Source organism: Helianthus annuus, chromosome 17 (genome assembly GCF_002127325.2).
Source record: "Helianthus annuus cultivar XRQ/B chromosome 17, HanXRQr2.0-SUNRISE, whole genome shotgun sequence".
NCBI classification, from domain to species: domain Eukaryota; kingdom Viridiplantae; phylum Streptophyta; class Magnoliopsida; order Asterales; family Asteraceae; genus Helianthus; species Helianthus annuus.
This window is the reverse complement of record NC_035449.2, coordinates 156,016,805-156,088,893: the sequence shown is the minus strand read 5'-3', so window position 1 is coordinate 156,088,893 and position 72,089 is coordinate 156,016,805. Positions and strand designations below refer to the sequence as shown.

The 72,089-nt window shown below is 39.7% G+C and overlaps 2 protein-coding genes and 2 pseudogenes across 2 annotated transcripts; all 4 read right to left on the bottom strand.

Annotated features, from left to right (window-relative positions):
• Positions 1 to 8,441: 8,441 nt before the first annotated feature.
• On the bottom strand, positions 8,442 to 9,743 carry LOC110924955. Its single transcript, XM_022168928.1, has one exon. It carries the CDS (start codon positions 9,741 to 9,743, stop codon positions 8,442 to 8,444), a length of 1,302 nt encoding a protein of 433 aa, XP_022024620.1.
• Positions 9,744 to 22,548: 12,805 nt separating this feature from the next.
• LOC118488910 lies at positions 22,549 to 28,515 on the bottom strand (annotated as a pseudogene).
• A 4,743-nt stretch (positions 28,516 to 33,258) lies between these two features.
• Positions 33,259 to 55,049, bottom strand: LOC110921372 (annotated as a pseudogene).
• Positions 55,050 to 58,901: 3,852 nt separating this feature from the next.
• Positions 58,902 to 64,564, bottom strand: LOC110924954 (protein FAR1-RELATED SEQUENCE 5-like). The gene is made up of 4 exons (XM_022168927.1): positions 64,218 to 64,564; positions 63,855 to 64,113; positions 63,341 to 63,763; positions 58,902 to 59,315 (listed from the first exon to the last, which is right to left on the bottom strand). The coding sequence occupies exons 1-4, from the start codon at positions 64,562 to 64,564 to the stop codon at positions 58,902 to 58,904; spliced, it is 1,443 nt and encodes a 480-aa protein (XP_022024619.1).
• Positions 64,565 to 72,089: the final 7,525 nt, after the last annotated feature.

The window sequence follows — 72,089 nt, the reverse complement described above, 5'->3', positions numbered from 1 at the left end:
TCACTAATTACTCTATACACTCTCAACTAATTAACTTTCCCACAAAGCACATATCATCTTGTGATTTACAATCAAAGCATATAATTCATGTATTTATTATGCAACGCGTAAGTTTCGTATAAACCGTCCGTTTATAATTATTATTCGAGTTAGTCACCAACGTTTGAGAATTCACTCGTGTGTGTTCTAGTAAATCCCTGAATTACCAAAGTAGACTCATTTAACTAACCCTAGTTAAATGCAGTGCTATGAATGTATGTCTTAGTTAACTGTAGTTAGTTTAAAGTATTAACCTGAAATTTTGGGTTGTCACAGATTCAAGGCGGAAGAATCGAGTGTGTTAGGATTCCGACCCAGGTACTGCACAACAATATGAATTAACATGGATAGCTCCTTGTCTGACAATCGTGTCCTTGTTACCCCATGGTAATATCTAGTTAACGAAGCATCAAGATGTTGTTGATCCTAAACACCATTTTTCCTATCATTGATTACTATCTTTTATTTTCCTCTTGAGCCATTTATTTACTTTTCTTTTTATTTTTATTTATTCTTTTTAAAACTCCACTTTTGAACTTGACTAGACGTTAACAACGACTCGATACTAAAACTCGTGTATCCTTCGACGACCTCGGTATCTTACCATCACTGTATTACGCCAGCGATGGGTGCACTTTCCCAATATGACTTGTAGTGTGATAGTATTATATCGTGTTTTTATAAATAATAAAACTTTAACTAGTGTATAAAATAACCTAAAAATAACCATCGTTTTATAGCCAACTGATGAAACAGTGGTTAACCAAGAGAGGTTAATTCACTGGTCTCGTCAAGTAGGGTTAATCCCTTCTTTCCGAGGATCGGTGGCTGGACCGTCAGCTGGGCTGTCTCCTACACAAGGAAACACACACCGTGACTCGTAACAAGGAGGAAGGGGTGGGGGGTGCTCCTTGTTACCACTCTCCGGCGTGAGAATCAGTAATTTGCTTTTGAAGCAAAGTGTGTGATAGTAGTAGTTGTGAGAGAGTTGAGAAGCGATACCTCAAACCTGGTTTGGGGTGGGTATTTATAGCCGAGGAGTGAAGGAGGGTAGTTAAGTGGTCAGACTAACGACGCGCTGCCCTTATGCAAGTGTGTCAGGCTTGTCGGCTGTGGAGGTGAAGCCACTCCTACTGCGGTGTCAATCTGTTGCTTACGTATGGGCTGACAGGCGACTGTCATTGGTGCCACTTGCACTGTGGTGTCAGTCCCACTTGCCTCGTGGGCAGGATGCGGTGTCGCACCGCATCACTGCCTGCGGTAACTGCTGTTGTTTCCGCGTTCTCACTCTGGCGAAGACTGTGGGCTGCGGTGCCATGCCGCATCACTATGTGTACACCCATTTTCATACACAAGGTAAGTCTCTTCATCACTTGACCGATTGGATTTGACCGCTGTGTTCGCGCGTGCCCGCACGGACACAGATAAGTTCTTGTTGGTGGGGGTTTTTGATAAGGGTAATGGTCACTCGCGGTCATGCTGACGTGAGATATGGGACCATACCCCTTCAAGTCCCCCCAGTCTAGTGTTGTTTCCTCATGCAAGTTGCATGTGGGAGGAATACTGGACTATGAGGCCGATTGGGTACTTTCGTGTTTGGAGAAGATTCTAGGCCATGCTGGTGGCTCCTGCTTCAAGTAAATCAAGCTGGGGATTCGGTAGAGTCGTGTGACGTCTCTTCCGTACCGGTGAGCAAGTTCCGTCTGATGCGGAATTCTCAGCCGAGGATTTTGATCCGGTAGTTTGGTCTACCTTTTTCTGATCTCAGCAGGGTTGGTTGCCACCTGTTGGTGTGTCGAACCAACCTTTGAGACCGTGACTGAAGATGTCAGTGGCTGCAACTCTAGTTGTAACCTCTGCGGTAGCGGATGCAATGCTGTAAGTGCTTTGCTTTCGCTTTATGTTTATCAACTGGACATGCAACGATGATCCCTATTTTGTGGGGTGTTCATGTTCTTCCAGTTTAGCTCTCAAGTAACCGCACGTCCTTTGCAGTTACCTCATTCCATTACATTGTTGGCCATGTTTGGTCGAACAATTTGGGGTACTTGCGTCATTGTTGGCCATGTTTGGTCGAACAATGTGAATCTGAACTATGGGCAAATAAACATGGTCATAGGCATGGTAGTGCCCACCATTGTTTATTCTATGCGGTCCATAGGTGGGCAAACAAAGTCATAAGCAGACTTGTTACCACTGTTGCTTGGCTTGTTGCTCAAGGATATCAACTTAGATACTTGGGAATCTGGGTGAAACTCGCCCGCATTCGTTCTGTAGCCACTTTCCTTCACGCTTAGTTGGAAAGCAGTTTTCCTGGAAGTAGCTTTGCTCAACCGTGTGATGGTTTAGTCGTGCCTCTTCCGTAGCTATCGTTCGCGTAGTTGCGTTTCGCCGCAGCTACTCATGAGTGTCTGCGGTTTGTAGCAGAAGACTCGCTTTAAAAGAGGGATTCTCTTTGAGGTGGCTCCTGAAAGATCAGGAGTGGGTTGCTGATGTGCGGTTGCTCATCATACTTATCCTTTTTCCCTATGGAGAAGCTGTTTGCGTCCCCTCTGTGGTTGTGAACCGGACACGAGGGATTTGAAGCTTGAAGAACTTCAAGGTAATGCGGTTTTGCTGTTCCGGAAAAGCGGTTTTGCTGTTCTGGAGAAGCGGTTTTTGCAATCCAAAGAACAACGCTGGTTCTGAGTATCTGACACACCTGTGCGGGCTCGTGTGTGTCATCTCCGCATATTCCACGTGTGCTAGTGGATATGTGAGGATATAGGTTATTCCCCTTTACATAGTGTAAACATATATTTTCTATTTTTTGAGGGGATGTAAAAAACGACTTGTGGTCTAGGTTATGGTTTGAGAAACCATAAAAAACCGCATGCCGCGTACATGAGAGTTATCTTCGTTTGTAGCATTTGTAAACGTTGTAGACCGCACGTGTGAGTTGGTGAAAGTTGGTGGGATTTGCCTGACATGTGCTGAAACGAAAGGACGTTTGCACTGCCCGAGGCACTCACTGCACTGTAGCAGGAGTGTAAAAGTCTCTTTTGTCAGGCGCGTGGGCGGCTACTCGCGCATGGTAACCGTCAGCGGAAACGTCGCTGTACACGTGGCTTTGCATGATTCGCTTATTCCATGCATGACGTTTCAGTTACTGTTTCGTATTAATTGCGATGAGTATAAAAGGGGAAACTATTGCGGGGTTTCCCCTCACTTCTTCGAAATTTCAAAATTTTCCGGTGAGAGAGAGAGAGTAAGAATCCTTCATCTTCTCCGACCAAATATTTGATTTTCCGGTGAGGTTTCTGAGTTTTTGAACTCGTTCTACACTTGCTTTTCTTCTTCGTGATGGCTGAACCATTGAACCCACATTCTGTTTCTGGAGAGAATCCTGATCCTTTGTCGCCGGTGGCGGCGGAAGAGGCGGAAGTTGGTGCCGCCGGCGGAGGCTTGCCGGTGCTGAAATGGTCGAAAGCTTCGTTCGACCATCTGATGACTGAAGTTCAGATGCCTCAAGAATATAGGGCTATTTACCCACAAGAGAGTGACACCGGCGGTGATGCTCCGGCGGGGTATGTCACCATGTGGGCAGATTTTTTCGGTGACTGTAACCTCCGGTTACCGTTGACTGTCGTTGTTGCTGAGATTTTGGAGTGGTACAAAATCCATATTTCTCAACTGAGCCCGTTTTGGATGATTCGGGTTTGAAACTTTGAGTACACCTTTCGTGCTCTTGGTATGGAACCCACCGTCGGAGACTTCCGGCGGTTTTATCAGTTGACAGTGCACACGGGTTTCTTCTCTTTCTGTCAATGACACGGTAGCCCTAAGCTGATGGTCCCTCCTAAGGGTATTACGAAGTGGAAAACAAAATTCTTCTACATTAAGGCTACTGCAGTCACTGCCAAGTTGACCTTTCAGAATGTGACCGATACGATCATAACGGAGACCATTAGTGTTCCCAAGGAGGGTACGGTGGACTGGTTCCCGAGGTTGCCGATCATCGGGTGGAAGAAACTAAGCACACGTAGTTGTGGGTGTTGCGGATGATGCTGGGAAGAATGAGCAGGAAGGCGAGGCCCGTTGTGCGGGAAAAAATTGGTGGTAAGTATCTTTCTTCCTGTGCGGTTTCTTACTTCCTTATCTTTATCACTGAGTTTTGTAAATGTACAATCAGAGGATGCTGCCCTTTGGAGAATATTTGACCCAGACTTCAAAGGCAAGGTTGAGGTGCTTGCTTGTGCGAATGGTGAAGAAGGGTTCAACTTCACCGTTTGTGACAACTTTCGGTTGCCTGAACGGGAGGCAATGGAAGCAGAGTTTCCGCAAGGCAAAGGTATAGTAGATATACTCTCCTTGTTTTGTAAATAAGTTAGCCTTGTTGATTGTTTGTTGATGAATGAAACGCATGTGATCTTGGGGCCTTAGGAGACCCTAGTGCGACAGGTGTTCCCAAGAACCATGTGGAGAAAGCGGAGAGGATCCGCAATCCGAAGAAAAAGCATGAGCCGGCTTTTGTTCCTCCTTTGGTGCCGCATGCGGCAGGTATCTCTCGTGCTTGTTTACGTAGATACACCGATTACGTGGTAGTGTCTAACACCCTTGAGGGTTTAGGTGTTCCAGGTGGTGGCGCGGCTGCGGGTGGATCCTCTACAGGTTCCAAACCTGCTGATGATAAGAAGAAACAGAAGGTAGATGCCGCTGGTGCTGGTGAGCGGAAATGTCCGAAGTTGAGAACGACTCGGACAGCTGCTGTCTCGCAGCCAAAGCCTGCGGTTGTGACTGGTAAGTTGAGCATATGTTCATAAGTGTTTGTTATTTTTAGCTTGTAACTTATAGTTTCTTTTTGCTTTGTTGTAGAACCGCTTGAGTGGACGTTTTCCTTTTTTGAGGCTCGTTCTTCTCCTTCGCGAGACGCGGCTGTGGACTCGGGAGTCAATAAGGTGTTTAGAAGAAGCCCTTCTATCGAAGTGGTTACTGCGCCCTCTGCGCAAGCGGAGGACACTGGGAAGAAGGTCGCGGGTTAGACCATCTTTGATATGGTGGATTCTTCAGACAACTTAATTTATCTACGCGATATTGATGTTGAGGGGGGTGAGAAACCAAAGTCTCCTAAAGCTGAGAAGCCACAATCCCCCGTTGCTGAAAAAACATCTGGTTTAACTGCCGCGGGTACGGGCTTTGGAGAACCGTCCATTCAACCTGGGGAGACCGAACTGGAGTTCTATTACCGTTCCTATACGGAAAACCGGGATGTGAACTACCATCGTCCTCCTTGGACCGTTATGCAAGGGGATGATATTTCGAATGATCCCTCTGCTTGTAGGGATATCTTGAGTGGTTTAGGCAACCCGTTTGAGGTTCTTCAGGCCCGTGATTTGCCCCGTGAGAACCGGATAAATCAGCTCTCCTCCATGCTTGTTGGGAGTTCCATAATGGCGAGCGCTATTATGGAAGATTACAAGGTTCTGGGCTGCAAGGAGGAGGAAACCGCTCGCCTGCGGGCTGAGGCTGAGGCGATGGCAAAGGCTGCTCGGGAGGGTGCGGAGCAACTGGAAAGGGAGAAAGTTGCTTTTGAGAAGCAAAAGCAGACTGAAGCTTGGGCTGCGACAGCTGGCCTTAAACAGGTTCGTACTCTTGCTAAGTTGCTTTCTAACGAGCGCAAGGGTTGGAAGGAAGTTTGCGCTCGAGAAAATGAAAAACTTTTTCGTCTTCGTCAGGAGGTGACCAATCTCAAGGTGGCGAATGCTGCTTTGATGAAGGAGAAGGCCGCAGCTGAAGCGGTTGCCAAATAGGCAAAAGAAGCGGAGGCACGTGGTGCCAAGGCTCTTGAAGAGGCGGATGCTGACCGCAACAATTTAAACAAAGCTGTTGAGGGCATCAAGTTATGAGTTGCGTTTACACTTAAGATTGTTTCTTTGTTTCACAAGTATGATTGATTATCCTTCTATACTTGTTTTCTTTGTTGTTGATAGGTTGAAGTGCAGAACCGGGTGACCATTATTGAGGAGGTCATTGCCCGCGCGGCTGAAGCTGAAGCGCGGGCAAGGGAGGCTGCTGAGGCTAGAGATAGCCTGATTTCCTCTTTGGATCAGCTTAAGGCAGATCGTGATTGGATGCGTGATCACGGTATCGGGCATGTAAGTATCTGGTGCCTTTGCTAACTTTAGGTTTGCTTTCGTTAACCTTATTATTTGTGTTGTGCAGATTGTTGGAAACATTCTTGACGCGCCTGAAAACCCAAGTGCCGTTAATGAGCTTAAGGAGCGTGCGCGGGAGGCGGGGTTCAAGGCTGGTTACAACGAATGCCTTAACCATGTGAACCCTTTTTACCAGAGCAAGTTTACTGATGAGAGATCTGGGTTCCATGGTGTAGATACTGAGGCGCGGTACGTTGCAGCTGTTAATGCGTACAACAGCCTGTCCATTTCTGCCATTGAAGATATTGACAAATGCTTGGAGGCGGAAGATTATGTGGACCGCTTGCGGTTATTTTATGATGATCCTGAAGAGGAGGAGGAGATCGCTGGTGGCGCAAAGGGTGATGCAGGTACCAGTGGTACAAAAGAAGGTTAGGTTGGCCTGCATGCCCTTTTTGACTTCTTTTTTTTTGTATATGTTTCTAGAGGAGAACTGATGTAAACTTCTTCTGCACCGCAACGGTGTAGAAAAATTTTGGAATATATAAAGTTTAACCCTTTTGTTCGATTTGTACAAGTCTTTTTACTACTTGCATTTTTGAACATGTGTGAGTTAATGTTTTTGTAAATAACATTAAGTCTGAATTTGCCATTTGCATATCTAGGTGATATGCAAGTATGTGGGGCTCAAAGTTCATAAGTAAAGAATATTTACTGTCTTTGTGTAAGCGCAGTTGAAATAGTGTTTATTTAAGGCCAATGTTTCAGGCACATGTAAATAATACTAAGTCATTGTTTGCCATTTGCACGTCTAGGTGACGTGCAAGTATATGGATAACTCTGTTGGCTGTAAAGCGCGGTTGAGTATACTCTACACCTTTGTCGTGCGAGTATTAGTCAATTCCTGTTTTTATCCCGTTAGGGTTTAGGAATTGTCAAGTTTGTAAAAACTTTATGTGCGTATCCAGCCGAATAGACGCTGATGTTTTGCTTTTGTTGGCCTATTACAATATTTGTGTGTGGTCACCACTTTGTGTGGGTATCGCGAATGAAGATTTTGCCAATATGTTTTTGCAGATACCGCGAAGTGGAACACACATTTGTAATAGAAGGAATAAACAATATTGCATTGAATCATTTATTTATTGACAAATGGCCTGCGAGCCAGTAGGTTACATGGAAAATGTAAACGTAGCCTACATGTAACAGCGGTGAAGTTGCTGTGCGTTCCATGTTCTTGCGATTGGTTCACCTTCTAAGTTTTGTAGCTTGTACGCGCCCTTTTCCTAAGACCTCTTGGATGAGGTAGGGTCCTTCCCACTTGGGGGCCAGTTTCCCTGGGCGCTCTACGTTAGAGGCCTCATTGTCCCGAAGGACATAGTCTCCCGGGTTGAATGTGCATATGCGGACGCGCGCGTTGTAATACTTTTCTAGTTTGGTTTTGTACTTGGCCTCGTTGATTGCGGCGTTTTCGCGCCTTTCTTCTAAGAGGTCCAAGTCAAGCCTTTGCTCGTCGTTGTTGACAACTTTGTTGATAGCTAACATTCGGGGTGAAGGGAGACCGATTTCAGCAGGGATCACCGCCTCAGGGCCATAGACTAGGCTGAAGGGTGTCTCCCCGTGACTTGTCTTTGGGTTAGTCCTATGGTCCCATAGGATACTTGGGAGTTCATCGACCCAGCCGCGTCTGGCTGTTCCCAACCGTGCCTTTATCCCTTCGACTAAACTTTTATTGATGCTCTCGACTTGGCTATTCCCTTGCGGATGCGCCACTAAGGAGAAGACGTGTTCAATGTTTAGTTCTTTTAGCCAGTTTTGGAAATCTTTGGCCGCGAAGTTGGTGCCGTTATCGGTTACTATGCACATTGGTAGACCGAAACGGTAGATGATGTGTTCCCAGATAAATTTCCTTGTTATCATAGCGGTGGTAGAGGCTAGCGGTTTTGCTTCTACCCATTTGGTGAAGTAGTCAACAACCACTATGATAAATTTTACCGCACCTGGTGCATCTGGAAAAGGTCCCACCACGTCATTTGCCCATTTTTGAAAAGGCCATGCGGTGGAGACGGGGACGAGGTTGTTCTTTGGGCGCAAAGTCTTTGGTGCGTGTCTCTGACAATTAAAACATTTGCGCAAGACTTTGACCGCGTCCAGGTGCATGCCAGGCCAGTAATACCTGGCGTTCATGATCTTGGCCACTAGCATGCGCGGGCCTGCGTGTATGCCACATATTCCGTCGTGTATCTCTCTGATAAGATATGTGGCATCCTAAGGGTTGACGCATCGTAGAAGTAGCCCCAGGTATGATTTGCGGTATAAAATACCGTCCCCCATCTGATAGTGGAACGCCTTGTATTGTAGTTTGCGTTCCTCTGCTTTGCTCTCGGGGGTAACACCTGATTGTAAATATGCGATGATTGTTGTCATCCAAGACGTTGTCCCGTATTGGATGACGTTGACTTGGCGCAGGGGTACTGAGGGATTTTGCAGGATCTCAATATGTATCTCTTTTGCCAGATGTTGGAAGCTGGTGGATGCGAGTTTTGAAAGTGCATCCGCGGGTTTGTTTTCACTCCTGTTGATATGTCGGATATTGAAGGACGTGAACTTGGATTTCAGTTGCATTGCTTGTTCGAGATAGAGGATCATGATATCTCCTTTCGCGGCATAGTCGCCGCGGATCTGCCCCGCAATTAGTAATGAGTCGACGTGTGCTTCCAAATGTTGGACGCCGAGCTTGACTGCCAAGCGTAGCCCTGCTAGCAAAGCCTCGTATTCTGCCTCGTTATTTGTACTCTTAAAATCGAGGCGGATGGCGTAGGTGAGCTCTTGACCATCAGGGCTTACGAGTCGCAGACCTGCACCCGCACCGTCTTCGTTGGACGCACCATTAGTATATAGTGCCCAAATGTCTGATGAGGATGGTGGAGGTATAGGGGTTTGTTCATCTTCGCATTCTTGAATGCGATTCGCCGGTACTTCCGCGGCGAAGTCAGCTAAGACTTGGCCTTTGATTGTTGGGCGTGGTTTGTAAACCAAAGTATTTGCGCCCAGTTTAATGGCCCATTTTGCTAGTCTTCCAGAGATTTCAGGCTTAGAGAGGATTTGCCCGATCCGGTAGTTGGTTAACACGGTGATGATGTGATTTGCAAAGTAACGGCGTAGCCGTCTGGATGCGTGTACCAGCGCGAGTACCAACTTCTCCATGATGGAGTATCTTGTCTTTGGATCATTTAGCATTTTGCTGACGTAATAGATTGGTGTTTGGACTCCTTCTCGTTCCACGATGAGCATCGCACCTACCGCGTTGTCCGCGGTTGATAGGTATAGGATGAGCGGTTCTTTCTTGCGTGGTGCAGTGAGCGTTGGGAGTTGGATCAAACACTCTTTCATCTCCCGGAAGGCGTTTTCTGCCTCTGCGGTCCACTGGAACTGTTCCTTTTTTAAGCAGTTCCGCAGAGTGCTGATAAAGGGGTAAGATTTAGCCACGTGGTTAGCTAGGAATCTATTCAAAGCGGCTAGCCGGCCGGCTAGTCGTTGCATTTCCTTTAGTGTAGAAGGTGATGGCATGCGCTCGATCGCCTGAACTTTTTCCGAGTTCACCTTGAATCCATCTTTTGTGACGATGAATCCAAGGAATTTGCCTTCTTCCATTCCAAATGAACATTTCCCTGGATTGAGCTTCATGTTGATGCTTCGCAGAGTTTGGAATGTTCTTTCGATATCTGTGAGCATGGTATCCTCTTCCATGCTCATGACGACTAGGTCGTCCATGTAGATTTCGACACTCTTGCCGATTTGACTACCAAAAGTGTCGTTCATCAGTTTTTGATAGCTTGCGCCCGCGTTACGCAACCCAAATGGCATTTTTGTGTAACAATAATTCCCCATAGGGGTGCGTAATGCCATTTTGTCTTCGTCCTCGATTGCCATCTGCACTTGGTGGTAGCCTTTATAACAATCAAGGAAACACTTCCATCGGAATGGGGCGAGGTTATCGACCTTTTCGTCGATCTCTGGAAGTGCGTAGCAGTCTTTGGGGCAGGCTTTATTGAGGTCTTTGTAGTCGACGCACATGCGCGAGCCCCCAGTAGCTTTTTCTACCATGACAGGGTTAGATAAACAAGTCTGGTATTTCACTTCCCACAGGATCCCTGCGGAGAGCAGTTCTTTGACCTGCTCGTCCATCGCCTCGTTCTTTGCGGATCCAAGGTGGCGTTGGCCTTGGATCACCGGCTCGATACCTGGTAGGGTATTCAAGAAATGTTGCGCGACTTCGCGTGACACCCCTGTCATGTCTGCGGGTGTCCACGTGAAAATATCTTGATTCCTGAAGAGGAGTTGCTTCAGGCGCGCCTTTGTGTTGTTAGAAAAGGCGTGGCCCAATGTCACCATCTGTTCTGGGTGTCTTGCTTAAAGAACCCATTTCTCTGGTTGGGTGTTGGGGGTAAACCTTGCTGTCTTGGTCGGACGTAGTTCGTCCGTAGATATAACTTCTCTGCGGGCATAAATTATGGCGACCCCCATCTCGGTTGGAAAACCGATGGCAGAGTGGGGGACAGACGTAATCATGTTAAAGTCGCCTTGGGACTCTCGCCCGAGAAGTACGTCATACCAGGAGGTGTGGGGTAAAACCATGAAGTTTACCTCCTTGTGTTGGTGCGTACATCTGTCGACTTCGTCTTGTATCGAGTCTTATACTAGAATGTATAGATCAGGGCACGTAGAACAAGAAAATGTCAAGTTTTGTGTTACATTTAGGCTGATTTTGCTCCAAATGGTAATTCCGCTCCAAATGTCATTTGGACTGATTTCGGGCGGAATCACATCATGCTAATTCCACTCCTGATGTGTTTGTGTCATTATGAGCGAAATCAAGTGACTATATATAGGTTACTTGGAGCGAAATCAGTAACAGAGCCTTGTATTCCATGCCGAACTGCTGTCGGTGTGAGGTTTGACTGTAAACAACGTCAGATCAATACAATCAGTGTTTAAAGTGAAGATTTAGCTGTTTCTACCTTTGTTTCTTGTTTTCCGCACCTGAAACGAAGTAAAACTCCTTTGAATGACTCATTTGGGTCAATCGCACGATCCTACAATTGGTATCAGAGCCAGTTGGAGGAGTTCTGCAGTTTACAGCCGAATTTTATTGAAATTTCTAGCTTCTACACCTTCTTTCATCATTTCAGGAAGTTTTATCGGTCAAAACCAGCTCAAATTTTCACAGACTGTTTAAAATTGGACATAGACAAACCCTTGAAAGTTTCATAGCTAAAATAGGACTAAAAATGGACCCCGAGTTGATTCCGCTCGAACTGACCATTCCTGATTTCGCTCAAGATAAGGGTTTGATTCCGCTCCAGAAGAAATTTTTGTGATTTCGCTCCAAAACTTCTTTCTGATTCCGCTCCAAGGCTACCTAATTTCAGATTTCGCTCAAAATGCTTGCTGATTTCGCTCCAGGGATACATTAAGTCTGATTTCGCTCCAAACTGCATTTGTTGATTCCACTCCAAACAACAAAGTCTGATTTCGCTCCTGTGAACATTGTGATTTCGCTCCAAGTGCACAACTTAGTGATTTCGCTCCTAAAGGGTTGTTTGCTATTTCGCTCCAAAGGTGTATTTAGGTTAATTCCGGTCGAAAGCTACTATTTTTGAAAAACGTGATAAGTAATCATGAGTGAAGAGTTCTATAACGCGTTCGCTTCATCCCCGACTACTCCGGCTTCCATTGCTCAGAATATGAATTTGAAAAACGAGACCGGAACGTTACAAAAGCCCCCGAAACTAATGAGCATAGAAGAGTATTACGGGTGGAAAGACAGATTTGAAAATTGGGTTCAGGCAAACCATTTGAGGTCATGGGAGTGCATTCTGAAGAAATATGTGCTACCACATACAGATTTGCAGGTTATCAAAGAGCTATCGGAGTTCAATGACAAAGAGCGTGATATGTACAAAGCTGAAAAGATGATGATCAGTCTACTTCAGCAAGCCATCAAAGAAGATATCTTCATATTGCTTCAGCACGACAAAACTTCAAAATCGATTTGGGATGCACTTAAAGTCAAGTTTGAGGGTAGTGAGAATATGATTAAAAGCAAGAAGGCACTGCTCAAGAAAGAGTTTGATCTATTCAGCAGTCTACCGGGTGAAGACACAAAGAAGTTAATTGAACATTACTGTCACTTAGTTAGATCCATTTCGATGCTGAGCATTACAAAAGATCGGGAAGACTGGGTAGACAAATTAGCAGACGCCTTACCACAAAAAGAATGGGGAACATACTTGATGATCTTGAAAAACACTGGGGTTCATGATGGGTTGACTATTTCTCAGTTCATCGAGAAGATTGAGAGTCAGGATTTGGAACAGCAGAAGATCGCAAGGATGAACAGTCCAAATGGTCAACATGATGTAAAGATGTACTACAAAGGCAGTGTTCCAGAAGCTGAGAGAAGTCCGAAAATACAAACTGCGTTTAGTGCTGGGGATTCAACGGAAAAAGTTGATCAGACTTCAAACAAAAGCAGCAGTGGATTTTCCTCATACCCAAGTGTTAATCCGAAAGATTCAACATCTAGTGTTCAGAATCAGAGTTCAAAAACTGGAAATGGTTGTGTGATCCAATGCAACATCGCTCTAAATCTTCCTGATGGTCAAAGTTTTTTCGGAAGAAATCGCGAAAGATCACATGGCGCTACTTGGTTCTGTGCTTCTCTCATATGAAGGTCTTGTTGCAAGTCGAATCGGGAATCATATGCTCACAAAGGAGGATTACGATCAGATAGACGCCAAAGAGATGGAACTAATGGATATCAAATGGTGTCTTGCTAGTGTCCTCAGAAGAGCTGAAAAGTTCAAGCTGATTACCGGGAGAAATGACTTTCTTGATGCACATGTTTCTACTTTAGGTTTTGACAAATCTAAAGTTACTTGTTTTTTGATGCAGGGAGAAAGGCCATTTCAAGAGAGAATGCAAGAACAGCGAAGCTAGTGGAGCTCAGAATCCGTTTGGAAGAGACGATTACTACCGGAAAGCCATATATCAGCAAGTTGGTCAACAACAACAGCAAGAACCACAGGTGGCTCATGGTAGAAGAATCGAGGATTCAAAAAGAGCGTGTTTGGTGGATTTTAACTGGAACAATTACATATCTCCTGAAAGCAAGGCATGCTTAGTCGATCAAGATGATGAAAGACTACCTGAAGGCTTTAGCTGGGATATGTTTGTTGATGAAAAGGGAGAATTCAAAGCGTTCATTGCTAAGATTGTTAAAGAACCAGATATGTTTGCAACATGGATGAAGTCTATTGGTGAGACTGTGAAGAATGTGGAGAAAGAGTTTGTTGCATCTGATGAAAGCTCAGAAAGTGCTGATGAAAACTCACAGAATGCAGATGAAAGTTTACATAGTGATGATAGTTCTGAAAAAGAAATTGTTTTTGATAAAACTCCATATGATACTGGTTCATCAGATGATAGTTCTGAAAAATCTATAGAGTTTGATCAGTCACCGACTGATGACAACAGTGATGATGAGGAAGAGAAACATAATTGCAAAATCTTATCTTTCTCCTGAAAGTTTTCATTTCTATTTTGCAGATCGCGTGGAAAAACTAAAGGAGAAACGAGCTGCAAAAGAACAACAAGAAATGAAAGTTGAAAGTGTTGTTCAGAATGAGAATGCTGAAAGTGTTGCTGAGGAGATGATTGAGATTGAGCAAGTGAAAGAAGAAGAAAAATTGTCCGAAGCTGAAAAAGTTGTCGAAATTGAGAAGATAATTGAAGTTGAAAAGATCATAGAATTTGAAAAGATTGTTGAAGTCGTCAAGCCATGTTCAAAATGTCGTGAACCATGCAAAGAATGTGCAGCCAAAGATGAAAAGCTGGCTGAGTATAAAAAGAACAAAGAGCAATTACTGTTCAATCTAAATTATGTAAAGGAATCTTACGATGTTTTGAACAGAACAGTGACTGGTCTTCAAAAGACAAACTCAGAAAGAGAAAACGCTTTGACAATGATGAATGCTGTAATGATGTCGAAGCAGAAAGCTATCAACTTCTACATCGAGGAGAGTGCAAAATGGAAGCAAGAGTTGGAAACAAAGAAGATTGAGAATGAGAGAATTAGACGTTTATTGCAAAGTTATTCTAGTTCGGATTATCTCATTGATAGAATTTACCCAACTGTTGCAGGTATGGAAGCTTTCCAAGATGAGAAGCAGAAGAAAAAGGATACTGGTAAGAAACCGACTGTTAGCTATAACAAGTGTCCGCCTCCAATCTGGGAAGGGTATTCTCCTAGAAAACCAAATGAGGAGCAGCTTGAAAAAGTAGTCAATATAAAGTTAAAAACCGATACAACTGATGAATTACCAGAAAACATTGACGTCACGTTTACCTCGTCTGACACTGATCATGAGTCTGAGTTAATCAAAAAGGTGGTCGATCAGGTGTTGGATACTGATGAGGAGTCTGAGTCAAAATCTGAATCTGGAGGGTCAAGTTCGTCAGTCAATGGTCCAAAGTCGTCAGTCAAAAAGGCTTACAGTAAAGAGTTTTTGTTATCAAAATTGAACTTGAATGATGAAACATTCGAAGTAGCATATACTTTGAATGATTCTGACAAGTTATACTCTGACAGGGAGTTTCCAATAAGAAGTGTTCGTTTTGACATGATTAAAAAGGTTTTCAAAATGACAGAAATTAATATTTCTGAAATAAAAGGTTTAAATCTTTCTGGAAAACCTAAAAAATACACTTCAAGAGTTCAACAACGTTTAAACAAGAAAACAGGTTACAGTTCTGGTTCTGGTTTTCAAAAGAAACCAAACCATAACGGTAAGCTCAAAAAGAAAGGTCTTGGTTATATTCCACCAGAAAATTATAAAAATGAGAAAAATTCTAAAACAAAAACATAATTTGTTTCAGGTGGAAGTGCTGAAGAAGAACAGAAGAAACCGTTCTGGAGACAATCGAACCAGGAGTTTCTTGCTGAGAAGAAAAGGAATGGAACTGGAGTGTTTCATCCAAGAGAGACTCGCACCTGTTTCAAATGCAATGAAGCTGGTCACATTGCATGGAATTGCCCGAAAAATACCAAGACAAAACAGGGAGTTTCTGAGAAATTGAAAGAAAAAGTTGTTGATGTTGAACCACCAACCGAAAAATTTAAAATTTTTGAAAACTCAACTTATGAGGTTGGTGAGTGTTCTAAAAAGAATGTTTATAAAAAGAAAGCAAAGGACAACCAAGTATGGGTTGTTAAGAAGTTTGATGAGAAAGTTGGCGATGAATCTGGTTCCACAAAGCCAGAAGAGCCACAGGTTGAAACAAAAGATTCAGTGAATGATGATGAATTTCCATCACTGAAATTTGAAGAAATTAAAAAGAAAGTTGGTAAGGTTGAAATCTCGGATCAGTTTTACTCCGAGAAAAATGAGTTTGATGTCGAGAAAACATTCAATGGGAATGTTAAGAAAATTTTTGGGAAAATGCTTGATGGTAAAGCAAAAGGGGTTAAAGACTTTTACGCAACTAAAAAGGCAACTTACAACCCTACTGGGCAAGAATTGAAAACCGTCAAGTCTGAAAAGACTTGTGTGGAAATTCTTTTCCCGTAAAACATCGGACTACGCCGGAGATCCCAAGTTTGTAATCGTGGATCAGGAATCGGCATTATTCTAGTTCTTGAATAGATTGTTTGAAAGATTTTGAATGAGTTTAAATTTTACAGGTTGAAGGACTACGCCGGAGCTTCCAGGTTGGTAAGTGAGAAGCAGGAATCGGCATCTTTGTTTGGTAAAATGACGTGTGTAGATGTTTGTTTCCTACACATGGTTCAGGTATTTGTGTTTTTACAATTGGTACAAAGGGCGCATACTTGCAAATGGTAAATCAGGGACATTAATTTGTACTTGATCTACTAAAAAGTGTTTGATGAACAATATGATGAACCATACCCCTAACTTACAAGTGAACCTAAAAAGTGTTTGATGAACAATATAATGAACCATACCCCTAACTTACAAGTGAACCTACAAGTGGTTATTACAAACTTATTTTCCGGAAAAATCATTTTGATTAAAACAAAACTTAAATGTTTTGAAATCATAATGAGAAAATAGTTTGTTGAAAGGGGGAGTTCTGATTGTTTATGCCTAAGTGGATGGCGAATTGATGTGATTCGATATCGGTTGTTGCTTTATTTGTACAGTTTGTTTTGAGTTTTTTTTTCTGTAATTTGGTCAAGAGCTTAGATAGTTGTCAAATTTCCTTTTAAATGTGTTTGCATTTTAGGGGGAGTAGAAAATTATTCAGAAAATCCAAAAACATTAGAAAATTTCAAAAAACGAAAAACATTATAAAATCAAAAATGAGTTTTGTTGTGAAAAGAGGAAATGATAGTTACATCAGTGGACTGTCACAACATGCTAAAGAAATGGAAAGTATAAATGTGATAAACAATCTCTCTGCGGATATGTCAGTAGGTTTTTACACATTTAGTAGATTGTGACGAGATATAAACACAAAAATTCAAACTTGCTTATTCTGTGGGTAACAATATCTTGGATATATAGGTAACCCCTGAAATCTTGTTTGAAAGGTCCCTTATTCTGAGATACTAGGTCTTTATGCTCAGTGATATTATCCCGGGACTTCTGTTGTATGGAAATACTGACCTAGTCCCCGTATAATACTTTCCGAAAATGCTTGAAAAAGCGCAGCCCTCAGCAAATTGATTAAACAATAAAATTGATAGTCATTGCTGTTGAAACAAAAGATCCTCTAAAGGGGACACACCAAAAAGTCGAAGCCGTCATCTCTCTGCGTATACGGAAGTATCGACCTGAGCTCTCACGACCCTCGCACCTAACCCCTTACAGATATCATCTGTGGTATACTCACCTGTAAGACTGAATATTGGGATCTGGATACGGGAGTATATTCAAGTAGTGGGATACACAGATAAGTTCAAGTGCTTAAGACATTAATATCGTATCTCGAAGCAATTGAACTTTGTGTGAAAATTTAAGTGGACCAATATACTGATAATCTAGGTGAATTGTTTAGAACTTAAAATGAATCAAGCTTAACGGTGTTGATGATATGTCTCAAAACTAATATGATCCTCTTACACAAACTCACAAAAATATTGTTTGTAAATATTTAATTTCTACATTTCTTTATTTCTACAATTGGTGTCTTTATTTTCTTTACATTTCAAAATCCAAAAAGATTTTCGGTGTATTTTAGCATAAACTTTTGAAAATTCAAAAAGATTTTTGACAACTGATGTTTGAAAGCTGATTTTCAAAATTTCGAGTGCTAAACATGATGAGCAAAATTTGAGGGGGAGTGTGTACTTTGAAATTAAATGTTTTCAAAATCTAATTTTTCAATTGGTTCATCAAAAATCTTTGTATGATCTGAGGGAGAGTCAGTGTTGGTGCATGTCTCTATAGTTGAAACATGAGAAATTTACTGTGAGGAAGAGACTATGCAGGTTAAGTATGAGCTGGGTTATCAATCCTGAGCAGAACTAGAGTCAAGTTTCGATCTTGGAACAATCTTCGGAAGAGCCAGGTCATTTCATTCTAAGAAGCTTTTGAGAGCCAGATTCAGATACCTTAGGACGCTGTGGAAAGAGCATGAGCCAGGTTTCGATTCTGTGGACAAAGTTTGAGCCAGGCTAGCGATCATGTACCAGTGAAAGCCAGACAACGATCCCGAAACTGATGATGCTGATGAACTAAAAGTATGCCAGCATATCGCAAGGGGGAGTCTGAAGACAATCTGAAGATGAGAAGAGAGAGTGAAGCCCAGAGACTGATCAAGGCTGAAGTTTGGGAAGACTCGACACTTACGACTCGTCAACATCTGAGGGGGAGTCTGTTGGTGCATACATCTGTCGACTTCGTCTTGTATCGAGTCTTAGACTAGAATGTATAGATCAGGGCACGTAGAGCAAGAAAATGTCAAGTTTTGTGTTACATTTAGGCTGATTTAGCTCCAAAAGATAATTCCGCTCCAAATGTCATTTGGACTGATTTCGGGCGGAATCACATCATGCTAATTCTGCTCCTGATGTGTTTGTGTCATTATGAGCGAAATCAGGTGACTATATATAGGTCACCTGGAGCGAAATCAGTAACAGAGCCTTGTATTCCATGCCGAAGTGCTGCCGGTGTGAGGTTTGATTGTAAACAACGTCAGATCAATACAATCAGTGTTTAAAGTGAAGATTTAGCTGTTTCTACCTTTGTTTCTTGTTTTCCGCACCTGAAACGAAGTAAAACTCCTCTGAACGACTCATTTGGGTCAATCGCACAATCCTACACCTTGATCCGCGTGTGCTTACCGTTGGTAAGGCGCACGGGGAAAGTAATTTGGCCCAGGGGGAACACCATTTCTTCAGCGAATCCAGCCAAAGGGTAATCTACCCGCTGCAATCGATCTTTATCCTCCTGATCGAATTGGTTGGAGCACTGCTCATAGATGATGTCAGAAGTACTGCCCGGGTCGATGAACAATCGCTTCGTGTAGTAGTGAGCTAGGTAGCCGGTGATTATGACGGCGCGTCTATCGCGCGGTCCGCCACGAAATTTGGGGAAAACGACCTATTCATCTTTCCAGTAGTTTTCCCCTCTTCTTGCCACCTTGCGCGGCCTTCCACGACCTCCATTAATCATGTGGGTTGAGGCCACATACATGGTCTTTTTGCCCGAGGAAGTGCCCTCGTCATTGGGGGTGATGCGCTTGGTTTGCTTCTGCGCTGTTGTCAACAGATGTTGCAGCTTCCCCTCTTTCAGGGCTCGTTCAATCTCTAATCGGAGACTGATGCAATTGTTGGTCGAGTGTCCTGAGTCCTTATGATACTCACAGTAAAGAGTGAGATCTTGGTTCTTTTTGGACTTCATTGGTTGGGCCGGTCGCAAGAACTGCGCGTCCGTCCGGAGGACTTCATTTGGCGACTTGTTGATCTCAGTCCAATTGCGGTCCCGAGATTCCTTCTTTGATGCCCGTTGTTCGCGTTGGGCATTGATCGTTGCCCTTGCGTCGGGCTGGTAAGCGCGCGGGACATAAGTATTGGAATCGTTGCCATGATTCCATTTGTCCCGGTTGCGCTTGTTGTTGCGCTTGGCGTCTTGGTGGGAAGATTGACCTTCCGCGTGGGGCTGTGCCTTGGCAGTGTGCGGTTTGAGAGGCCGCTGAGTTTGGGCGTACGTCTTGATCGCGGCCATGACGCCGTCCCACTTTTCTGGCAAGCCCTCCTTGCCTGAGATGGTCCTCACCATTTCATTGTCTTTGACGGCCAAGATGAAATGGTTATGGGCCATTTGATCTGTGATCCCACCGATCTCAAGGCATTCTTTATTGTAGCGGATAACGAAAGATTCCAAGCTTTCGTTTTCTCCACGCCAGATATTCATGACATCCATTAAATCACGTTTATGACGTCGTTGTTGGCTGAAGTGTGCAAGAAATTTTATTTGCAGTTGTTCAAATGAAGCCAGCGCTCCAACTGGCAAAGAATCAAACCAGGCCCTCGCTAATCCAGTGAGGGTCTGGGGGGAAAAATGGCACCATGTGGCCTCGTCCCATTTACCATTGCACCCAGCGCTAGTGAAAATGTTCATGTGGTCGTCCGGGTCGGATGAACCACTGTATTTCCCAATCGTGAGTGGGAGTTTAGTCGTTGTGACTTCGGCGTGGGCGATCTCCGGAACGAATTTGGAGTTTTCGGACACGGACGTAGGTAGTGCGGGGTTGAGTGGGAGGAATATAATTGTATCCTCCCGGTCGGCTATTGGCCGAGTGGGACTCCCCACAATACGTGTGGTCGTCTGGGTCAGTGCGATCGTGCCCCTCGTTGTGAGGTTGTGGCCCCAGACGGGTATGAATGCCAGAGCCGTGGTGAAGTGTTGATTGCCGCCGAGTTTCGCCATGCAGACCTAGGCGGCTTTGTATTGGACCCCTACGGCGGGATCCATATACAGAATCGTTCTCATCGATCGTGCGGACACTACAGTAGGAGGATCCGCGTTCTTCCACCCTATCCCAAGAAGCCGGGTTTATGGGTGCCCTACTCTCGTATTGCAAGATACGAGGCGCAGGTGTGTATGGTGCAGGGGTGGGTCCTCCATGTATTTGCGCCTCTTCGCAAGCTTTGTAGTAGGCTGCCGCAAGGGCAGTCTGTTGTTGGTGGAACCAGGTATGGAGGTCCATTCCTGGGGTTATCATAAGACCATACTGTGAAAAATCTGGCATGAATACTGGGGGAGAGCCCCCCTGTGCGGATGTGCCTTTGTGGCCTACTGGTTGTGCTGGGGTAACGTTCCCCGTAGTTGCCAGGTTTACGGGGTTGAGGTTATCGCTGGTAGGATTGTTTTGACGATCAGACATGATCTTCAAGAAAGAAAAAAGGATGTGGAAAAAAGTGCTAAAAGTAGCGGTGGGTGCCAATGATGAAACAGTGGTTAACCAAGAGAGGTTAATTCACTGGTCTCGTCAAGTAGGGTTAATCCCTTCTTTCCGAGGATCGGTGGCTGGACCATCAGCTGGGCTATCTCCTGCATAAGGAAAACACACCGTGACTCATAACAAGGAGGAAGGGGTGGGGGGTGCTCCTTGTTACCACTCTCCGGCGTGAAAATCAGTAATTTTCTTGTGAAGCAAAGTGTGTGATAGTAGTAGTTGTGAGAGAGTTGAGAAGCGATACCTCAAACCTGGTTTGGGTTGGGTATTTATAGCCGAGGAGTGAAGGAGGGTAGTTGAGTGGTCAGACTGACGACGCGCCGCCTTTATGCAGGTGTGTCAGGCTTGTCGGTTGTGGAGGTGAAGCCACGTGCTACTGCGGTGTCAATCTGTTGCTTACGTATGGGCTGACAGGTGACTGTCATTGGTGCCACTTGCACTGTGGTGTCAGTACCACTTGCCTCGTGGGCAGGATGCGGTGCCGCACCGCATCACTGCCTGCGGTAACTGCTGTTGTTTCCGCGTTCTCACTCTGGCGAAGACTGTGGGATGCGGTGCCATGCCGCATCGCCACTTGCGGTGACTGTTGCTGTTATCCAGATCCCTTGTCGTGACGAAAATGTTCATAGGATGCGGTGCCAGGCCGCATCGCTATGTGTACACCCATTTTCATACACAAGGTAAGTCTCTTCATCACTTGACCGATTGGATTCGATGGCTGTGTTTGCGCGTGCCCGCACGGACACAGATAAGTTCTTGCTGGTTGGGGTTTTTGATAAGGGTAATGGTCACTCGCGGTCATGCTGACGCAAGATCTGAAACCATACGCCTTCACATACTCATGATTGTGTTTGGTGTATCGATTAGCGAATTCGCATCTAATCGATTCATGTGGTACGTTGAATCACGTGTTCACTATTGAATCATTATGAAGGTGACATCACCAGTTTTTCTTATTCTTGTATAAATAAAGTGCTCTATTAATCTATCACTCCACACAATTCACTAAGTATACAATTCTTAGTGAGAGAAAGAGACTAAGAGCTTTTGGTGAGGGGTCATTCTAATTGCACTTCGTAATTCCAACTGAATAGAATTTGTGATAGACTTCATTCTTATCATTGTATGGTTTTGTGTAAATTGATCTATATACTTCCGTTGCTAAACTAGCTTATTGTTCGATAATTTACGAAACAAAAAATACACACAAGCACCACTCAGATGCTAACAATGTTCTTCTTTATCTAAGTGGGCAACCTTTGATTGATGATAGGATGGAGTAGGAGTGGACTAGAAGCACACGGTTTCTTTCTTGGATGTTGTTGATGTCCCTTGTGTTGGTGGTGTGTTGGTGGAAGTGTGGGGTTGATGCTTAGATAGAATTAGGGGGGGGATCTATCAATAGTGCCCAAAATTGATAGGTTGCCGTCTTATGGACGATTGTGTCACAGCTTGTTGTCCATCTACATTCTTGTACTTTTGTCACGAGTGGTGGGCACAGGTGTGCGTTAATAGATCCTGTCGGGATGGGCGTGCTTCGGCTGGAGTTTTGATTATGAGGCTATCTCTATAGAGGATGGGTGTGCATCGTTATGCATGGTCGTCCCTGGCAATATTTGGTGATTTTATTCTATTATCAACTTATTTATTGCAAAATGCCGCTTCAAGTTCACATGTATAAAAGATGTCAAATATGGGAATAAACATGTAAAAAACATGTATAAAAGATGGCACATCAATCATCATTAGTTATCTTTACAAAAAGGAAAGGAGGATACACTACATCATTATTTATGTTTACAAAAAGCAAAGGAGGATACACTACATGTCCTATACCCATAGTGGATACATCAGTTTACATATATTAAGATACAAATCATTAACCACGAACACGCGTACTAGTAGTTACATGGGGATCGATACACAAAACAATAGTGTAATATATTCTTTGATCGTGTTTTCTGGAAAAGTGAACGCGTCCTTATACTTGTAAAACACATCTACTATCCATGCAAGATTAACAAGTGGAGCAAGTATTCCCATTGGGACCTCCCTTGGCTTTAGGCATCCCTCATTTATATCCTTCCATCTATTTTCAACAAAGTTTTTTATCGCCTTGATGGCTACATCTTCCGACACCCCAAAAGTCTTCATATATGCATCTACACATGTGACTGATGGAGCTCTTGCACGCTCAAACTTCATATATTTATGAAAGTAACATGTTATATTAGATACCACTATATGTATGTTATAGCAAAGTCATTGTCATACTAAAGTTGCAATATAAGTAGTGTGAATTTAGTACCGTAAAAGTCACGACATCATCTTGGAGTCTACTAATGAACTGTCCAGATGTCAAGATCTTTGGTTGACTTTCGTACCAAGCAATCTTGTGTGACAGTCTTGCCCATGCCACTCAACGCTGACTTATAAAGAATATCAAATCCAGAAGTAATTAACCCAATCTTCATATACTCTTCAAATGATGGCACCTCTGCACTATGCCTCCGTTCAGCCTCTTGAAGGTAGGCAATAGCCATTTCTTGAAACTAGATCACAATAGAAATGAACGAAATATAATTATATAAATATAATTTTGATACACTGTTTATAAGTAAAAACTAATTTATAGTAAAGCATACAGCTTTTTTTTGAAGCCTCAATGAGATTTGTTGTTACCTGTTGAGGTATCTATTTGTTCCATTCAGCATACTCGATCATTCAATATAAATTTATACAATGGTTTAATATATTCTGGAAGTTGCGGTATAGCCGTAATGTTGTAGGAATCTGTTCGTGCAAAATTAAATAAAAACATATATTATTAACTTGAATTACAACTGAAAAAGGAAAGCTGAAAACAATACAGTTACAACTGAAATCAAAATGAAAATACCAGAACAGAATTACAGAAATTTAAAAGTTCTTGGCTGAGGATCGTGTTAGACACGGGTCCCTTAAAAAAAATTTCGTGTCTCCCAGGAGATCACGTTTGTTTCCAGGATACAACAGCCCAAAGCAGTTGCTTTGCCGGTCTTGACTCCAACCCGAAGGTGTACCTTGCTGCTTGAAGATGGAAGAAGAATTATGTTGGGAGAGAAGATGTAGAGCTGTATGTTTCGGTGTATTCAATCTACAGCATGAACCTCCTATTTATACTGCAGGTCTTGAAGAAACTAAAAAAATGAATTAAATGGGTGAATTAAATTGCATTGAACGTCTTCAATGCACTTTAATTCGTTATTTAATTCACAGTCAAACGCATTAACTTCGTCAGTTTCGAATGCTGAAAAGTAACCGCACTGGCATTAACTGCTGGAAGCTTCTTCGCGCGCTCTTGCGCGTGCAAGTCTGCACGCCCCTGTGCCATTTTGGCTCACTGCCATGCGCGCGTGCGCCATACTGGCTCAGTCCCATGCGCACCTGCGCGCGTGCGCCACGTCACCTGTGAGCCTGCACGAGCACGTCACACAGTCGCGCTGTTTTGGCTCACTTTGGTGCGCCGCGCACGTCACTTCAGTGCTGATGCTTCATGCGCGAGTGCGCGCCACCATGCCATGTGTACTCGCGTGCATACGCGCATAACCGCCACGTTATGCGCCACTTCGCGCGGACTCACTAGGGTCATGTGCCTGCATGCCAAATCACCAATCACCTGGTCCTTGCAACCCTTGTGCTCCACAACGCGCATGTGGTCAAAAATACAAAGGCGGCTCGTGGCGATGCGAGAGTGTGAAGTGCAAAGTGCGCCATCAAAGCGCCACATTGTGCCTCATCGCCCACGCCACGCGCGCACGCGTGTGCGAGTCTGAGTGCGAGTTAGGGTGCTCCGCACCCTTCGCGAGTACACTTAGTGAATTCCTCCATGAAACAATAAGGATGGAGAGTTTCCACTTAAATACCCCTTTAAGTTTCATCTCTTCTCATATGTGGGACAAGGTGCCACTTGCCATTTTTTTTTCAGCATTCAAGTTTCAAACACCAAACTTTGAGCATCGATATCTCATTCATCTTAGCTCCGTTTTGGACGTGGTTTAGTTCGTTGCGAAGCTCTTCCAACATAGAACATAAACCCACAAATAAATATATAAAACCTGCTCATTTTATTATATTTATTTCTAGTCCAAAGTAGGAAAAAATCATTTTCCTGTATTTGTGAAAAATGCTTTTTTTACAACTTTTCAACAATCCCCCACATGAATAGAAATCGATCTTTCAAGTTTCAACGATACATGTTCAACAGTTGAGTATTGCAAGATAGGTAGGTGTAACCTTTGAACCTTCTTTTGTGAAGCATACTTAGCCTCCTAGGGTCTTGTAGACGCGGTGTCTTTGAACAATCCCCCATTTATGTAGGGGACAATATACATTGACACAATGCTCTCCCTAGTCGAGTCAAGTCCTCATGGTTGTGTCCGTTAATGGTCATGGAACACTTTCCTGGTTCTACGAGAGCTCTAGGATTTGCGCCTCCCCACAAATCCATTCGAAGCGACCCCAGTTCTCTCTAACATAGGTGATTCCTCTGAATCATTAAAAGCATCATGGTTAATTTTTGATTTCCTCAAAATCCTTAACCTCAACATGCTTAACCTTTCCTTCATGTCACTGATTGGAATGGACTAGGAAGTATACAACTCCCTTTAATGATTTTGGGGCATCCCCCACAGTGACTCCCTTTGGGTTTATGATTAAGTTTACCTATTGAACCTAGATCTTGGGATCTCCAATCAACTAGGTTAGGTTTCCCTCATATTCCCTTCTTCTATGGGCTTTAGTCCCATTCCTCTTGATGACTTAAACACCTTATCTTTGGCTAAGCCTTTTGTTAACGGGTACGCAATGTTCTCCTTTGACCTAACATAGTCAACTGAGATAACACCCGTTGAGATAAGTTGTCGTACCGTGTTGTGTCTACGTCGAATGTGCCTTGATCTGCCATTGTACATCACGTTTTGTGCTCTAACAAGCGCAGATTGTTTGTCACAATGTATGCAGATCGTCGTCAACGGCTTTGGCCATCTTGGAATATCTTCCATAAATTGGCGTAGCCACTCCGCCTGTTCGCCGCTTTTATCTAAAGCGACGAATTCGGATTCCATTGTGGATCTAATTATAATCGTTTGCTTGGAAGACTTCCAAGATATAGCCGCTCCCGCAAGTGTAAACACATATCCACTTGTCAATCTATGATCTTTTATATTCGATATCCAGTTCGCGTCAGTGTATCCTTCGATCACTACTCGATCACGGGTATAATGTAATCCATAGTCTCTTGTGTATCTTATGTATCTAAGCATCCTCGTGATAGCTTTCCAATGTTCCGCGCACGGATTACTGGTGTATCTACTTAGTCTTCTCACAGCATATGCTAAGTCGGGTCTAGTACATATCATTAGATACATGAGACTACCAATTATCCTTGAGTACTCTAACTGAGCAACACTCTCGCCTCTATTCTTCCTTAGGCGTTGGGTATTATCAATTGGAGTGCGAGCTATACTCGTATCATCCGAATTGAATTTCCCAAGGATCTTGTCCACGTAGTGGTTTACAACTAGGTGGAAGATCTACTAACTCCCAAGTATGATTTTGCAATATAGAATCAATTTCATTCTTAATTGCTTCTTGCCATTGAGGTCCTTCTGCGGAGGTAACCGCCTCGCGGTAGGTATTGGGCTCACCCTCAACCATATAGCTCATGAAGTCTGGACCAAAGGATTTTTCAACCCTTTGTCGTTTACTCCTTTTTTCTAAATCCTTTGATCACTAACCTTGCCTTGTATTTACCAATACTTCCGTCAGCTTTCATCTTCCTTTTGAATATCCAACGATATCCAAGTAGTTTACAACCAGGCGGAAGATCTACTAACTCCCAAGTATGATTTTGCAATATAGAATCAATTTCATTCTTAATTGCTTCTTGCCATTGAGGTCCTTCTGCGGAGGTAACCGCCTCGCGATAGGTATTGGGCTCACCCTCAACCATCTAGCTCATGAAGTCTGGACCAAAGGATTTTTTAACCCTTTATCGTTTACTCCTTTTGTCTAAATCCTTTGGTCACTAACCTTGCCTTGTATTTACCAATACTTCCGTCAGCTTTCATCTTCCTTTTGAATATCCAACGATATCCAAGTAGTTTACAACCAGGTGGAAGATCTACTAACTCCCAAGTATGATTTTGCAATATAGAATAAATTTCTTTCTTAATTGCTTCTTGCCATTGAGGTCCTTTTGCGGAGGTAACCGCCTCGCGGTAGGTATTAGGCTCACCCTCAACCATATAGCTCATGAAGTCTGGACCAAAGGATTTTTCAACCCTTTGTCGTTTACTTCTTCTAAGCTCACCCTCCTCGACCTCAGATCGTTCATGTGTTTCATCTACCCTTGTAGATGAACTGGGACCTGGTTCATCTAACCATGTAGATGAACTTGGACCTGCCTCATCAGCCACTGTTGATGAAGTCGCATGTGTCTGTCCTAACATAGGAAACACATTCTCAAAATATGAGACGATGTTAGAATTTACCTCTATGATAGTGTGTTTGTGTACATCGGGATTCTTGGACTCATGTACAAGAAAACGATGTGCACTATTTTGATGTGCATATCCTATGAAAATGCAATCAACAGTTTTGGGTCCTATCCTAAGAGCCTTAGGAGGTGGTACAATCACCTTTTCTAGGCACCCCCACACTTTCAAGTATTTGTATGAAGGCTTCCTTTTTCTTCGTAACTCATATGGAGTTTCGTCCCTATTTTTCAAAGGTATCTTGTTCAAAAGATAATTTGATGAGAGAATGGCGTCCCCCCACATTTCTCGGTTCACTCCCGAACTGATCAACATGGCGTTCATCATTTCTTTCAATGTGTAGTTCTTTCGTTCCACCACGCCATTTGATTGTGGAGAATAAGGAGGTGTACACTCGTGTATAATGTCACGTTTTGCGCATAAATCCGCAAAAGGTGCAACATATTCACCTCCTCAGTCGCTTCTCACAGCTTTTATCTTCTTTGTAAGTTGATTCTCAACTACATTTTTGTACAAGATAAACTTTTCTATTGCTTCGTCTTTACTCTTTTGTAAATACACATAGCAATATTTAGTACAATCATCAATAAACGTGATGAAGTACTTATTTCCTCCACGCATGGGAACAACTTTTAAATCACACACATTGGTGTGAATTAAATCAAGGGGTTCGGTTATTCGTTCAACCGATTTAAATGATGATCTCGTTATTTTGGATTCAACACATGTCTCGCATTTGTGATCGGACTCGATATGGAATGTTGGTATCAAATTTAATTTAATTAAACGTCGTAATGAATTAAAATTTACATGTCCTAGTCTACCATGCCAAACATTAGAAGACTCAATCATGCAAGTAGAAATAGAATTTTCATTCATATTTTTGTTTTGGTTCACAGCTATTACATTCATTTTAAACATTCCATTTAGGGCATAGCCCTAGACAAGACAAAATTGTCCGATTCAAACATTAGACAAAATCCAAACTTGTTGAGCATCCATCCCAATACGGGATTCTTCCGTATCTCTGGAACATAAAGCAATTTGGTCAAGGTCAACTCCTTGCCAGAAGTCATCTTCAGGATGAGAGTGCCTTCCCCTTAGATGCTTGCGGTAGCTTTATTTCCCATATAAATCTTTTCCTCACCTGACGCTTCCTTGAATGTAGAGAAAAGAGCCTTGTCTCCACAAAGATGGCGGGTTGTACCCGTGTCAACGAACCATCCTTTTGGGTTTTCACCCATCGCATTCACTTCTTCAATCAAAGCCGCTTCCTCGGCTATCATTGCAATCAGAGGCATACTATCCTCATCAACCATATGGGCATGCTCATGCTTAGGTTTCTTGCATTGGTTAGCACGGTGCCCCGTCTCGTTACAATTGTAACAAGTACCTTGGAAAGGCGCAGGCTTCTTTTTCACAACCCCTTTTTTTGGTCCAAGGTTGTTAACATTTGCTTTCTCTTTGTTGTCCTTTTTTATCCCGTTTGCCCTTATTTTCTTTTGAGGACTCTCCCACTTCCACCATGTTTGCCTTAGCCGAAGCTTGCAAAATGGTGCATTTTTGGGCCACCCTGTTGTCCTCTTCTATACGAAGACGGAGGACAAGTTCCTCAATCGTCATTTCCTTTCGTTTGTGTTTAAGATAATTCTTAAAATCCAACCAAGAAGGAGGTAATTTTTCGATCATGGCTGCCACTTGATATGTTTCGCTAAGTACCATTCCCTCAGCATGGATGTCATGTAGTATAATTTGCAACTCTTCGACTTGGTTCATAACAGTCTTGTTATCAACCATTTCGTAGTCCAAGAAACGGGCGACAACAAATTTCTTTATTCCCGCATCCTCCGTTTTGTACTATTTATCCAAGGACTCCCATAATTCTTTGGAAGTCATGATATTATAGTACACATTATACAGTACATCTAAGAGACCGTTGAATACATAGCCTCGATATATGAAATCCAAGTGCTTCCTAGCCTCTACCGCGCTCAGAGCCTGAGCGTCGGTCTCCCCTTCCGCAGGTTGGGGAGTGGTTTAAGTCAAGAACCTCGCAAGGTTCATGGTGGTCAAGTAGAAGAACACCTTCTGTTGCCACCTCTTGAAGTGGAGACCCGAGAACATCTCGGGTCGTTCAGCATGGTTCGCCACTGTGGACGCTCCCACAGTGTTGGCAGGGGTACCAACGACAACATTGGTGTTGCTGGTATTCACGTTTTCAGTCGACATTCTGAAAAATTCCAATGAAACAAGTTAAAAATTTGTTTAGAAATAAGAAATGTGCTAATTTATTATTGTCCCAAACTAAACAGAAGTAAGAGTTTTTGAAATCACTACGCAGCTTCTAAGTCCAACTTTGAAGACTACAACAGTAGGTTTTTAGAACTCAGTTAAAGAAAGGAGTAGAAGCAGAGTTCTGTTTTGACATAGTCGCTACTTTGAATCAAAAACAGAGTAAAAAAATATCTTTTTTTAACACACAACCTGCTGTGAAGTAAAAAAAAAAATAAAGATCACAGCAGAGAAGTTTGTGATTCTACACGAACGGTGTTTTAAAAATTTGTTTTAAGATTGTTGGAATCCGTTCGTGCAAAATTAAATAAAAACATATATTATTAACTTGAATTACAACAAAAAAAGGAAAGCTGAAAACAATACAGTTACAACTGAAATCAAAAAGAAAATACAAGAACAGAATTACAGAAATTTAAAAGTTCTTGGCTGAGGATCGTGTTAGACATGGGTCCCTTAAAACAAATTTCGTGTCTCCCAGGAGATCACGTTTGTTTTTCCAGGATACAACAGCCCAAAGCAGTTGCACTGCCGGTCTTGACTCCAACCCGAAGGTGTACCTTGCTGCTTGAAGATGGAAGAAGAATTCTGTTGGGAGAGAAGATGTAGAGCTGTATGTTTCAGTGTATTCAATCTGCAGCATGAACCACCTATTTATACTGCAGGTCTTGAAGAAACTGAAAAAACGAATTAAATGGGTGAATTAAATTGCATTGAACGTCTTCAATGCACTTTAATTCGTTATTTAATTCACAGTCAAACATATTAACTTCGTCAGTTTCAAATGTTGAAACGTAACTGCACTAGCATTAACTGCTGGAAGCTTCTGCGCGCGCCCTTGCGCGTGCAAGGCTGCACGCCCCTGCGCGCAGGCGCCATTTTGGCTCACTGCCATGCGCGCGTGCGCCATACTGGCTCAGTCCCATGCGCACCTGCGCGCGTGCGCCACGTCACCTGCGAGCCTCTACGAGCACGCCACACAGTCGCGCCGTTTTGGCTCACTTTCGTGCGCCGCGCACGTCACTTCAGTGCCCATGCTTCATGCGCGAGTGCGCGCCACCATGCCATGTGTACTCGCGTGCGTACGCGCATGACTGCCACGTCATGCGCCACTGCGCGCGGACCCATCAGGGTCATGCGCCTGCATGTCACATCACCAACCACCAGGTCCTTGCAATCCTTGTGCTCCACCACGCGCACGTGATCAAAATTACAAAGGCGGCTCTCGGCGATGCGAGCGTTCGAAGTGTAAACTGCGCCATCAAATCGCCACATTGCGCCTCATCGGCCACGCCACGCGCGCGCGCGTGTGCGAGTTAGGGTGCTCCGCACCCTTCCCGAGTACACTTAGTGAGTGCTTCCATGAAACAATAAGGATGGAGAGTTCCCACTTAAATACCCCTTTAAGTTTCATCTCTCCTCCTATGTGGGACAAGGTGCCACTTTCCCAATTTTTTTTTCAGCATTTAAGTTTCAAATACCAAACTTTGAGCATCGATATCTCATTCATCTTAGCTCTGTTTTGGACGTGGTTTAGTTCGTTGTGAAGCTCTTCCAACATAGAACACAAACCCACAAATAAATATATAAAACCCGCTCATTTTATTATATTTATTTCTAGTCCAAAATTGGAAAAAATCATTTTCCTATATCTGTGAAAAATGCTATTTTCACAAATTTCCAACAATCCCCCACATGAATAGAAATCGATCTATCAAGTTTCAACGATACACGTTCAACAGTTGAGTATTGCAAGATAGGTAGGTGTAACCTTTGAACCTTCTTTTGTGAAGCATACTTAGCCTCCTAGGGTCTTGTAGACGCGGTGTCTTTGAACAATCCCCCATTTATGTAGGCAACAATATACATTCACACAATGCTCTCCCTAGTCGAGTCAAGTCCTCATGGTTGTGTCTGTTATTGGTCATGGAACACTTTCCTGGTTCTTCGAGAGCTCTAGGATTTGCGCCTCCCCACAAATCCATTCGAAGCGACCCCACTTCTCTCTAACATAGGTGATTCCTCTGAATCATTAAAAGCATCATGGTTAATATTTTATTTCCTCAAAACCCTTAACCTCAACATGTTTAACCTTTCCTTCATGTCACTGATTGGAATGAACTAGGAAGTATACAACTCCCTTTATCGATTTTGGGGAACCCCCCACAGTGACTCCCTTTGGGTTTATGATTATGTTTGCCTACTGAACCTAGATCTTGGGATCTCCAGTCAACTAGGTTAGGTTTCCCTCATATTCCCTTCTTCTATGGGCTTTAGTCCCATTCCTCTTGACGACTTATACACCTTATCTTTGGTTAAGCCTTTTGTTAACGGGTCCTCACTGTTCTCCTTTGACCTAACATAGTCTACTGAGATAACACCCGTTGAGATAAGTTGTCGTACCATGTTGTGTCTACGTCGAATGTACCTTGATCTGCCATTGTACATCGCGCTTAGTGCTCTAACAAGCGCAGATTGATTGTCACAATGTATGCAGATCGCCGTCAACGGCTTTGGCCATCTTGGAATATCTTCCACAAATTGACGTAGCCACTCCGCCTCTTCCCCGCTTTTATCTAAAGCGACGAATTCGGATTCCATCGTGGATCTAGCTATAACCGTTTGCTTGGAAGACTTCCAAGCTATAGCCGCTCCAGCAATTGTAAACACATATCCACTTGTCGATCAATGATCTTTTATATCCGATATCCAGTTCGCGTCAGTGTATCCTTCGATCACTGCTGGATCACGAGTATAATGTAATCCATTGTCTCTTGTGTATCTTATGTATCTAAGCACCCTCGTGATAGCTTTCCAATGTTCCGCACACGGATTACTGGTGTATCTACTTAGTCTGCTCACAGCATATGCTAAGTCGGGTCTAGACATGTCATTAGATACATGAGACTACCAATGATCCTTGGGTACTCTAACTGAGCAACACTTTCGCCTCTATTCTTCCTTAGGCGTTGGGTATTATCAATTGGAGTGCGAGCTATACTCGTATCATCCGAATTGAATTTCCCAAGGATCTTGTCCACGTAGTGAGATTGACTTAACACAAGACCATTTTGGGTTCTAGTGATTTTTACTCCAAGAATCACATCCGCAAGACCCATGTCTTTCATGTCAAACCTTGATTTCAACATGTCTTTTGCTGAGTTGATCATGTTATCATCACTCCCAATGATAAGCATATCATCTACATAAAGACATAAGATTACATAACCTCTTGGTGTGTCTTTAAAATAAACACACTTATCACACTCATTTATTTTGAAACCATTGTCAATCATGACATGATCAAACTTTTGGTGCCATTGTTTTGGAGCTTGCTTTAAGCCATACAAAGACTTGACCAATTTACATACTTTACCCTCGTTTCCTGGGGCGGAAAAACCCTCAGGTTGTTCCATGTAAATTTCTTCTCCTAAATCGCCATTTAGAAATGCTGTCTAGAGTAAATGGCACGTCTTAATAACCGAGGACAGAGGTTCATTCGCCAAATCCCCAGTAAATGAACCATCGTATTCAATTTCAATCATCTAAACACATTATGGTACGACTTGTATACACTGAATTGAAAATTGGGAGAAGATGATGAAAGAACAGGGAAGAAGGCAAGACTCTTCATCTGCCGTCTTAAAATTTGAAGGTGAATTTACATTTCAGTACATAGGAGATGTATTATATAGTATTATACATAGTGTGAAAATGCACCCAAAAATGTCAAATATGGGGATAAATATGTACAAAAAACATGTATAAAAGATGGCACATCAATCATCATTATTTATCTTTTCAAAAAGGAAAGGAGGATACATTACATGTCCTATACCCATAGTGGATACATCATTTTCCATCGGTACATATATTAAGATACGAATCATTAACCACGAACACGCGTACTAGTAGTTACATGGGGATCGATACACAAAACAATAGTGTAATATATTCTTTGATCGTGTTTTCTGGAAAAGTGAACGCGTCCTTATACTTGTAAAACACATCTACTATCCGTGCAAGATTAACAAGTGGAGCAAGTATTCCCATTGGGACCTCCCTTGGCTTTAGGCATCCCTCATTTATATCCTTCCATCTATTTTCAACAACGTTTTTTATCGCCTTGATGGCTACATCTTCCGACACCCCAAAAGTCTTCACATATGCATCTACACATGTGACTGATGGAGCTCTTGCACGCTCAAACTTCATATATTTATGAAAGTAACATGTTATATTAGATACCACTATATGTATGTTATAGCAAAGTCATTGTCATACTAAAGTTGCAATATAAGTAGTGTGAATTTAGTACCGTAAAAGTCACGACATCATCTTGGAGTCTACTAATGAACTGTCCAGCTGTCAAGATCTTTGGTTGACTTTCGTACCAAGCAACGACTTCTTGTGTGACAATCTTGCCCATGCCACTCAACGCTGACTTATAAAGAATATCAAATCCAGAAGTAATTAACCCAATCTTCATATACTCTTCAAATGATGGCACCTCTGCACTATGCCTCCATTCAGCCTCTTGAAGTTAGGCAGTAGCCATTTCTTGAAACTAGATCATAATAGAAATGAATGAAATATAATTATATAAATATAATTCTGATACACTATTTATAAGTAAAGACTAATTTATAGTAAAGCATACAGCTTTTTTTGAAGCCTCAATGAGATTTGTTGTTCCCTGTTGAGGTATCTGTTTGTTCCATTCAGCATACTCATTCAATATAAATTTATAAAATGGTTTAATATATTCTGGAAGTTGCGGTATAGCTGTAATGTCCCACCTGAAAAGATAAAAAATGTTGAATTGTAATGATATAGATAACTTGGTGCAAATTAACATATCAACTTGATGCAAAAGCATAATAATGAATACTTATTTATTGCGTGTGTTAAAACACGGATCTCCTCAATTGTAGCATATGCATCATATGTGTCGTCTAACACCACAAGAAGCAGTGAAACTTTTGTTGTTATGATTCGCGCTTGAGAGTAATAAGGCTCCAAGAACAATGTCAACGCCCATACATAGAACTCGGGCACTCTATCTCTTACATAAGATGTTTTCACTTGCAATTCCAAGTCCTTCCACCACCTAAATCAAAAGATTAAAGAATGATACGACCCGACTCTTGACCTGACCCGACCCATTAGACCATAACATATTCATCTGTTGCACGTTTTAGTCAAAAGTATATGTTTATGTCTTAAGTAAATTGTATAAATGGATGTGTGTATAGATTACATATGCTCTCTTTTTTATTTTGAAAAGAGTCTCATGTGTTCTATTAACTCAACCTAGTTCTTAAAGTATCTATTCCCTATGTGTATACATACATATATGTGTATATATACACCCACATAGAGGGAGATTCTTTGACGAAACCAAAAAAAATGGAGAATCGGAACCATGAATTGTAAATGTAAAAACTCATAAAATACTAACTTTAAATGTATAAAGTGTAATGTATACCAATTGAATAGAGGATAACAATAATAAGCAGCAATAAGGGAAGAACTTTATTCAAAACTTAGAGAAGAAGGAGATGGGAAATAGAGATACAGAAGGAGATGAGAAAAGAGAAACCCAGTACAAATTCAATCTGCCCCATCACACTCCTTACATGCTCTTTATTAAGGCCTCATTCAAATTAGTTATTCCCTTAAGCTGACGTGTAATAATCTAGGCCCTCAATTTCGCAGGCAATTTCCTCACCCGAGTGCTCTTTCTTAGCTTGCCTGTACCCACCATAACCGTTTCATTCTTTTGACTTTCTGGACCTTTTTCATTCATAACATTTCCTTCCCCTTTAAGATCCACCTTGTCCGCAAGGTGGAGGTTTGGAAAATTCTGGACGAGGAGAGTTTTATCTTCCCAGGTGGCTGCGGTGGTCAGGAGGCCTTGCCAAGTCACCAGGTATTGGTCAATCACTTGGCCACCTCTGTGTACTGTATGGTGGTCTTGGATACTTAGTGGTTGCAAATCAAAGGTGATGTCGGAGTTAACAAGTTCAATAGGGGTGACTTGCTGTTCAGGTTTGCCCATGCATTTACGTAAGAGCGAAACATGAAAGACATTGTGGATTTTGGCGGTATCTAGAAGGGCGACTTTGTAAGCCACAGAACCCACTGTTGAAGTGATTTGATAGGGACCGAAATACCGGCGGCCCAATTTATAGTGGCGTTGTAAACGTACCGATCCTTGGCGAAAAGGTTGAAGCTTTACATAAACCCAGTCGCCGACGTGAAACTGAACATCACGACGGTGCTTATTGGTTGTAATAGTCATGCGTTCTTGGGCTTTGAGCAGGTTATCTTTGAGTAAACGAAGGGTAGCATCCCATTCGAGCAGCTGGTTTTCAATAATGGAATTACTGGTAGCATCTTTAACATAACGGGTAATTGTTGGTGGTTTTCGACCATAGAGTATCCCAAACAGAGTCATTTAAGCTGCTGTTTGGTACGAAGTATTGTACCAGAATTCTGCCCATGGTATGAATCGTACCCATTCCTTCGGTTGATCGGTAACAAAGCAACGAAGGTACATTTCAAGACATTTGTTAAGGGCCTCCGTTTGGCCATCCGTCTGGGGATGATAAGCGGTGCTAAAGGAGAGGGTGGTTCCTTGAAGATGATGGAGCTCCTTCCAAAAATCAGAGATAAAATGAGGATCTCGATCTGAAACAATCTTTAAGGGAACCCCATGTAGTTGAATGATGTCATTGACAAAAACTGTAGCGACCATAGAACTAGTAAAGGACGTAGGCAAAGCAATGAAATGTCTGTATTTGGATAAACGGTCCACAATAACCAATATAACTGTTTTACCATGTGAGGGTGACGTGATGAAGTCCACAGCGATACTTTCAAATACCAAACGGGGAACTGGTAAGGGCTGTAGAAGCCCACTTGGGGAGACGCACGAACTCTTCATTTGTTGACATGTGTGGCAATGTGTGACGAACGTGTGAACATCCGTTCGCATACCCTTCCAATAGAAGGTAGCAGCCAATCGGTGAAAGGTTCGTGTAATGCCCGAATGACCCCCAATTGGTGTGGCATGAAATTCATGAAGGAGCTGTTGGCGAATGGATGAAGTAGCTGGTATAACCAATCGGTGATGAAAGAATAAAAGGCCATCTTTGAAGGTGTAATTTGGGAAATCAACTGGTGAGGTACACAGCTGCTGCTCTGGATCGGCCGATCTAGCGGCTTTTAATTCAGATAAAAATAGAAGTTCCTGACTATAGAAAGCTAAGCATGATGGTGAATGGACCCTGGAAATAGCATCAGCAGCAGTATTCTGCTTGCCGGGTCGGTAAATGATGTCAAAATCATACCCAAGTAATTTGCCTAGCCACTTGTGCTGATCGGGTGTCTGGATGACCTTGTCCTCCAGGTTTCTCCAAGACTATTGATCAGTTATGATTTGAAATTTACACCCGAGTAAATATTGGCGCCATTTAGCAATGGCTTGGGTGATGGCAAACATCTCCCGTTGATACGTGGAGGCTTGTTGCATACAGGGGGCTTAATTTTTGGCTGAAGAAGGCAATAGGTTGTTTATTTTGGGATTGTATAGCGCCAATACCGGACCCCGAAGCATCCGTTTCTAGCGTGAAAGGCTGAGTAAAGTTTGGTAATTTTAAGACCGGAGTGGTACTCAGCCGGTTTTTAAGTTCTGAAAATGCAGTTTCAGTGAATGGGGTCCAAACAAACGCATCCTTTTTTATTAAATCCGTCAATGGGCCAGCAATGGTCGCATAATTACGTATGAAACGGTGATAATAACCTGTAAGACCGAGAAAACTTCAAACGTGTTTTACCGTGGTAGGACGAGGCCATTGTTGTATTGCATCTATCTTGGAAGGATCAACCTCAACCCCACTGTAAGAAATAAAGTGGCCTAAATAGGAAATTTTCGATAAGCCAAACTAGCATTTGGAGCGTTTTGCGACCAAGGCATGATTATGCAATGTTTGGAGAATGATGCGAACATGGTCCAAATGAGCAGCCCATGACGCACTATAAATCAAGATGTCGTCAAAGAATACCAACCCAAATTTTCGAAGAAAAGGTCAGAAAATGTCATTCATTAACCTTTGAGATGTGGAAGGGGCGTTGGTGAGGCCCAATGGCATCACCAAGAATTCGTAGTGACCCGTGTGTGTTCGAAAAGCTGTTTTGGCAATAGCGTCGGTTGTGAGAAGAATTTGATGATACCCCGACAATAAATCCAATTTAGAGAAATAAACCGCCCCATGGAGTTCGTCGAATAATTCGTCAATTGAGGGAATAGGAAAGCAGTCACGAATAGTAATGGCGTTAAGTGCCCGGTAATCGACACAAAAATGCCATGTGCCATCTTTTTTGCGGACCAACAAAACTGGTGACGAAAATGGGCTATTGCTCGGTTATATGATACCTTGTTGTAACATTTCAGCAATCAACCGTTCGATCTCATTTTTTTGAAAATGGGGATAACAATAGGGTCGCACCGAAACAGGTGAACTGTTAGGCAGTAACGAGATTGGGTGATCTTGGGATCGAACCGGGGGCAGGTTTGTTGGTGGCTGAAACACACTAGAAAACTCCGATAAAATGTTCTCTAAGTCAGGTGGACAAGTGGAATCTGAGTCATTAGTTGGAAGAGTTACAGATAAGTGAAAATAAGAATCAATGCTAACCGTGTGAGCTAGGCGACGTAAACCATTGAATTGAATAGATTGCACCGACATAAGCAAATCACCTTTCCATAATACCCTGTTCCCATTGTAAGTAGATTCGAAAGAAGCGGCTGCATAATCTGTCACCACCGGTCCAAGGGTAGATAACCAAGAGAACCCCAAGACCATATCCCATCCTTGTAAGGGTAATACATAAAAATCAACCAACACAGAATGCTGCTGAATAAGAAGTTCAACTTGTTTAGCAATACCAGAACACGGTAACTTTTCTCCACTGCCCACCAAGACAGAAAAGGGGTTATACATTCAACTGTGAGATTAAGGAATTTTGCCATGCGTGTTTGAACAAAACAATGAGTACTACCACCATCCAACAATACTTGCACTGATTTACCTTTAACCGTACCCGTAAACCAGAGTGTCGATGCCGAACAACCCCCTGTTAATGCATTATAAGAAATAGTCAATTGGGTCTTCACCTCCTCACTTTGTAATTGTTCAGCAACATCAGCATCAGAGAGTATAGGAGACAGATTATCCGGAGGGGGTGAATCATGTGGTTTATCATCAAAAAATAAGAGTTGAGGTGGAGATTTGCACTTGTGATCCCAAGTATATTTTTCATCACAACGGAAACACAATCCTTGAGCTCGTTTATGAGCTAATTCAGTGGGTGTGAGGCGACGAAAATCGATGGAATTAGGCGTTGATTTAGGGTTTGGATGTGACGGAGTGAAATTTGGGGAAGACGGAAAAGGATGTTGTGTTTTTGGGCTGTTTAAAATGGGCTTAGAAGACCCCAAAGTGACACGACCCAAGCCCTTTTCCAACTGGATTTGATTTTCATGAGATTGGGCCAACGTCATGGCCTCCTCTAAGGTAGTTGGCCGGTGCATTAACACCGACTGTTTGATGTCGGCACGGAGTCCAGATATAAAATAGTGAATTAAAAAAGGAGGAGGCAATACCATAGCACGATTAGAGATTTCCTCAAATTGATGACGGTAATCGGCCACCGTTGTTGTTTGAGGAAGTTTAGCAAGGAGACCTTCCGGTGCTTCTAGGTTCTTAGATTTAAAACGCTGAATCAATCCGTTAGTAAAATTCGTCCAACCACGAAAAGGGAAATTCCGAAATTGCCAATCATACCAATCCACTGCTTCGTCATCCAGGTAAAACGAAGCTATTGTTAAACAGTCAGCAACAGAGATCGAGTAGAAGTCGAAATACCGAGCGGCTTGAGAAACCCACCGCTCGGGATTAGAGCCGGTGAATCGGGGAAGATTAATAGGAGTGAGTTTTTGTCTACCCAAAATCGAAGAACCCTCACTAAAAACGAAGGTAGAAGAACCTTCATCCTGGAATTTGGGTTTCGTCGGACCAGAAGAAAATTGTGCCAAAACATTGTGAAGTAATTTGGGTTTCGTAGCTGATGATGATGAAAACACCAATGTAATATATACCAATTGAACAGAGGATAACAATAATAAACAGCAATAAGGGAAGAACTTTATTCAAAACTTAGAGAAGAAGGAGATGGGAAATAGAGATATACAGAAGGAGATGAGAAAAGAGAAACCCAGTACAAATTCAATCTGCCCCATCACACTCCTTACATGCTCTTTATTAAGGCCTCATTCCAATTAGTTATTCCCTTAAGCTGACGTGTAATAATCTAGGCCCTCAATTTCGCAGGCAATTTCCTCACCCGAGTGCTCTTTCTTAGCTTGCCTGGTCCCACCATAACCGTTTCATTCTTTTGACTTTCTGGACCTTTTTCATTCATAACATAAATTTCATTTTTACATAATTGTTTCCCGAGAATTTGCATGTAGAATCAATTTTACTAAAAAGGAAACTCATTTCTTTATGTTTACTTTTTTTATTAAAAGGGATTCCACATGTGTTTGTATGCAAAAGCTTCAAAAACTTTTTTACATCTAAAACCCATGGTTTCCCATTGTGTGTGTGTGTTTTTCTTTTTCTTTTTTTTTTTTTGTTGTGGTTTCTCGATGAACCTACAGGTAAAACACATGTAGGTTCCGATGACAACTACCATGTAATGCGAGAACTTAAGAATGTCGAGGGGAAATCCTACTTCCTGTGCGAATTTTTTAACCATTTTTTCCTCAAACGTAGATGAACATCTAACTAAGAGATCTATCAAAAAAGTAGCCTAACGTTCATTTATGCCAGGTTTTTTTTATCACTTACACTAATGTAAATAAAATTTTAAAAAAGGTAGAAAAAAATATTTTGTGTAGGTTACTATCATGTAAAGTGTTGTTACATTGATGTAAATTTTTGTAAATGTTTTTTTTTTCTTTTTGAAAAAGTTACATGATTTTAAAAATACTTTGGCGATTAAAAAAAAAAACATTTTTATGGAGTTCTTAAGTTCTCGCAACTTGGGGACTTCTCATTTTAACCCTTCCCTATATATATATATATATATATATATATATATATATATATATATATATATATATAGGATCATTACATTACATTAATTACTGCGAGAACAAAAATAACAACCCTAAAACACTAAATTTTGGGATATAAAGTTCATATTTTTTAAATTTTATGTTTCTTACATTCATATGTGTATTATATATACATTAAAAGACCATATATTTTTACGTACATATAGCCTACATACATGTTAATTTAAAATACACATTACCTACAAATGTGTAGGTTATAAGAAAAGTGAATTTTTTCCCTATTTTGTTTTGAATTCAAGTGTAAGAAACCATAAATCTTACCTTTATAACATTTTCATTTACTTCTTAGGTTTTTAGGATTGAAAAAATAGGTAATTCATTGTCTTCTGCATGTTCTCATAAAATTTAGTGTTCTCCATAACAATTTCCCCTATATATATATATATATATATAGAATTGGGTTCAAGAGTGAACACTAGTGTAGTTTGCGAACCGAGTGAACTAATCCTGGCCATACACGTGTGTAGATCAATGGCCAGGATTTGATGTTGAAATACACTAGTGTATTTTACGATTTTATGATGAAATCCTGGCCATACACGTGTATAGATCAATGGTATAACAACCCTCCAAAATATTCCGACACCCTAATATATTTTAAAGTATCCCAATATGTTTAAAATACACTCCGTATGCGAAACGGACCCCGAATACCTTTATTTTTGCAAAAATTAATTAAAAGCAAATTTTAATGTACTCTCGCGGGGCGCGTAGCCTTTGGCTACTGCCTACGCGGGCCGCGACAACTCAAATCTCAGGCGAAACCCCAGGAAGCCACGTGTCCCAGTCGTTCGTGCCTAGTGTGCGACTCAGCAAACCTAGGGCCTACCCTAGGGAGCCTCGCGGGCCGCGTAGCCCTTGGCTACGTCTTACGCGGCCGCGTAAAACTCGAAATCAGGCCCTATAAGTAGAGGGCTTCGGCCTTCAGTTTCAATCGCTCACATTTCTTTTCTTTCTCGAATTTCTTAAGTGTAGAAGTGATTCCCGGGCATAATACCCCGTAAATGACGAAGTTCTGCCCCGTTGTAAGTATCATAACCCCGGATACGTATTAGATACGCTGCCCGATTGATCCAGTGTTCCCTAATGGCTGTCGTGGTTCTGCCCGACGTACTCGTTGGAATGCCTTCTCGGGGAGGGTATTACTAATGTAAATATTAAGGGTTATTATACTAACGCTTGTGCATTTGTGTAAATTATAGATAATCACCAAGAAACCCTTACAGAAAACCTAAGACAGCAATGTGAGTAATCTCCTTTTTGCAAATTGTTTTTACAAAACCTCACCTAAATTAAATTACATTAAACAGAGATTGAGTATTTGTATTCAACAATTATCGTCGGTATGTTAGGGTTTTGTATACAAAACTTGTTACTACCTTGCGAGGAGTAACATGACCACAAGTCGGGTTGACAGTACCGTGGGTGGTAATTGAATAGATGGAAACAAATGTAATTACGCGACCGCCCTCAATACTGTACAATGGTTTTTACTTAAACTTGATTAAACTGGGATTCACTCACCAGTATTTCCCACTGACAAAATGTTTTTAAACGCGTTTCAGGTAACAAAATGTGAAAGCCAAATAGAAGTCAGCTGGACAGCACTAAAGGCTTGGAAAAGTGGCAATAAAGTTACCTAAAATAAATAGATGTTTTTATTAAATAAAATAGGGTTTATCCCTATTAAAATGTGTGTATTTGAAACTTAGGATTTTCCCATATGTTTAATCTTATGAAAGTGTGGTATTTTACTCTGATAAAATATTTCCTAACTACGGTCCTGATGTAATTTCCGCTGCCAAAATGATAAAACAACATATACCACCAAAACTGGTCGCGGCCGCCCGTTCCCGGGTTGTTAGGGGACGGGGGTTGCGACAGAAGGTGGTATCAGAGCTTAGCCACCGATTCAGCCACAGAAGTGTTCTGCTGACACCAAAATTCAATTTGTTAGCAAATAAATTACAGAAATACGTGCATAATTGTATTTTATTGTTATGTGTTATTTGACTATTTATTAGTTTACAGTATGAGCGACCAAGGACCATCCGACACGTACCGTCAGTTGTCCGGTTCGCCTAGAAGCGAAGGCACCTCTTCACAGCCTGCCCTCTCAGGGTACTATGCTGATAATGAAGAAGGGATATTCGTGTTTAAGGCTCATTCTGAACAGCCATTCCCTCCGAAAAAGAGAGGATGGTTCAGTAGGGGAGCACATGAACGTAGAAAACGAATGAAAAAGTTACAACAGCAGCGAGCCACGCCCAGGATATGCTTAATAGGGATTTAGCAAACTTACATATCCTAGCAACCACTGCTGCCGACCCTAACATGGAGCAACTGATAGCAACCCAACCACTACCACTATTTCCCGCTGAGCCAATAGAAATGGAAATAGAAAACAACCCTGAAAATCAAGTCGAAATGCATGATTGTAACCCAGAAGAGATACCTAGGGTACCAGCACCCAATCCCTTAGACCCAGACTACGACCCGTGGTTAGATGATAATAGGGACTATGTGCAGCGTTACTCAATACCAGAAGACATGCCCATGCCGAATCTAGGAGCATACCCAAGTTTGGACCATCTAGATCCCTACTACGATAGTGATCAATACATTAGGGAAATTTTAGAGAATCCTTACCCATACCAGGAACCCATGCCCCAGATTCCAAACCAAGTCCCAGCACCTGCACCCCCAATGAGTGCAGAAAATGTGCAAGAGCTCCAAACTTTCGAAGAAGAGATTTTAGGGAGTAGCGAGAGGATGAGACAGACTGGAGAGCGACTCGTCTGGAAGTACGAAGAGCGCAATATGGATTTCTGGATGAATCCACATCAGTGAAGGTGATGGTGGAGATGGTAATAATAATAATAATAATAATAATAATAATAATAATAATAATAATAATAATAATAATAATAATAATAATAATAATAATAATAATATAATATAATATAATATAATATAATATAATATAATATAATATAATATAATAATATATGATATGTGTATATGAAAAAAAAACTATGGATGCCTACTACTATTAGTGTAATTTCGATTTCAGCCGTATTGTAATTTTAATTTCCAGCTCTGGTTTGTATTAGAAGCATACTATATATAAGAAAGAGTAAAGTCGCAATAATCGAAGTTTTTGATCAATCTGCATATTGTGTGTTTGGTTGTATTAAATATTATTTTGTGATATTAATATGTGGTAAATATTTAAAATTCAGATGGACAACGAAGAAAACCAGGAAAACCAGAACGACAATAACCCGAATAATGAGAATCCGAACAACAATAACAATGGAAACCAAGTGGATAATAGTGCCATCCAACACATAGTGGCACAAGGGATAATAGATGCAATGCCATTTATTATACAAACTGTTAAGGAAGTGGATAATAAAAGTAAACATAGCAGTAAGCGACCAACTAAACCTGAACACAGCGTAAACAATGGACCCGTACTTTAAACGCCCATTCCCAAAAGAAGAAGAACCATGTTCCATGGTTGTTCTTACAAAGAATTCTGGTCTTGTAAACCAATGGAATTCGCGGGCAATGAAGGGGCCGTTGCAGCTCTACGCTGGATAGCAAAGACTAAGGCAGTACTGAAAATAAGCAAGTGTGCGGAAGAAGATAAGATAATGTTTGCTTCCAATCTATTTAAGGACTCAGCTTTAGAATGGTGGAACACTATCCTCCAGTCTAGGGGAAGTGACAGGGTTTACAATATGGAATGGGGGGAATTTAAAAACATGGTAGAAAGGAAATTCTGCCCTCCCAATGAAAATGAACAGATAGAAAATAAGTTCCTAAACCTTAGTATGACTGGAGTGGATAGTAAGGGATACACTACGTTATTCTTTGAATATGCTAGAATAGTGCCAAACCTCGCATCACCTGAACCAGTATTAATCTCCCGTTACATCTGGGGATTAATCAGTGAAATAAGGCATGTAGTCAAGGCAGCTAGACCTCAAACCATAGAAGAAGCTGTAGAACTAGCAAATACCTTGACAGATGAATTAGTACGCACTCGAGAAGAAGACCAGAGGAGAAACCTAGCTCAAAGGCTTACTCAGGAATTTCGCTATGGTAATTCCAACCGTAGAAATACAGGTTCTACCTCTGCACCCTACTGCAAAGCCTGTAAGAAGAAGCATTCGGGAAAATGCTCCACTTACTTCAATTTCTGCAAGATACCAGGGCACAAGGAAGAAGATTGCAGAAGGAAGCCTAATAATGGAATGTGCTTCAACTGTTGAGAAAAAGGTCATATCAAGCCAAACTGTCCGAAACTAGCACCAGCGATGAACAACAAGAACACTAAAAATGCTAGAGCATTTGTTTTGACGGCAGATGAAGCCAAGATGATTCCGGATGTGATAGCCAATACATTTTTAGTTAATGATGTTTTTTGCTAAAGTATTATTTGACTCTGGTGCGAACCAAAGTTTTATTAATACTTCACTTTGCAAACTTTTTAAGCAATCATTAACTAAACTCCCACAAGAATGTCTAGTAGAGACAGCAAATGGGGAAACCGTTAGGATTTCTGAAATCTTGTACGGAGCAAGAATAGAGTTTTTAAACCAAAAGTTTATTGCAAACCTTTACCCAATGAATCTAGCAGGATTTGATGTAGTATTAGGAATGGATTGGTTAATAGCCAATAAAGTCAATATTTTATGTGATCAAAAGTCAATTCAAGTAAATTCACCAAAGGGTGAAAAGATCACAATTAAAGGAGATAAGCCATCTAAATCCACAAAATTCATCTCTGTGATGAAAACAGCAAGTTATATAAGAAAAGGATCATTAGTGTATTTGATTTCCATGATCACTAACACTAAAGGAACAGAGTTAAAAGATATTCCAGTCGTATCTCAGTTTTCAGATATATTTCCAGAAGAATTACCAGGACTACCGCCAGACAGGGAAGTTGAATTCAGAATCCATCTGCTACCAGGAACAGCACCAATTGCCAAAGCACCTTACCGTTTGGATCCCGTGGAAATGCAGGAATTGAAGAAACAGTTAGACGAATTGTTAGAAAAAGGATTCATACAGCCAAGTCCATCGTCATGGGGAGTGCCAATTTTATTCGTCAAGAAGAAAGATGGATCGATGCGTATGTGCATTGATTACCGTGAATTGAGCAAAGTCACGATTAAGAATCGATATCCATTACCAAGGATCGATGATATGTTCGATCAATTGCAAGGAGCTCGATTTTTCTCTAAAATCGATTTAAGGTCAGGATATCATCAATTAAAGGTACAGGAAGAGGACATTCCTAAGACCGCATTTAGAACAAGGTATGGCCATTATGAATTTACTGTCATGCCATTTGGTTTAACCAATGCCCCAGCTGCATTTATGGACATGATGAACCGAATATGTAAGCCTTATTTGGATAAATTCATAATTGTTTTTATAGATGATATTCTCATTTACTCTAAGAGTAAAGAAGAACATGCACAGCATGTGCACGCACTTTTAAGTTTATTAAGGAAGGAAAAGCTTTATGCTAAGTTTTCTAAGTGCGAATTTTGGTTAGAACAGGTACAGTTTCTTGGACATTTAGTCGATCATGAAGGAATTCATGTGGATCCCACCAAGATTGAGGCAATTACTGAATGGAAAACCCCTGAGTCACCAACCGAGGTTAGAAGTTTCTTAGGATTGGCCGGTTATTATAGAAGATTTATTCGAGATTTTTCTAGAATGGCCATTCCCTTCACTAAGTTAACATGTAAATCCATTAAGTTTGAATGGGGACCGAAACAGGAAGAAGCCTTTAGAATTCTTAAGGAAAGATTAACCAACGCACCCATACTAGCATTACCAGAAGGAACTGAAGACTCTATAGTCTATTGTGATGCTTCTAAGTTAGGTTATGGATGTGTATTAATGCAAAGCCAAAAGGTTATAGCTTACGCATCTAGACAACTTAAGAATCATGAAGAGAATTATTCAACCCATGATTTAGAATTAGGAGCAATAATTTTTGCTTTGAAAATTTGGAGACATTACCTTTACGGTAGTAAGTTTACCATTTTCACAGATCATAAGAGTTTAAGGTATGTCTTCAGACAAAAAGAGTTGAATATGAGGCAAAAACGCTAGGTGGAAATACTTAGTGATTATGATTGTAATATCCAGTATCATGCAGGAAAAGCTAATGTAGTGGCTGATGCTTTAAGCCGAAAGTATCATAAAAAGCCAAAAAGGGTACGTTCTCTTAAATTAAATCTACAAGTAGATTTAAATGATCAGATTAGAGAAGCACAAGAATCAGTAATCAAGGATGATACTGAAAAGTTAAAAGGAATGATTAAAGAATTAGAACAAGAAACAGATGGAATTTGGAGATTCCATAAGAAAAGAATGTGGATACCTAAATTAGGAAACCTACGCCACTGTATATTAGAAGAAGCCCATAAGTCTAAGTATACGATGCATTCTGGAAGTGATAAAATGTATCAGGATTTAAGAAAGAATTTTTGGTGGATAGGAATGAAAAAGGATATAGCAGCTTATGTTTCTAAATGTTTAACATGTTCGCAAGTTAAAGCTGAACATCAGAAACCCTCAGGTTTATTGCAACAGTTTGAGATGCCCGTGTGGAAATGGGAATTGATAACAATGGATTTTGTTACCAAATTACCCAAAACAAGAAAAGGTATTGATATAATATGGGTGATTGTAGACAGGCTAACTAAGTCAGCTCATTTCCTACCAATGAAAGAAACTTTCAGTATGGAACAATTAGCTAAGCTATATGTAAATGAAATAGTTTCATTACATGGAATTCCTTTATCGATTGTTTCTGATAGAGACAGCCGTTTTACCTCTCATTTTTGGGCAAGTTTCCAAAAAGCAATGGGAACCAAGTTGAATCTAAGCACAGCTTATCATCCTCAAACGGACGGACAAAGCGAAAGGACAATTCAGACAATGGAGGACATGCTTAGAGCTTGTGTAATTGATTTCGGAGGTAATTGGGACGATCATATACCATTAATAGAATTTTCTTATAATAACAGTTATCACACAAGTATCAACGTTGCACCATTCGAAGCACTTTATGGACGAAAGTGTCGAACCCTAGTCTGTTGGGCAGAAATTGGGGAAAAACAACTATCTAGACCTGAAATAGTACAAGAAACAACCGACAAGATCATTCAAGTTAAGGAACGACTGAAAGCAGCACGTGATCGACAAAAGAGTTTTGCCGATAATAGGCGAAAGCCGTTGGAGTTTCAAGTAGGAGACAAAGTGTTATTGAAAGTCTCTCCTTGGAAAGGAGTAGTCAGATTCATCAAAAGGGGAAAGCTAAGTCCCAGGTATGTTGGACCTTTTGAGATTATTAGAAAAATAGGACCTGTAGCCTATCAGCTACAACTGCTAGAGGAAATGGCAGGAATACATGATGTATTTCATGTATCTAATCTCAAGAAATGCTTAGTTGATGAATCGCTGGTAGTACCTCTTAAGGATATAGAGGTAAATGAGCAGTTAAAATTTGTAGAGAGGCCTCTACAGATTGAAGACAAGAAAGTAAAGAACCGTAAGCACAAGAGATTAGTTCTGGTCAAAGTGAAATGAGACTCCAAAAGAGGACCAGAATATATATGGGAGCTTGAATCAGAAATGCGAAGAAAATATCCACACTTATTCCAGTAGATCTCGAGGACGAGCTCTAAAACAAGGTGGGGAATATATAACAACCCTCCTAAATATTCTGACACCCTAATATATTTTAAAGTATCCTAATATGTCTTAAAATACACCCCGTATGCGAAAAAGGACCCTGAATACCTTTATTTTTTACAAAAATTAATTTAAAACAAATTTTAATAGTCTCTCGCGGGGCGCGTAGCCTATGGCTACTACCTACGCGGGCCGCGACAACTCAAATCTCAGGCGAAACCCCAGGCCGCAACGTGTCCCAGTCGTGTCGTGCCTAGTGTGCGACTCAGCAACTCTAGGGCCTACCCTAGGGAGCCTCGCGGGCCGCGTAGCCCTTGGCTACGTCTTACGCGGGCCGCGTAAAACTCGAAATCAGGCCCTATAAGTAGAGGGCTTCGGCCTTCAGTTTCAATCGCTCACATTTCTTTTCTTTCTCGAATTTCTTAAGTGTAGAAGTGATTCCCGGGCATAATACCCCCTAAATAACGAAGTTCTGCCCCATTGTAAGTATCATAACCCCGGTTACGTATTAGATACGCTGCTCGATTGATCCAGGGTTCCGTAACGGCTGTCGTGGTTCTGCCCGACGTAGTCGTTGGAATGCCGTCTCGGGGAGGGTATTACTAATGTAAGTATTAAGGGTTATTATACTAACGCGTGTGCATTTGTGTAAATTATAGATAATCACCAGGAAACTCTTACAGAACACCTAAGACAGCAATGTGAGTAATCTCCTTTTTGCAAATTGTTTTTACAAAACCTCACCTAAATTAAATTACATTTAACAGTGATTGAGTATCTGTATTCTACAATTATCGTCGGTATGTTGGGGTTTTGTATACAAAATTTGTTACTACCTTGCGAGGAGTAACATGACCACAAGTCGGGTTGACAGTACCGTGGGTGGTAATTGAATAGATGGAAACAAATGTAATTGCGCGACCGCCCTTAATACTGTACAATGGTTTTTACTTAAACTTGATTAAACTGGGATTCACTCACCAGTATTTCCCACTGACAAAATGTTTTTAAACGCGTTTCAGGTAACAAAATGTGAAAGCCAAATAGAAGTCAGTTGGACAGCACTGAAGGTTTGGAAAGTGGCAATAAAGTTACCTAAAATAAATAGATGTTTTTATTAAATAAAATAGGATTTATCCTTATGAAAATGTGTGTATTTGAAACTTGGGATTTTCTCATATGTTTAATCTTATGAAAGTGTGGTATTTTACTCTGATAAAATATTTCCTAACTATGGTCCTGATGTAATTTCCGCTGTCAAAATGATAAAACAACAGATACCACGAAAACTGGTCGCGGCCGCCCGTTCCCGGGTTGTTAAGGGACGGGGGTTGCGACAAATGGTCAGGATTTGTTCACTCAGTTTGCAAACAAACTAGTGTTCACTCTAGAACCCCACCCTATATATATAATAGGGTTAGATCAAGAGACAACAAACGAAAAACTTGCAAACGGAGAAAACTACTATAAACCAGCCAAGTATTATTTTCTTTTTTTCATTTCCTTTAATTAAAACAAATACTTCTCTTAAGCGCGCGAAACTTACTTTGAAACAGTTTGAAGTTCTCCTTTTTGTAGGAGTTGCAAGTAGTTGAAGTGTAGTTTTGCAAGAGTTAGTAGTGAATCATATCCGGAAATTTCTTCTTCAAAATGAGACAAAAACTTCCTTGCTTCAACCATTGGATGCCCTCGATGAACGGTGCTCCGCAACGCATGTTTCACTTGCATCGCAAGAGTACCTTGGAGTGTTTTCAGTAGGGATTTTAGTTTAGTTTCTGTAAATACAAAGGCTTCATCTAAAATAGTTTCTCCTTTTATCCTTAATTGAGCACTTTCATAGAAACTTAGCATGCCCCTCACATCTGTACTAATGTCTTCACTGAATTCACCAGAACTAGAATCCTTGAACTTGTTGAATACATCTGCATGCATAACGACAAAATTTTTTACTTCTAGGTGGTTTAGCAAAATTATAAGCATTTCTACAAGGTTTCGAACTTGTTTTGGTTTTAGGGAGTACGTTAGTCAACGAAGCAAACTCGTTAATATCTAGAAAGAGTTCACTTGTCATGTGAATATAGTTTTCTAGAAGAAGCAATTCCAAAAATAGAACTTGTCATTTTGCTAAACCACCTGCTTAAAAATAAAATAATAATAATAATAATTCACATAACCACCATCTAGTTAGAGATCGAGATAAACCATAGTTACCTATATAATTTTAACAAAACCATATAAAAAGTTTTTGTTTAAGCAATTCTTATGAGTGAACTAATGAATGTCTTACCACAAGAGAATCTGTAACCAAAGTTTCTAAAGACTTGAAAGTGAATAGATATTGTAAAGAGATCTGCTCCGCAGTAATTTTGCAAGTCAAGCTGGTTGAAAAGCTTATCAAGTTGGCCATCAATATCTTCGGAGAAAAGATATGTTAGACCAAGACGACACACATAATAAATCAAACTCAATTTCTCGTTTGAATCAGTTGCAGAATTTAATATCAATTTTCTAAGTTGTTCTTTCGGTTGCTCCATAGCTTTAACATATGCTTCCAGTTCCTAGAATATGAAACAACATATTCTTAACATTTAATGTAAGAACATTAACATACCAACACAACAACATAACGTTAATTGTGCAATTGTGTGTGATCAATCGATACGAGCTCTTACCGAATTATCAACAGAGAAAGATAGGAAGCGATCACCCCAAATCGAAGGAGGAAAGTTGGCCAAAGGACGTGCCGGCTCTATGGTATTAGCTTCAGTTGCGGCCATTTGTGCAATGTGTAAGGAATCTACAATATTTATTGGAATTTTTAAAAATTCAAACTATAATATATACCGTTCTAAAGAATCTCCAGCAAATGCAAACCTTTACAAAAACAAGCTAATCATATTTGTTCAACCTATTTTCAAGGGCGAGGCTTTTTTTTTCTTTTCTTTTTTTTTTTAAGTTTTATACCCATCACTGTGCTTTCAGACTAAAGCCAATGAGAAATAAGTCCCAACAGGTAGCTTTTAATTAGACAAGATCATAAACAGAATACCAACGAACGCAATGGGTAATGTGTAAACGCTATGAGCCCATGCGGAGTAGTGGCGTGGAGGCCTCAACAAGGCCGCCACACCACCCGTGTCCGACGTTGTTGATGGTATAGGGGAGGGAGGAGTTGATGATGATGACGTGGACGAGTGGACGAGTGTACGTGGTGGGTTGGGGGTTCTTATAGCCGTTGGGACCCCAACGGTAATATTAAAAATATTAAATTTAAAAAATAAATTAACTCTCTATTTAAATCCAACCAATTCCATCACATACTTTGGGTGCAGACTATTACGAAGGATTATCCGACCTAAATGAACAAATTAGTGCGTTCAGTAGCATCCAACAACAAAGGAACACCCTAAAAGATAAGATTATCGAACTTTTTGAACGAAAGGTAAATTTGAAAAATGAGGAGTTGGTGAAAGAAAGGCGAGCGGATTGAAAATCCTCGCCATGAAAACTGATCACCTTAGCGACGAAGAAAAAGTAATGTACGAGAAATATAAAGAAGGAATTAAGGTAAAATATCATACTTAGTTTGGTTTTTTTTTATGTTTATTAGTTTCGTTTTTTTAAGATTATATAACGTTTTTCTTTAAGTTTATGTAATGTTTTTTTAATTAATGATATTTTTATCTTTTACATTAATGTTTTTTTTAAGGTAATAGATTTGTTTTAAGATTTAAATATAAAATAAATACAAAAACTTATGACATGTGTCACACCACGTCACATCCCACCCCGCGTATTTTGGCACTACGCCAGTACGTCACTCTTCTGACAGGTGCTGACGTGACTGTTACGTGACGCTTCATGCATTCTTTTCATGTCTTCCCACACCGTATATTGTATATTGTGATACCATATATGAGACATGGTTTAGCTTGAGACTAGGTCTCAACTATTGCCACCCATAAGAGAATTATATATTTGTGTCTCAGTGGCGGATTTAAAAGAAAATTTTAGGGGTATCATAAAAAAATTTTATCTAGACCCGTTCCTGAGAATTTGAGGGACTCTGTACGGCTAGTAAAAATGGGCCCTCTTTCTTTTACCTTGGATCATCCTTAATCATCAAGAGCCCTTAGTGGCTTGTGTGGCTAGTGTGTGTATATGTATAATATTTATTACTAGGTTATAAACTCGTGTATTACATGAGTTCAATAAAAATATATTAAATAGCTAGTAATAAGATTTAAAATTATAACATGATATTTTGAGATAAGACATAATTGAAATTATGTATTAAATTTGGTATAGATACGTGTGTTGTGAAACTATTTTTAAAAAGCAAAGTTGTTAATCAATCTTTTTCTTAATACATACTTTATAATATAGTGTCACTCGCTAATAAAGTCAGAGAACGAAAACAATTTAATTATAGGATTCAAATATAATTTTATTTTTACATTGTAAAGCATATGTTGATTATCATTTTTTTATTAATGGGTGTACCACACACACGAAAACATTAACAAATATTTATTATAAAACTTTAAATGTTTTATATATAATATTTAGTTTGTAATAAAAATATCTTCAACAACAAAAAGTACTGAAAACTCATCGTCTGTTAATATTTTGTTAAAGCATGTAGTATTATATGAATTCCCAATAACTGAAATAGTAGGCTTTATAAGTAGGGAAATTGACCTGTAATAATCTCACCTAGACCTTATTGGCTATTAATAATCCCACCTCAGAATATTCCCCCCACCAGTCCCACCTTTCACCTATTTTTCCTGCAATGGTCCCCCGTTAAAAAAACTTAACGGAGTTAAGCTTTTTTCCAAATTACAAACATATTTTTTAGGGCTTTTGATCAGAACGATGATACGAGTCCATTGATGTAAAACTTACTTCGAAATGGTGCTCCAAGTGGCTTGATTTTGGTTAATTGGAAATTTAAACATCCGAATTGAAGCGCCGTTTTCATAGTTTGGAGCACCGTTTCGAGGCAAATTTTACATCAATGGACTCGTATCGTCGTTCTAATCAAAAGCCCTAAAAATCTGTTTGTAATTTGGAAAAAAGCTTAACTCCGTTAAGCTTTTTTAACGGGGGACCATTGTAGGAAAAATAGGTGAAAGATGGGACTGTTGAGGGGAATATTCTAAGGTGGGATTATTAATGGCCAATAAGGTCTAGGTGGGCTTATTACAGGCCAATTTCCCTTATAAGTAATCGTTTTCAAAAAATATATCATTAATTTCATATATCTAGAGTTTAAAAACTTTGTTATTCGTATATCCTTACTTTCTTCATATTTACATAATATTTCTTTCCATTTGAACAAAAAAGACAAAATGTTTTTTCCTTGTATTATTTTAACTTTTTGTTGTTTAAAAAGGAATTATCAGGTAAAGTTTGGGAAAAGTGTAAACTGATAAAAGGAATTATCAGGCAAAGTTTACGAAAAGTGTAAACTGGTAAATAAACAAAGTGAAATAAATAAAACAATTATGTGATGTTTAGAATATTTTAATACCCTAATTTAAATTAACTAAATGGTTATATTAATTGAGGAGGACAGCTTGCCAGCGCCCACTTGACTAAATAATTCATTGTCCCTATTATTATATTAATATCGTTCATCTTCTTCAATGTTTAACGGGTGACGCTGCATAACGGGTGACGCTGCAGGCTTCCGGTAGCCGGAAATTTTCGTTTCCATCGACCGTATACTTTCAGTTCATTTTATTTTCACCTACACTCAGGGGTATCCTAACATTTGCTCAGGGTTATCCCCGATAAATAAAACGGAGATTAAAAATAAATTTGCACTTCGTCAAGAGAGTTAAGGGTTAATTATCCCGTGCACCCACTCGCCGCCACATAGATCCGCCCATTTGTCCAAGAGGACGCAATACTATAATGTTTTCCTTTGAATTTATTCATAAGGACAATAATGTCTTTAACACAAAACGCAAAGTGCCCATGTCTTTCAATTAACTATAACTCATAAGAAAGATAATTGCAAAAAGACCATTGTACTTGCACTTTTCTTCAAAAATACTGATTCTTTAAGTCATTTCAAATTTTTCATGAGAACAATAATATCTTTAACACAAAACGCCAAGTACACTAGTTGGAAAGTCAATCAACTTATCACACACAAATTATATACCTTTGTTGTTATAACTAGGGCAGATTGCAAAATCATTTTCCTACTTCAATTCAACTTGAAATCAGTCCGTGGGTTGGATAATTAGGTTACTCTTGATTGACAAAAAAGTTGTTTTCTTGCCTAAATTCGGGATAAAACTTCCACTCAATGGATTATGATTTCTATCAAAGCTTAATCACATATAATAACAAATGTCTAGCACACATAGATGAATCCCTACTTAAATACCTCAGATCTAAACTACCCCAAGTTCCTAAAGCTTTCTAACACATCTAAGCATGCATCAGTATCAACCAAGACGAGAGAGAAAAACCTGAAGCCCGGTTGAAGGAGGTTCGAAACGGACGAGGTGGAAGATTAGGTAAGGTGGTGCAACGAACAGTGGGAAACATGATGGTGGTAGACATTGTCGCCATTAGAATCACTAGTTGGTGGCTAGCTGCAATATAAATTTCCCATCCCCACACACACTTGCCTATATATGTATATATATATATATATATAGAGAGAGAAAGTATAATGTACTTCAAGGCTTAACCTACATTAACATACATGACAAAAAATATAACGTGCGTTATTATCATAGAATGTGCGTGATTATAGTCCCATGCGTGATTATGTGGTCCCATGCGTGATTATACCCCTGATCCAACGGTTACCATTGTCTCCTACGTGATGTATGATAAGGCTTTTTGTATCTTAACCTTACTCTCTATATATATATATATATATATCTATATGATAATAATGAGCATGCATGCTTTGTCGGAGTATCTTTCACACCTGGCTTCTAAATAAAATAAAATTTTGTTTACCTCAAATCTTAACAATCACATGTTTTACTATAACTCTAAATAATACGTTTTTACTCCAAATCTAAATAATACGTTTCCAAATAATAATCATAATATATATATATATATATATATATATATATATATATATATATATATATAGGTAGAGGATCCTGTAAAAAGTGCTCAAAGTGTAAGAAGTGTGAGAAGTGTATTATAACACTATATATAATACTATATAACACCATATAAACACCGTATAACAATATATAACACCATATAATACCATATAACACTTTGTAACACTATATATCATTATATAAAAAATATAACACTATAGGTTGTCTAATAGCATGTCTATGATAGATGTATAGTGTTATATTTGTTATATAATGATATATAATGTTACATAGTGTTATATGGTATTATATGGTGTTACATATTGTTATACGGTGTTTATATGGTGTTATATAGTATTATATATAGTGTTATAATACACTTCTCACACTTCTCACACTTTAGGCCCTTTTTACACTATCCTTACCCTATATATATATATATATATATATATATATAGGGAGAAGATCATGCAAGAACCACCTCTTATTGCGAGAACCGCGAGAATCAATGTAAACACATGGCAAAATTGTAAATATATTGAATTATAACAAAAAAAAACACACGGTGGCATATATTGTAAATATATTGAACTGTAACATAAGACACGTCCCCTGTTTTAGGGTTTCTCTAGCTCAATTCATTCATTCCCAAACCACAATCTGCATCATCAGCAGCGACACATTGAGGGATCACGGCTGTTCACGGCGGCGTACAGGCGGCGCACAAGAGTGTACGGTGGTTCTCACGGCAGTAAACAACGGTCGATCCCACAAATTTCACGGGTCCGTTCGTATCTCATCGACCGTTCACGGCTTTAACGGTGGAGCGGCAGTCGGCGTTCACGAGTTCCACGACGGGGCATAAGTCGGCGGTGGTGATGGTCTGGTGGTGGTGACCATGACAACTGTGTGTCTAGGGTTCCGGCGAGGGTACCAATGTCTCTCATCGACCGATCTAGATACAGAATGTGACACTTGAATGTTATCTTGAACAACCGCAACGTCATTGACTTGAATCGACCGATCTAGATACAGAATGGGACACTTGAAGGTGATCTTGAAGTCAGAGACTTGAATCAGAGACTTGAATCGGTGTTCCAGCGAGAATTCAGGTAATCTCTTTTCGTCTGCATCTCTCCATTTTTTATGCAAGTCGGTTCATCGTGTAGTTGGTGGGCGATCGTGAAGGAGATGGGCAGTGACTGTAGGTTCACCGCCGTCAATCCAACATCGCGGTCACAACTACACCACCGGACCATCCTGGATGGGTCACTACGGATTGGACATTTGTAAGTGTTTATTATTGTGTAAATCGGTGTTAATTTTAAGTTTTTTTTTTCTGTCCGTACGTTGCTTTTGAATTATTACATTTACTATATTTGAAGTGCTTATGTAAAAGTGAATAAAAATGACGACAAGAGGAGATGAGATTGCTCTAATTGGCATAATTTAGTGTTTCTCATAATTATAAGTTTTTTTTGTGACTGATATGCACATGTGCATTGCAGTTTATACGGTTTTAGACTAAAAGGTATTATACATCTATATTTGTAAATTATCTATACTTGTGAATTATACTACTGCATTAAAATGATAAACAATAAATTATACTGCATTGAATGATATGTAAATGTGCATTATGTTGACAAATACATTATGTCGTTATATATTAAATGATAATGCACATGTGCATTATGTGACAATTACATTATGCACGTGTACATTATGTAGACATTATTATGTTGACAACTACATTGTGCACATTTGTGCACATGTGCATTATTTTGACAATTAAACTATGTAGACATTTAACGACAATCCGTAACCATCACAAATTAATCATCACATATAAACTTTTAGCCAACCCAACGGTACATAACTATACATATGTTTAAACATCACTAATACCACCTATTTATCATTAATAAACATCAAACAACTAACTTATTGTTTTCTTACGTATATTACTTATCAAGCACATGTGCATCCCATTACCACACCCTGTAATAATTACAAAAATTTAAACAACTTTTATTTATTATTTATACAGGAACAGTACATGAACAGTACGCCTAATGGCACCCCATATTGGATACCCGATATTGACGATGATCCCAAAGAATCCGCATACATACAAGAATCTGAGCAAACTCTTAGACGTTCAACCCGAGCGAACAAATGTTAGGCGTGAACCTGAATAGTCTTTTGAGCCTGATCAAAGCCTTAGGCGTTCAACCAGACGTCGCAAACCATCCAACATAGCTCGTGATTCTTGATTGATGTATTATGTATTACAACTTATGATTACCGAACTTATCTAATTATGACTACCAATGTTTGTTTTGTTTATTTTTTATTAGTACCCATTTAACTTACAGTATTGATATTGATGATTAACTTGTCATATGCACATGTGCATATGTGTTTATAAGTTGTATTTTACGTTTTTTTAAAACCACCTACTTGTCATATGCACATGTGCATATGTGTTTATAAGTTGTATTTTACGTTTTTTTTAAACCACCTATTTATCAATATAAATTTTTTTAACATTATACATGTTACTTTTATGATTATACATGTTACTAATATGAATTTAACACCATATGTTAACTATACCCAATTGTAATACATATACAAACTTAACCTTTAATCTGTGTGTTTTATCACTTCATGCACATACTGTATGCACATGTGCATATGGGTCACTTAACTTACTAATCAAAGTAACATGCCATACTTTAACAAACATATAAATTTATAACTGATAACACTATATGCACGTATGCATACGGGTCATTTAACTTATTAATCAACTTAACATTCCATATTTAAACAAACATATACATTTATAACTAATAACACTGTATGCACTTGTGCATACGGATCACTTAACTTGCCAAATTTTAACAAACATGTAAATTTATAACTAATAACGTGCATTTATATCACCATATGCACATGTGCATATGGTCATTTAACCATAATATTGCACATGTGCATATACAACAAACAATAGGAACTTGTTACTTATTAATTCACCATATTAATTCACTTGTGCATAAACAACAAACTATATGAACCATAAATCTAAACATTGATCACCATATCACCCATCCAACATAACAACTTGTACAATACACATTACCAATTTGCTAATATTCCAACTTATCAATATATCAATTAACAAATATTAGTAACATGATTATCTAATTCCAACCACAACTAACCAAAACTGTAACATGCATCATAACTGTACCAACTTGTTACCTTCCTAACACAACCATCTAACATGCCTAACCAAACAAAACAATCCAACATATCAGTTTAATGTTCAAATATCACTAATTAACTAGAAATACTACCTACGTGTCATGAACTTCTACCATCAAACTTTATCCCCATTCTTCCATTTGCTAAGAGTGTTCCAGCATTTTTCTTGTTTTGCTCCCTCTTCTTCCAACAATTTCCTCATTCTTTCATCTCCCAAATTTTGTATTGCTTTTCTTGCGAGGTACATAACCGTTGCCTTGTACACGTTCGCCTCTGATAGTAACAGTTTTGTTGCAATCTTCATCCTCAGGTTTTGCAATTGCATGTCTTGAATAACTTCAACCTTTGCGTTCTCTAAATCAAAGCATATTAAATATAAATGCTTTCTTTCGATCATTGGTATTATTATGATGTTAAATTCCTTTAACTCCAATATTTTATTGTTACACTCAACAACCTCCTTCAAGTGTGAAGTTAATATTTTAAACGCCTGTTGTTCCGTCTGTTTCGTTTTCAACACATAATCCGGCTGCACATTACATAAATACATGTCACACACAAGTATAAATATCTTAAATATGATTGTTAAACATTAATTATAACACACTTACGATAGTTGTCGTATAACACCATAATGCCTTTTCCCTGATGTATTGTATTTTTTCTCTTCGTAATTCAAAATAGCCGCCCAACAATCTATCACGTTTTGTGAGATCCATTGCCCATGCTCCAATGTGTTTATCAAAAATGCGCGCGTTGTCATTCCATGTGAGGTTTCAAAAATAGTTGAGCTGTAATCGTCCCAATAAATTACATCAATTATTTCTGTATGCACATGTGCATAAAATACATTACATATACTATACACCTTATTTTTGTGCCACAAATTCATCAGCCCATATCAGTTGTGTTCTGTATGCACATGTGCATAAAATACATTACATATACTATACACCATATTTTTATGCCAAAATTCATCAGCCCATATACCTACACTAAATTTTTAACTACCCTTTAAATCACAACAGCCGCTAACCTAATCAATCGCAACCAACCAGACCCTTATAACATGCTAACATTATAAACAACCCACCTATTTATTCCGAATTTACTGATTAAATGCGCAATATACTCAAAAAATCAACAATATAATCATCAATATGCAAACGAATCAACAATATGCAAACAAATCAACAATATGCAAACGAAATATGCAAACGAGTCAACAATATGCAAACAACGTGATATATATCTAGGTTACAATGCATATTATGCACAAGTGCATACGTATAAATGAATCAAAACTATATTATGCTACAAAAAATACAAACATATTTTATTACATTATTCACATGTGCATCAACGTATCTGTGCAAATATGCACGTGTGCATACATATAACTATTGCATAACACACACCAAATCAGATATGAATTCACGAAACAATGCCTTAATAACATAATCTGATAACTTAGTACGTCAACCTATGCATATGTGCATACCACTATAACACTCAATAAAACACGAATTCCTTCACACTTTATTCATATCACACTATGCACTTTATTCATACCACACTATGCACAGGTGCATAAATATATCTATGCAATCATAAATATGCACATATGCACATGTGCATACAATCAATGCAATCATAACACTTTATTCATATCACATTATGCACATGTGCATAAATATATCTATGCAATAATAAATATGCACATGTGCATACAATCTATGCAATCATTATTATGCACATGTGCATACATATATATATATATTACATAACACATACCATAATTATGTACAACAGTCTGCTACAGCAATATATATGAATCTACCAAAACTACAGTCTGGTGTATGAATCTACCAAAACTACAGTCTGCTACAACAATATATGAATCTACCAAAACTACAGTCTGCTGCAACAATCTACTTGAACGAACACATAACTAACACACTATCATATATTTATGAATCGACTATGATCATATACGGATTCAAAATTTTGTATGAACTCGCAAATCTCTTCGTGTAAAAAAAAAATAAAAAACTCACCGATTTATCGATTTTCCTTGATTTCGATTCGAATGTGGCCGTTTGGCCCTAATTTCGAGTAGACGGTTGATGTCACGGTTGATGTGCCGGCCGCGATGATCGTGATGATCGTATGTCGAATGATGATGTTGAACGGGCCGAAGTTGTGATCGCCGCTAAGAATCAGTAATTGCGAACGGATTATAAATCCACAGTGTTTACAATCACGTTCCCCTAATTGCGAATGTAAGAAAACAAGTACGATCTGTGAATATGTTCATAACAAAGTTTATACGACTAATTTTGTTCAAAATTTTGGGAACTAACCTTGATTGTATGACGAAATCTGAAATATATGCTTGTAAAATCTCAAATCTCCGAGAAAATGTCAATCCAAATGCTTCGATATGGTGAATCGATTGTAATCGACGAACTGGTGATGGTGAAATGTTGAGAGATTCGTATGTAATCAGAATGAAATGCAGATAGATGGAGTGGAGAGATGGAGAGAATGTGTAGAGCCTGTGGATAGTTCGGACGTGAAAGGCTATATTGATTATAATTGAATATATGATTGAAGTCCGACATCAGGTGCGTGTTTTAATAATTGTTTAGGTATTTACAAAATGGCCCCATGTTCACATTGGTTCTCGCGGTTCTCACAATAAGGGTGGTTCTCGCATGAACCCCTCCCTATATATATATATATATATATATATATATATATATATATATATATATATATATATATATATATATATATATATATATATATATATAGGGTAAGGTTATTGTAAATAAAGTGTTTTATGTGAGAAAAGTAAGAAAGAATATAAACTATTAGATCATTGATCTAATGGTTAGTATTAAAATGGCAATATTGTAATTAAAATAGTGTTTTTTAAATACTGATTTGATTTCATAGGGGTAAAATAGGCTATTCACACAACTTCAAATCAATAACTGTATCTAATATATCCTGATTTCTCTCTTATTGCGATTCTTACGCTCGAAAAAACAGGGTGTTCTTTCCCACCAAAGATTATAATCTTCATCATATGACAATGAGCCCTAAAATTGAAGTCGTATACAAGCAGAAAAAGCATAGTTCATCGTCTGAGAATCTCGAACGAAGGACAAAGAAGAAGACGGATGATTCAAATCGAAAAGACACTACAATCCGACGGCTTAAACTACCAAAAATATAAAAAAAAAACAACATCTGATTTTAGAAAAGGTTCGTCGGTCTTCTTTGATTTTTTTGAAGATTAATGGTGTTTTTTTTATAATGTAAGATAGTTAATGTTAACCAAGAACAAAAGGGACTGATCGATTGTCCAATTGTGTTAAAACTAGGGTTTCGTAGAATAAGAGTGTTATAATGGTCCTTTATTTATGTTTATCAGTTTAATATGCTATGAAGATTGTGTTTGTTGTTGTTGTGCACGGTGTTTTTTATTATATATGGTGTTATATAGTTCATGTTTAGTTTGATATGGTGTTATATGTGTTTTTAAACATAATACGGTGTTATATGTTGTTTTTAAACATAATGAGTTAATAATATGTAGGGTGTTATTTATTTATGGTCTTTCCAATTATGTTGTTATATGGTGTTTTAATCATGTTGATTTAAGTATTCGAATGGTGTTATGTATATTCATCTTTCAGTTATGTGTGTTATATGGTGTTATGTATATTGGTCTTTCCATTTATGGTGTTATTAAGTAGGTTCAGTTAAAGATATGATTTATGTTTGTATGTATGGTGTTATTTGTACTGTTACATGGTGTTTTTTAAAGCTTGATTTAAACATATGAAATTTTTGTTTTGAATTGTGTTATATATGTTGTTGATGGCAGATATGGTGTCATATTATGGTTTTTGTATGATATTGTTATATGTCCGTGTAGGGTCGTAAACATCCTGTACCTCGGTTTTTGTATGATATTGTTATAAGATGTGTTAGATGAAGTCTTTTAAATATAGTCTTTAAATGTCTTCTATAGTCAGGTCAAGCCATCGGCTTAGAGGGAAAATGTACAAATCACGTTTCAAAAACACATTTGACAGACCGTTGGTATGTAGTGACTAGGAAAAATCAAATAACGAGGACAAAGGTATTCCCAATGTAGTTTAAAGTATAAAGAAACAAAAAAACAATACAGTATGCTTAGTAGCCATATGTGATTGTGTATGTTTGATGATGAGTTCTGTTTTTGACAAAAATTGCTTTGTATTAAACATATGGTGATGCGGGTAATGCAGAAACAAGAGAACATGTTCCGCAATCGATAAAAAACACACAAAAAAAACACACAAGGTACAGTAGGAAAAAATGCTGTTGTGATTATAATTTGTTAGCATATAAGAAATGGTAACAATTGATTTTGAGCCACAATAGATATGACTGAAGTAGCAGATCAGGCTAGGAATGATAGTCAACTGGTCGTACACCCGTCCGTCCATATAACATCCAAAAAAGATATTATGTTGAAGTGTTTATATTGTGGTGTACTTGTTTACTAAAACAAATATTAAAATTATTGTAGATCGGCGGCGAGACCCGGATGACGCTTTTGTCAGCGTTTGTGTTTCTAGTGTCATGGTCAATCTTCATGTGCTCATGTCTCTGAGCTTCAATAGCAGAATCAAAATGCCTGAGAAATTCGACAAGAGTGCACTCCAGGTTACAAAACTGTCTCTCTGAACGAGATGAGGTACGCATAAGCCCGGACATGAACTCCTCACGATAATAAGCCGGTATCCAAGTATCCCTGATTTGATAAACTGACCGCAGCCACTCATGATCAACCAAGGTAAAATCGTTCATTATGGTAGCCCAATCACTTTCAAACTTCTCAGGTAGAATTGAATCGGTCCACACAATAGCACACAGCCTCTTTTTGAAATATGTACTATTGCAGATTGTAGCACCAACCTAAAACACTATTGAACGACATATAACACAATAATCACCAGAAAAGTATGTAAAAATAAAAAAAAGGTTAAAAGGACGAACAACTAAACACCTTAGCAGTAAGCTTGTCCATGATGTGCCACATGCATAACCTATGTCTACTATCAGGCCATGTATCTTCAATAGCCTTCTTCATGGTTGGGTCTTGGTCGGTGACAATCACCAGAGGGGCACGGCCAAATGCTTCACGAAACACCTTTAGCAACCAACTATAAGTTTCAGCCGTTTCGTTGCCTATTATAGCGGTACCAAGAGTAACGTTGCGATTGTGGTTGTCGATACCAGTAAATGGAACAAACATCATTTTGTACCTAAAAAACAAATACGGATTAAAAACACCATACAACCTAATAACACCATACTTAAGAAAATAAGCTGTACAAATCAAAATAAAGATAATAATTATCAAACTTACTTGTTACGACGATATGTGGCATCAAATGAAACAACGTCCCCAAAAACCGAAAAAATCCTTTTGGCATCTTCATCGGCCCAAAACAACCCCTTTAAAACCCCATCTTCCGCGGTTATATACTCCACTGAAAAGTTTGGCATGTACTCTTTCTTCCTCAAAAGCCGTTTAATCATCATATCAGCGTCAAACTCAGATATATACCTGTTCAGGTCTCGCTTAAAATTTTTAAAATCGTTTTTGGTTGCCTCAACCTTGACAAACCCACCATACAATTTCCTCATGATATTAAACGCTTTGACCGGTCCAATGGTCAAGGCGCTCAACGCGTTAACGGCTTGCTCTTGCATATAGTTCATACCTCGGTTAGCGGGGAATAAATGCCTATCTTCCTCAGCAACAAAATAGTGATTATGGGCCTCCTAGAAATAATATACCTCGTATATATTCGAAGCATTTAACTTCACACACATACGTGCTTCGTAACCCGTCCTTATAGAAGGAACACGTCGAATAGATTTCCTCTTTGACCCATTATTTGAGGTGTCAATCTCTTTAGATGTATCGATCGCCTTAAAAGGTTTAGTCCCCTCTTTTGAGCAAACGAACCATTTAGATTTTATAACACCATGAGGCGTGTATTGAGAAGACTTCCTAGCAGTGAAGCCTGAAGCCATGACATACTTCTGATAAAAGAGGAATGCATTATTCACCGTATCAAAGGTCATCTTATCCTTCGGCTTAAGCGATTCATCTACCTCCGGTAAATAAGTCCTCTTACCGGAGTTTGGATACAGATGTAGTTGCCCAACCGGCTGATAAGTTTGAAAGCCTACGAAAAAATTAAATTGAATGATTCAATAGTAAAAAAACACCAGAACAAAATAGGTACAAAATAACACCATAAACAACTATAGGAAATCAACAACTATTATAAAAAAACACCCTCCAACCTGTAAGGAACATCACACATGCAAAAAAACATCATGTACGTATAAAAAACCTGTAAGGAACATCACACATGCAAAAAAAAACACCATAGCTCATCATCAACTGATATAAAAAACACCTTCCAACTTCAATAATATACATGAAAAACACCATGCACATATAAAAACACCCTGAAAGGATTACACGTGGTGTCATTACAAAAAATTCGTATACTAAAGGAACACACATGCAAAAACACCATACACTGTAACAGACCAAAAAACACCACAACTAATATGCACAACATAACACCATGAGCAACTAGTCAACTATATCAAATAAACAACAGTTATAAAAAACCCTGCATACATCAAAAACACTATGTGCATATAAAACACCCTGAAAGGATTACCGGTCATGTCATTAAATAAATTGGTCTACTAAATGAACATCACCCATGCAAAAAAACACTATACAGAGTTACGAACTGGTGTTCTTGAAAATTGACATAACAGATGATTGAAAAATTGAAGATGTTTGCCATATCCTTGACACGAATCGACCATCTCGGTCTGATATGATAGAAACGGGCACCCCATGACGTGCTACAATCTCCTTGAGATATATTTCTACCAGTTTCTTAGTGTTATCCTTCTCACTGATCGGTAGAAAGTGCGCGGACTTTGTAAGTCAGTCAACAATTACCCAAATCATATCATGGCCTCTTTGGGTTCTGCGTAACTTAGTAATGAAGTCCATCGAGATTTGTTCCCACTTCCATACAGGAATCTCAGGTTGTTGCAACAACCCTGAAGGCTTCTGATATTCCGCGTTAACCTTGGCGCATCTAAGGCATCTTCCCACGTAAGTAGCAATATCGGCTTTCAACTTAGGCCACCAATAGAACTCCTTTAAGTCTTGGTGCATTTTATCTGCTCCCGGATGTATAGAGTACCTTGACTTATGAGTTTTGTCTAAAATAATCGCGCATAGTTTTCCTAAGAATGAAACGTAGATTCGCCCCATGAAGTACAATGTTCCATTTTATTTTGGCACCAATTGTGCCTCCATTCCCCGCAAGGATTCGGCTCGTATATTATCCGGTTTAAGCGCTTCTTATTGAGCATCGTGAACTTGAGAAGTGAGATCAGTTTGTATGGTCATCTCTAAAGCTCGCACCCTTAGAGATTTTGCATGCTCCATGTGGCTCAAGGCGTCCGCTACAACGTTCGCCTTGCCCGGGTGATACTTTATCTCACAATCATAATTGTTTTGGTCAAAAATTACCGAAGCAATTAAGTGATCAAATTAGTTTTGTGAGGTAGTGTGCCAGCAGTGTTTGTAAAAAATATGTTGATTTGGTTGTTTGCTGTTGGTGCAGTTGTCTGTCGACTACATCTTCGTTCGAGTCTTAGTATAGGACTGATTGTATATTGTACGAAAAACGAGGAAATATGTAATATTTAGGTCCATTAGAGTGTGGATCGCTCGAACGGACATATGTGTGGTCCGCTCGAGCGACAGGACAGTTGAATCGCTCTTTTGGCAATTGAGCTGGTCTGCTCGAATGGACAAATGCTGGATCGCTCGTACAACATGATGCTGGACCGCTCGAGTAGCAATGAGCTGAACCGCTCGTATGACACATGTTTGGACCGCTCATTGGACCATGTCCAATAAGCGATCCCAGTGTTCTATAAATACCGTTGGAGTGATTTCGGTTGGAACGTGGCGTAGAAATCGTGCCGAAGTGCTGCCGGTGCGAGATTTGAAGTGTAATCAGTGTCAAATCAATAAAACAAGTAGTTAAAGTGATCTGTGTGCTATTTCTACCTTAGTTTCTTGTTATTCCGCACCTGAAACCAAGGAGAAAGCCTCTGAACGACTCGTTTGGGTCAGAATACGATCCTACAATTGGTATCAGAGCTTGGGAGGAGGTTTTCTGCAGATTGTAGCTGTTTTTCAGTGTTTCTTCTCACTTCTACACCTTCTTTTTCTGATTCGGGAAGATTTCACGGTCGGAATTCGCTCAATTTTTCACAGATTGTACGTAATAGTATCGAAATAAACCCTGGAAAGTTTGAAGTCAAAATTCGAAGTTTTTATGGGTCAAATCATATTCGTAATGTGGACCGCTCGAAGTGACGTCATCGTGAACCGCTCTTAGATCACATTTTGGACCGCACATTTGTACAAATTTGGTTCTGGTCCGCTCCAAATTAGTAACTTGGAACGCTCATTCGAACAACCTTTGGTCCGCTCGAACGAACATAAAGTTTGGACCGCTCCAAAGATAATTTCTGGATCGCTTATTTGGATCAATTTGGTTCGCTCATTTGGTTATCTGCTGGTCCGCTCGAATAATCATTCGATAAATTGATTGGTTCGTCCGTTAGTTAGTCACCCGGTTCACTTATTTGTTCAGTGTTGGATCGCTTTTCTGTCATCTGCATTAAAAAACGTGCTAATTCAACATGGATTCCGAGTTTTACAACGCTTTTGCTACATCGACTACTCCAGCCGCAATTGCTCAAGCAATGAATTTAGAAAATGAGACGGGAACGACTCAAAAGCCCCCTAGATTGATGAGCATTGAGGAGTATTATGGGTGGAAGGATCGGTTTGAAAACTGGGTCCAGGTAAATCATCTCAGATCGTGGGAGTGCATATTGAAAAAGTACACATTGCCTCGAACAGATTTGCAAGTTCTTAAAGAGATATCTGAATTTACCGATCAAGAAAGAGCAATGTATAGAGCCAAGAAAATGATGATCAGTTTGTTGCAGCAGGCGATAAAGGAAGATATATTCATCTTGTTACAGCACGACAAAACTGCTAAGTCAATATGGGATGCTCTTAAAGTTAAATTCGAGGGAAGTGAAAACATGATCAAGAGCAAGAAAGCACTGTTAAAGAAAGAATTTGATCTGTTTAGTAGTTTGCCGGGAGAGGATACTAAAAAGCTAATCGAGAGATACTGTCATTTGGTGCGATCGTTATCGATGTTGGGAGTTGAAAAAGGTCGTGAGGAATGGGTGGATAAATTGGCTGACGCTTTACCTCAGAAAGAGTGGGGAACGTATTTGATGATTTTAAAGAATACTGGTGTGTATGATGGGCTGACTATTTCACAGTTCATTGAGAAAATAGAAAGTCAGGATCTTGAGCAGCAAAAGATCGCGAGGATGAATAGTCCAAGTGGTCAACAGGATGTGAAGATGTATTACAGGGGTAGTGTTTCAGTTACTGAATCTGAAAGAAGTCCGAAGATACAAACTGCATTAAGTGCTGGTGATTCATCTGAAAAAGCTGATCAGGGTTCGAACAAGAGTAGCAGTGGGTTTTCATCGTTTCCGAGTGTGAATCCGAAAGAGACTAACACTAGTTTTCAGTCTCAGAGTACAAAAACCGGAAATGGATACATAATTCAGTGCAACATAGCTCTCAACCTTCCAGAAGGTCAAAGCTTCTCTGAAGACACTGCTAAAGACCACATGGCACTTCTGGGTTCAGTTCTATTATCCTATGAAGGTCTTGTTGCTGGTCGGATCGGAAATCCTATGCTCACCAAAGAGGATTACGATCAAATAGACGCTGAGGAAATGGAACTAATGGATATCAAATGGTGTCTTGCAAGTGTTCTTCGTCGGGCTGAGAAATTCAAAACCATTACCGGGAGAAATGAATTTCTTGATGCTCATGTATCTACTTTAGGTTTTGATAAATCTAAAGTTACGTGTTTTCGATGCAGGGAGAAAGGCCATTTCAAGCGGGAGTGCAAAGGAAGGGAAGCTAGCGGAGCACAGAATCCATTCGGGAAAGATGACTACTACCGTAAAGCTATCTATCAGCAAGTCGGCCAATCCCAAGAACCTCAGACAGCTCATGGGAGAAAGATTGAAGATCTCAAAAGAGCATGTTTGGTAGATTTCAGCTGGAGTGATTACATATCATCTGAAGCCACAGCAGCACGCATTATCGATCAAGATGATGAGAAACTACCAGAAGGTTTTAGTTGGGATATGTTTGTGGATAAGAAGGGAGAGTTTAAAGCCTTCATTGCCAAAATCGTTCGTGAGCCAGATTTGTTTGCTACTTGGATGAGATCTATCGGAGAGACTGTGAAAAGTGAAGATGAAAAGTCTGTGTCATCTGATGAATGCTCAGACAGTACTGATAATCTTTCAGAACATTCTGGTGAAGTGTCAGAAAGTTCAAATGAAGGTTTACAGGGTTCAGATGAAGAAGTACAAAATTCTGATAAAAGTGTACAAAATGAAAATGTTCAAGAAAAAGCAGTTATATTTGATAAAACATCGACTGTTTCTGATGTATCAGATAATGATTCTGATAAATCTGTAAAATTTGATCAATCACCTGATCACAGCAGTAGTGATGATGAGGAAGAAAAACATATAAATATTGCAAAAACTCTTCTTTCTCCTGAAAGTTTTCATTTTTATTTTGCAGAAAGAATGGAAAAATTGAAGGAGAAACGAGCTGCTAAAGAACAACAATCTGAATCTGAAGGTGATATTCAAAACACTGAGAATGTTACTGAGAAGATTACTGAGGTTGTGAAAGAAGAAGAAAAGGTGATTGAAGTTGAAAAAGTGGTTGAAGTTGTTAAAACGATTGAAGTTGAGAAGATTGTTGAAATCATCAAGCCGTGTGAGAAGTGCTTGAAAGCTTGCAAGAATTGTGCAGCTAAAGACGACATCATAGCTGAGTATGAGAAGAAGAAGGAGCAGTTACTGTTCAATCTCAACTATGTGAAAGAATCTTACGATGTTTTGAATAAAACAGTAACTGGTCTTCAAAAGACAAACTCAGAGAGAGAACAAGCACTGACGATGTTGAATGCAGTTTTAATGACAAAACAAAAAGCAATAAACTTCTACATCGAAGAAAGTGCTAAGTGGAAGCAAGAGTTGGAGACGGAAAAAATAGGGAATGAGAGAATTAGACGTTTATTGCAAAGTTATTCTAGTTCTGATTATCTCATTGACCGTATTTACCCAACTGTTGCAGGTATGGAAGCTTTCAAAGATGAGAAGCTAAAAGACAAGAAAGACTGTGGTAAGAAATCGACTGTTAGTTACAACAAATGTCCACCTCCGATTTGGGATGGTTATTCACCTAGGAGACCAAATGAGGAGCAATTGGAAAAAGCAGTCAATATAAAGCTTAAAACCAACACAACTGACGGTTTACCAGATAACATAGATATCACGTATACCTCGTCCGATACTGATCATGAGTCTGTTCTAATCAAAAAGGTGGTCGATCAGGTGTTGGATACTGATGAGGAGTCTGAGTTGAAATCTGGGTCTGGAAAGTCAAAGTCGTCAGTCAACAGTGAAAATTCGTCGGAAAAACGGTCTTATAGTAAAGAATTTTTATTGTCAAAGGCAGATTTGAATGATGAAACATTCGAAGTTGTGTATACTTTGAATGGTTCGGACAAATTATATTACAATAAAGAGTTCCCAATAATGAGTATTAAAACGGAACTAATAAACAAAACTTTCAAACTAATAGAGGTGAATATTCCAGAATTAAAAGTCTTGAAAAGTTTTGAAAAATCTAAAAAATATACTTCTAGAGTTCAGCAACGTTTAAACAAGAAAAAAGGTTACAACTCTGGTCCTGGTTTTCCAAAGAAACCTAATCATAATCGTAGCTACAAAAAGAAAGGTCTTGGCTTTATTCCACCAGAAAATGATAAAAATATGAAAAATTCTAAAACAAAATCTGAATTTGTGTCAGGTGGAAGTGCTGAGGAGGAACAGCAGAAACCGTTCTGGAAACAGTCTAATAAAGAGTTTCTTGCTGAGAGAAAGAAGAATGGAGTTGATATATGTTATCTAAGAGAGACTAGAACCTGTTATAGATGCAATGAAGCTGGTCACATTGCATGGAATTGCTCAAAAAGTGTTCAATCAAAACAGGAAGTTTCTCAGAAGATGAAAGAGAAAGTTGTTGATGTTGACACACCAACCAATAGATCTAAAATGTTTGAGAATTCAAAATTCGAGGTTGGTGAGTGTTCAAAAAATAGGTATGAGAAGAAAGGAAAGGACAACCAGGTGTGGGTTGCGAAGAAAGGTGAAGTGAATGTCGGCGATGAATCTGGTTCCACAAAGCCAGGGGAGCCACAGGTTGAAAAGAAGATTTCAGTGAATGATGAGGAGTTTCCATCATTGAAGTTTGAGGAAGTAAAGAAGAAAGTAGGAAAAACTGAGATTTCGAATCAGTTTTACAAAGAAAAGAATGAATTTGATGTCGAGAAAACATTCAACGGGAATGTTAAGAAGATATTTGGGAAGATGTTGAGTGGGAGAGCTAAAGGGGTTAAAGATTTTTATGCTACTAAAAAGGCAACATACAACCCTACAGCTCAAGAACTGAAAGCCATCAAGTCTGAGAAGACTTGGATGGAAGTCTGCTTTCCATGATAGTCGAAGGACTATGCCGGAGATCCCAAGTGTTTATCGTGGATCAGGAATCGGCATCTTTCTAATGTTTGAATAGTTTGTTTCAAAGTTTTTGAATAGTGTTCGTATGTTTTTACAGGTTAAAGGACTACGCCGGAGCTTCCAGGTTGGTAGGTGAGAAGCAGGAACCGGCATCCTGATTGGTAAAATGGTGATGTAGACGTAACATTCCTACGAGTGGTAAACTTGATCCCACAAGTGGTATTTGTAGATGTTTGTATACTTTGAAGAGGTTACATTTACAAGTGGTACAGAAGGTTCTTAAATGAAAATGATAAATCAAGGACATTAAATTGTACTTGATTTACTATTCATGGCAAAAGATAAACAAGATGATGAACCACATCCCCGTTTTTAAAAGATAGACCTACAAGTGGTTGTTATCAACACAAATTCATTTTCCGGAAAAGTCATTTTGATTAAAACAAACTTAAGTGTTTTGAAATCT

What these genes read in the sequence shown, in the direction of transcription:
- LOC110924954 (XM_022168927.1), bottom strand. Translation starts at nt 64,564, where the DNA reads ATGCAAGAGCAAGCCGTTAACGCGTTGAGCGCCTTGACCATTGGACCG. An exon ending in GCCACATATCGTCGTAACAA is followed by an intron (nt 64,114 to 64,217) that starts GTAAGTTTGATA and finishes TTTGTTTTTTAG; the next exon opens with GTACAAAATGATGTTTGTTC. An exon ending in ATATTTGTTTTAGTAAACAA is followed by an intron (nt 59,316 to 63,340) that starts GTACACCACAAT and finishes TGTAATGTGCAG; the next exon opens with CCGGATTATGTGTTGAAAAC.
- LOC110924955 (XM_022168928.1), bottom strand. Translation starts at nt 9,743, where the DNA reads ATGCCATCACCTTCTACACTAAAGGAAATGCAACGACTAGCCGGCCGG.